Source organism: Mus musculus, chromosome 19 (genome assembly GCF_000001635.26).
Source record: "Mus musculus strain C57BL/6J chromosome 19, GRCm38.p6 C57BL/6J".
Lineage (NCBI taxonomy): Eukaryota > Metazoa > Chordata > Mammalia > Rodentia > Muridae > Mus > Mus musculus.
Genome location: NC_000085.6, coordinates 33,659,622 through 33,716,433, shown reverse-complemented (window position 1 = coordinate 33,716,433; position 56,812 = coordinate 33,659,622). Strand labels below are relative to the sequence as shown.

The 56,812-nt window shown below is 37.8% G+C and overlaps 3 pseudogenes; all 3 read left to right on the top strand.

The window, feature by feature from the left end:
• Gm8980 (predicted gene 8980) lies at nt 27,953-42,261 on the top strand (annotated as a pseudogene).
• Gm18293 (predicted gene, 18293) lies at nt 42,396-42,905 on the top strand (annotated as a pseudogene).
• Nucleotides 47,971-48,168, top strand: Gm19755 (annotated as a pseudogene).
• The last annotated feature ends 8,644 nt before the right edge of the window (nt 48,169-56,812 follow it).

Here is a 56,812-nt window from a genome sequence, read left to right as displayed (position 1 = left end):
CCCCCCCCCCAGTTCCCCTACCCAACCACTCCCACTTCTTGGGCCTGGTGTTCCCCTGTACTGGGGCATATAAAGTTTGCAAGACCAAGGGGCCTTGGTCTTGCATATGCCAGCAAGATTTCAGCAAAATCTTGCTGGCGTATGCAATAGTGAGTGTCTGCATTTGGTGGTTGATTATGGGATGGATCTCCGGGTGGGGCACTCTCTGGATGGTCCATCCTTTCGTCTCAGCTCCAAACTTTTTCTCTGTTACTCCTTCCAGGGGTGTTTTATTCCCATTTCTAAGAAGGGGTGTCATGTTCACACTTGGTCTTCTTGCTTCTTGAGTTTCATGTGTTTTGCAAATTGTATCTTGGGTATTCTAAGTTTCTGGGCTAATATGCACTTATCAGTGAGTGCATATCATGTGAGTTCTTGTGTGATTGGGTTACCTCACTCAGGAAGATAGTGCTCTCTTTACCGATGGTGCAGGGACCATAATTTCCTGTGTCTGTACAAGGCACTACAATGTACAGGGGACTGAGGTCTATTATTTTGTTTTATTTTCTATTTCTTTTCTTTATTTTTATAATAAAATAAATCACTCTCTACTTTCAACCTCCAATCCACCCACATAGTATTTTTGTCTTTTTCAAATACATAACCTCTAATTTATTAATGATTGTTTAACAGAGACAGAGAGAGAGAGAGAGAGAGAGAGAGAGAGAGAGAGAGAGAGAGAGAGAGAGAAACAGAGAAAAAGAAAGATACAGCAAAAAACACAGATAAAGACAGATGAGCAGAGACGTTTTTAGTGTTGTTGTTGTTGTTGTTGTTGTTGTTGTGGTTTGGCTTCTGTTTTGTTGTTCTGCCAATAGAATCATTTTTATGCTGCTAGACAACCCAAGGTCCCAAAGTGGTGGTAGTTCTTTCCAGATTCTAAGGAAAAACAGATTTCTTGGTAAAAAAGTTACATGCCTGAGACACAAGCCTGCAGGATTTTATTGTCCAAATCTGACCAATCCATTCATAAATTCATTATAGGAAAACACTATTCAAGGTGGTAGAACTCTCATGACATAATTAACTTGTATATATCCTAAATTTTAACATATTACAATGCAGATAAAATTCACCATGAATTTTGGTGTGGACCTTTAAAAAATAGCCACCAAAATTTGAAGCTAAGAAAAATTCATAAAATACCTAGAAAAGTTTGTAAACCATGCAGATAATATTACAAACAATACTACTTAAGGACTACAAAAAAGAAACACTAGTTTAAACTAACCATATATAGATTTCAAACTGATATACTTGTACTAAAATATACTTATGTAATTTATATGAAATATAGCATAATTATAACATGAATTGAAAGATATTAGTTCCCTTAACTGACCTTTTCTTTGTTTCTATTCTAGATTTATTTTTTTAATATTTATCTGCTCCTTCCTGTTCCTTGTGACTACATTCTGAGAACTCCACAATATTTACCATTTGTGTGATTATGCATTCCTAATTTTGTTGACTATATTTCTTTTTTTTTGTCTTTCCTCAATTTTTAACAATATTAGTTTTTCATTGTTCTTAAATTTTAGCTCATTTAACTATTCCATGATAGTATCAAATAAACTTATTTAGTTAAACATTTCTCAATTACCAAATATACTATATGAGAACACTTTCTTGCACAGTTGATTTTGTGATTAATATCTTTATAGATCTAGTTATTGAAATCCATTTTTATGCTCCAAGTTACTAAGTCATTTGTATATGTATTCTGAGCAGTGCAAACTATCAACTTTTATATTTATATTTTTTATTTGGTATTTATTTCATTTGCATTTCCAATGCTATCCCAAAAGTCCCCCACACGCTCTCCCACCAAATCCCCCACCCACCCACTCCCACATCTTGGCCCTGGCATTCCCCTTTACTGAGGCAGATAAAGTTTGCATGACTAATGGGCCTCTCTTACCGCTGATGGACAACTAGGAAATCTTCTGATTCATATGCAGCTAGAGACAAGAGCTCCGGGGTGGGGGGTGGGGTGGGGGGGTCCTGGTTAGTTCATATTGTTGTTCCACCTATAGGATTGCAGATCCCTTTGGCTCCTTGGGTAATTTCTCTAGCTCCTCCATTGGGGACCCTGGGATCCATCCAATAGATGAGTGTGAGCATCCACTTCTGTGTTTGTTAGGCCCTGGCCTAGTCTCACAAGGGACAGCTATATCAGGGTCCTTTCAGCAAAATCTTGCTAGGGTATGCAATGGTGTCAGCGTTTGGAGGCTGATTATGGGATGGATCCCCGGATATGGCAGTCTCTAGATGGTCCATCCTTTCATCTCAGCTACAGACTGTGTCTCTGTAACTCCTTCCATGGGTGTTTTGTTCCCCATTCTAAGAAGGGACAAAGTATCCACACTTTGGTCTTCATTCTTCTTGAGTTTCATGTGTTTAGCAATTTGTATCTTATATCTTGGGTATTCTAAGTTTCTGGGCTAATATCCATTTATCAGTGAGTACATATTGTGTGAGTTCTTTTGTGATTGGGTTACCTCACTCAGGATGATGCCCTCCGGGTCCAACTGTTTACCTAGGAATTTCACAAATTCATTCCTTTTAATAGCTGAGTAGTACTCCATTGTGTAAATGTACCACGTTTTCTGTATCCATTCCTCTGTTGAGGAGCATCTGGGTTCTTTCCAGCTTCTGACTATTATAAATGAGGCTGCTATGTACATAGCGGAGCATGTGTTCTACATTCGAAGAACTCCTCAATATTTACCATTTGGGTAATTATGCATTCCTAGTTTTGTTGACCATATTTCTTATTTTTGTCCTTCCTCAATTTTTAACAACATTAATTGTTCATTGTTCCTAAATTTTAGCTCATTTAACTATTCCATGACAGTATAAAATAAACCTATTTCGTTAAATATTTCTCAATTACCAAATATACGATATGAGAACCCTTTCTTGAACAGTTGATTTTGTGATTAATATCTTTTTAGATCTAGTTATTGAAATCCATTTTCATGCTACAAGTTATTAAGTCATTTGTATATGTATTCTGAGCATTTCAAATTATAACTTTTGTATTTATATTTTTATGTGACTGAAGGAAAGTAAAAAGCTAAAAGGCAATGATGTGAGAGACAACCAGCTCCCACGATGGATAAAAAAAAAAAAGAATCTCTTCCTAGTACATTGTTCATTGCCCATTAAGAACATCACATCCTTGGTCCTGTAAAGACTCTATGAACCAGTATAGGAGAATGCCAGGACCAGGAAAGGGAGTGGGTGGGTTGGGGATCAGGGAGAATGGAGAGGGGGTAGAGGATTTTTAGAGGGGAAACTCTAATAAATAAAGTAAAAAGAAAAGAAAAAAAAAGAGCTTCAGGAGACTAAGAATCTGTATTTCACAGCCATCAACCAGGGAGGCCACACTGTCTGATAGGAGGCTTCCTACACAAAGACAGCAGAGGACCGCCTGGTCTGACCTCAGTGACAGAAGATGCACCTAAACCTGGAGAGACTTGAGGCCTCAGGGAGTGGGGAGGTCTGGTGGGGTGGGGTAAAATCCTCTTGGAGACAATAGGGGTAGGGGAAGGGAATGGGATGAGGAAATGTAGGTGGGCAGACTAGGAGGGGGATAATGACTAGACTTTTAAATAGATTAAATAACAACAATAACAACAATAATAATAATGAGCATCAGGAAAAACCATCACAGTAGGTTAATACACACGGTACATTTGAGTAGGGAGATGTTAAAAGGACTCTCAAAAAAAGAGGAGTTGCGGACTCGAGCCCCAGGCTACCTTGCCAGCAGAGTCTTGCCCAACACCCGCAAGGGCCCACACGGGACTCCCCACGGGATCCTAAGACCTCTGGTGAGTGGAATACAGCGCCTGCCCCAATCCAATGGCGCGAACCTGAGACTGCGGTACATAGGGAAGCAGGCTACCCGGGCTTGATCTGGGGCACAAACCCCTTCCACTCCACTCAAGCCCCGGGCTACCTTGCCAGCTGAGTCGCCTGACACCCGCAAGGGCCCACACAGGATTCCACACGTGATCCTAAGACCTCTAGTGAGTGGAACACAACTTCTGCCAGGAGTCTGGTTCGAACACCAGATATCTGGGTACCTGCCTTGCAAGAAGAGAGCTTGCCTGCAGAGAATACTCTGCCCACTGAAACTAAGGAGAGTGCTACCCTCCAGGTCTCCTTATAGAGGCTAACAGAGTCACCTGAAGAACAAGCTCTTAACAGTGACAACTAAAACAGCTAGCTTCAGAGATTACCAGATGGCGAAAGGCAAACGTAAGAATCCTACTAACAGAAATCAAGACCACTCACCATCATCAGAACGCAGCACTCCCACCCCACCTAGTCCTGGGCACCCCAACACAACCGAAAATCTAGACCCAAATTTAAAAACATTTTTCATGATGATGATAGAGGACATCAAGAAGGACTTTCATAAGTCACTTAAAGAATTACAGGAGAGCACTGCTAAAGAGTTACAGGCCCTTAAAGAAAAGCAGGAAAACACAGCCAAACAGGTAGAAATCATTAAAGAAAAACAGGAAAACACATCCAAACAGGTGATGGAAATGAACAAAACCATACTAGAACTAAAAGGGGAAGTAGACACAATAAAGAAAACCCAAAGCGAGGCAACGCTGGAGATAGAAACCCTAGGAAAGAGATCTGGAACCATAGATGCGAGCATCAGCAACAGAATACAAGAAATGGAAGAGAGAATCTCAGGTGCAGAAGATTCCATAGAGACATCGACACAACAGTCAAAGAAAATACAAAATGCAAAAGGATCCTAACTCAAAACATCCAGGTAATCCAGGACACAATGAGAAGACCAAACCTACGGATAATAGGAATTGATGAGAATGAAGATTTTCAACTTAAAGGGCCAGCTAATATCTTCAACAAAATAATAGAAGAAAACTTCCCAAACATAAAAAAAGAGATGCCCATGATCATACAAGAAGCCTACAGAACTCCAAATAGACTGGAACAGAAAAGAAATTCCTCCCGACACATAATAATCAGAACAACAAATGCACTAAATAAAGATAGAATATTAAAAGCAGTAAGGGAGAAAGGTCAAGTAACATATAAAGGAAAGCCTATCAGAATTACACCAGACTTTTCACCAGAGACTATGAAAGCCAGAAGAGCCTGGACAGATGTTATACAGACACTAAGAGAACACAAATGCCAGCCCAGGCTACTATACCCGGCCAAACTCTCAATTACCATAGATGGAGAAACCAAAGTATTCCACGACAAAACCAAATTCACACAATATCTTTCCACGAATCCAGCCCTTCAAAGGATAATAACAGAAAAGAAGCAATACAAGGACGGAAATCACGCCCTAGAACAACCAAGAAAGTAATCATTCAACAAACCAAAAAGAAGACAGCCACAAGAACAGAATGCCAACTCTAACAACAAAAATAAAGGGAGCAACAATTACTTTTCCTTAATATCTCTTAATATCAATGGACTCAATTCCCCAATAAAAAGACATAGACTAACAGACTGGCTACACAAACAGGACCCAACATTCTGCTGCTTACAGGAAACCCATCTCAGGGAAAAAGACAGACACTACCTCAGAGTGAAAGGCTGGAAAACAATTTTCCAAGCAAATGGACTGAAGAAACAAGCTGGAGTAGCCATTTTAATATCGGATAAAATCGACTTCCAACCCAAAGTTATCAAAAAAGACAAGGAGGGACACTTCATACTCATCAAAGGTAAAATCCTCCAAGAGGAACTCTCAATTCTGAATATCTAACCACCAAATGCAAGGGCAGCCACATTCCTTAGAGACACTTTAGTAAAGCTCAAAGCATACATTGCACCTCACACAATAATAGTGGGAGACTTCAACACACCACTTTCTTCAAAGGACAGATCGTGGAAACAGAAACTAAACAGGGACACAGTGAAACTAACAGAAGTTATGAAACAAATGGACCTGACAGATATCTACAGCACATTTTATGCTAAAACAAAAGGATATACCTTCTTCTCAGCACCTCACGGGACCTTCTCCAAAATTGACCATATAATTGGTCACAAAACAGGCCTCAATAGATACAAAAATATTGAAATTGTCCCATGTATCCTATCAGACCACCATGGCCTAAGACTGACCTTCAATAACAACATAAATAATGGAAAGCCAACATTCACGTGGAAACTGAATAACACTCTTCTCAATGATACCTTGGTCAAGGAAGGAATAAAGAAAGAAATTAAGGACTTTTTAGAGTTTAATGAAAATGAAGCCACAACGTACCCAAACCTATGGGACACAATGAAAGCATTTCTAAGAGGGAAACTCATAGCTCTGAGTGCCTCCAAGAAGAAAAGGGAGACAGCACATACTAGCAGCTTGACAACACATCTAAAAGCCCTAGAAAAAAAGGAAGCAAATTCATCCAAGAGGAGTAGATGGCAGGAAATAATCAAACTCAGGGGTGAAATCAACCAAGTGGAAACAAGAAGAACTATTCAAAGAATTAACCAAACGAGGAGTTGGTTCTTTGAGAAAATCAACAAGATAGATAAACCCTTAGCTAGACTCACTAAAGGGCACAGGAACAAAATCCTAATTAACAAAATCAGAAATGAAAAGGGAGACATAACAACAGATCCTGAAGAAATCCAAAACACCATCAGATCCTTCTACAAAAGGCTATACTCAACAAAACTGGAAAACCTGGATGAAATGGACAAATTTCTGGACAGATACCAGGTATCAAAGTTGAATCAGGATCAAGTTGACCATCTAAACAGTCCCATATCACCTAAAAAAATAGAAGCAGTTATTAATAGTCTCCCAACCAAAAAAAGCCCAGGACCAGATGGGTTTAGTGCAGAGTTCTATCAGACCTTCAAAGAAGATCTAATTCCAATTCTGCACAAACTATTTCACAAAATAAAAGTAGAAGGTACTCTACCCAACTCATTTTATGAAACCACTATTACTCTGATACCTAAACCACAGAAAGATCCAACAAAGATAGAGAACTTCAGACCAATTTCTCTTATGAATATCGATGCAAAAATCCTCAATAAAATTCTCGCTAACCGAATCCAAGAACACATTAAAGCAATCATCCATTCTGACCAAGTAGGTTTTATTCCAGGGATGCAGGGATGGGTTAATATACGAAAATCCATCAATGTAATCCATTATATAAACAAACTCAAAGACAAAAACCACATGATCATCTCGTTAGATGCAGAAAAAGCATTTGACACAATCCAACACCCATTCATGATAAAAGTGTTGGAAAGATCAGGAATTCAAGGCCCATACCTAAACATGATAAAAGCAATCTACAGCAAACCAGTAGCCAACATCAAAGTAAATGGAGAGAAGCTGGAAGCAATCCCACTAAAATCAGGGACTAGACAAGGCTGCCCACTTTCTCCCTACCTTTTCAACATAGTACTTGAAGTATTAGCCAGAGCAATTCGAGAACAAAAGGAGATCAAGGGGATACAAATTGGAAAAGAGGAAGTCAAAATATCACTTTTTGCAGATGATATGATAGTATATATAAGTGACCCTAAAAATTCTACCAGAGAACTCCTAAACCTGATAAACAGCTTCGGTGAAGTAGCTGGATATAAAATAAACTCAAACAAGTCAATGGCCTTTCTCTATACAAAGAATAAACAGGCTGAGAAAGAAATTAGGGAAACAACACCCTTCTCAATAGTCACAAATAATATAAAATATCTTGGCGTGACTCTAACTAAGGAAGTGAATGATCTGTATGATAAAAACTTCAAATCTCTGAAGAAAGAAATTAAGGAAGATCTCAGAAGATGGAAAGATCTCCCATGCTCATGGATTGGCAGGATCAACATTGTAAAAATGGCGATCTTGCCAAAAGCAATCTACAGATTCAATGCAATCCCCATCAAAATTCCAACTCAATTCTTCAACGAATTGGAAGGAGCAATTTGCAAATTTGTCTGGAATAACAAAAAACCTAGGATAGCAAAAAGTCTTCTCAAGGATAAAAGAACTTCTGGCGGAATCACCATGCCAGACCTAAAGCTTTACTACAGAGCAATTGTGATAAAAACTGCATGGTACTGGTATAGAGACAGACAAGTAGACCAATGGAATAGAATTGAAGACCCAGAAATGAACCCACACACCTATGGTCACTTGATCTTCGACAAGGGAGCTAAAACCATCCAGTGGAAGAAAGACAGCATTTTCAACAATTGGTGCTGGCACAACTGGTTGTTATCATGTAGAAGAATGCGAATCGATCCATACTTATTTCCTTGTACTAAGGTCAAATCTAAGTGGATCAAGGAACTTCACATAAAACCAGAGACACTGAAACTTATAGAGGAGAAAGTGGGGAAAAGCCTTGAAGATATGGGCACAGGGGAAAAATTCCTGAACAGAACAGCAATGGCTTGTGCTGTAAGATCGAGAATTGACAAATGGGACCTAATGAAACTCCAAAGTTTCTGCAAGGCAAAAGACACCGTCAATAAGACAAAAAGACCACAAACAGATTGGGAAAGGATCTTTACCTATCCTAAATCAGATAGGGGACTAATATCCAACATATATAAAGAACTCAAGAAGGTGGACTTCAGAAAATCAAATAACCCCATTAAAAAATGGGGCTCAGAACTGAACAAAGAATTCTCACCTGAGGAATACCGAATGGCAGAGAAGCACTTGAAAAAATGTTCAACATCCTTAATCATCAGGGAAATGCAAATCAAAACAACCCTGAGATTCCACCTCACACCAGTCAGAATGGCTAAGATCAAAAATTCAGGTGACAGCAGATGCTGGCGTGGATGTGGAGAAAGAGGAACACTCCTCCATTGTTGGTGGGAGTGCAGGCTTGTACAACCACTCTGGAAATCAGTCTGGCGGTTCCTCAGAAAACTGGACATAGTACTACCGGAGGATCCCGCAATACCTCTCCTGGGCATATATCCAGAAGATGCCCCAACTGGTAAGAAGGACACATGCTCCACTATGTTCATAGCAGCCTTATTTATAATAGCCAGAAGCTGGAAAGAACCTAGATGCCCCTCAACAGAGGAATGGATACAGAAAATGTGGTACATCTACACAATGGAGTACTACTCAGCTATTAAAAAGAATGAATTTATGAAATTCCTAGCCAAATGGATGGACCTGGAGGGCATCATCCTGAGTGAGGTAACACATTCACAAAGAAACTCACACAATATGTATTCACTGATAAGTGGATATTAACCCCAAACCTAGGAAAACCAAGATATAAGATATAATTTGCTAAACACATGAAACTCAAGAAGAATGAAGACTGAAGTGTGGACACTATGCCCCTCCTTAGATTTGGGAACAAAACACCCATGGAAGGAGTTACAGAGACAAAGTTTGGAGCTGAGATGAAAGGATGGACCATGTAGAGACTGCCATATCCAGGGATCCACCCCATAATCAGCATCCAAACGCTGACACCATTGCATACACTAGCAAGATTTTATTGAAAGGACCCAGATGTAGCTGTCTCTTGTGAGACTATGCCGGGGCCTAGCAAACACAGAAGTGGATGCTCACAGTCACCTAATGGATGGATCATAGGGCTCCCAATGGAGGAGCTAGAGGAAGTAGCCAAGGTGCTAAAGGGATCTGCAACCCTATAGGTGGAACAACATTATGAACTAACCAGTCCCCCGGAGCTCTTGACTCTAGCTGCATATATATCAAAAGATGGCCTAGTCGGCCATCACTGGAAAGAGAGGCCCATTGGACTTGCAAACTTTATATGCCCCAGTACAGGGGAACACCAGGGCCAAAAAGGGGGAGTGGGTGGGCAGGGGAGTGGGGGTGGGTGGATATGGGGGACTTTTGGTATAGCATTGGAAATGTAAATGAGTTAAATACCTAATAAAAAATGGAAAAAAAAAGAGGAGTTGCAATGGAATAATCCATATTAAAACAAAGAATGGCATTTTATTTGGTTGGTAGTGGTGGTTATTGTGGAACAATGGAAGGGGCAAATTGCACTCCGAATTTATTAGAACTGAAATCCCCATGTATTTTACTGAGCTCGCTGAACATGTATAACACAAACAGGAAAACATTATCTGAAGTAATTTCTCAATGATCCCTTAAGACATAAATTTTTATTAGCTTTCTGTGAATGCTCCTCATCTGACTTATTCACTATCATTGAAATTAGTGAACAGAGCAGTATATGAGGATGACACTTTACTCCTGTGTCTTCCTTATGGACGTGTAAAAGATTGCTGAGATAATTGCATACAATTGAGTAATATTCCAGTTATCTGTTTAACACTCTATTGAATTGAACAATTCTATTTCAACATATAAACCTTACTATCTTCCTTAAATGACAATTTGTATTAAAAAAAAAGACATAATTTTAGGTGATATGGTTACTTGTATTATATTGAAATACTATCTTGTTGTTTATATCATTAAAATATGTAGAAATGACCTCAAAAAGCTACTCATAGATAGGAACTTAAAAATTTTATAGTGATCCTTTCAGTAGTGATGGAGAAAATATTTTTGCTCTATGGAAAACACAAGTATTTTACCCAGTTCAAAGTCATCTTACATTGTAAATACATAAAAGAATATGCACATTTCAAAATTCAGTATTTTGAACATATTAAATCAATAGTGGACAGAAATAGAAACATGTTTTTGTGATTTGAAAGGTTTTATTTCATTAATAAACTGAATAACTAACAATGCTTTTCAAAAATGTTATTCGCAACTGTATTGTTGACATAAAATTTTGTTCATAATTGCCATGACCTTATCCTTGGGAACATTCTGCTCATTATGTTGGACTTAGTTGAAGATGGGATAAAGCAAGGTTATTACAGTATAAGGAAGTTAGTGGCTTTGCTTTCAACATTACATTAAGTGAAAGCCTACTAGGCAGTCTTTCTGAGGAATTGACAAGCAAGTTTTGAATTGCTTGGCAGTTTTGATAATACTTAATTTTTAATGCTGATATATGGATTAAAATTTTGAGGATGCATATTTAAGAAAATTATAGTCACTAGTCTCTTTCAAGTTGGCAGAAGGAGTGTGAAATGAGCAATTCATTCAACTGGAGAAATGGAATCTCCAGCCAGTGTAAAAACAATACAATTGACGTTAAAGAACACTATTTGTGTCAACTTTGAACTTATTAATGTATCATGTCACCCAAAAATCAATATTTACTCTGGGACTTTGAAATGAACAATGGTCATTTAATCTCATGTGTCTTCTTTCAGAGATACACGTGACTTAAGTACACGTGTCTCACTGCATATCCTGTTATTCAGAGATAGACAAAAAAAAAAAAAAGAAAAAAAGAAAAAAATCTGAGAATCTCAAATACCACATCCTCCCCATCCTTTCTGAAAATTCAAAAATTGTTGGATTTTGGTAGAAACCAATCTTTGGTGGATTCTGAGTCATCAAAACATGACAAGGACACGTTTGATGTTGATATGTGCTACAGGAAAAGCATGCTTGTGTTAAAAATCATTTACTAGAAAATGGTATAGGATATATAAAAACCAATGTTTAAGTGACATATTGGGTAGAATGGATTAAATGAATACATAAAATATGCTCTCTAGTGTAAATAAATAAACAGAAATGGAGATGTAACAAGAAGCTTAAAATTCTTTTATGTACATTTCATCAATTTTCTTTTATCTATAAATTAAATATTGAAATTTGCTTTCTCTCTCTTTTCTCATTTCTTTCAGGACTTCTCATTTTATGTTGATAATAAAAATATCTTTATTTTTAGAGTATATGAATTATTATTTTCTATATCTCACTGGCATAAAATAAATGTTATTATTTTTATTCCCTTAAAATTGTTTTAAATCTGCTGGAATACAAATGAACTTGCCCACATACAGGTTAATGAATTGCTACACATACCATGTAGGAAGCACATACTTTATTGATATTTTTTATTTTGTTTTTTTATTAGGTATTTATTTCACTTGCATTTCCAATGCTATCCCAAAAGTCCCCACCCGCTTCCACACCCACTCCCAAACCCACCACTCCCACTTGTTTGCCCTGGCCTTCCCCTGTACTGAGGCAGATAAAGTTTGCACGACCAACGGGCCTCTCTTTACACTGCTGGCCGATTAGGCCATCTTCTGATACATATGCAGCTAGAGACACAAGCTCCGGGGGGTACTGGTTAGTTCATAATTGTTATTCCACCTATAGGGTTGCAGATCTCTTTAGCTCCTTGGTTACTTTCTCTAGCTCCTCCATTGGGAGCCCTGTGATCCATCCAATAGCTGACTGTGAGCATCCACTTCTGTGCTTGCTAGGCCCCTGAAAAGTCTCACAAAAGACAGCTATATCTGGGTCCTTTCAGCAAAATCTTGCTAGTGTATGCAATGATGTCAGTGTTTGTAGGCTGATTATAAGATGGATCTCTGGATATGGCAGTCTCTAGATGGTCAATCCTTTCGTCTTAGCTACAGACTGTGTCTCTGTAACTCCTTCTATGGGTGTTTTGTTCCCAAAAAAATTCTAAGAAGGGGCAAAGTGTTCACACTTTGGTCTTCGTTCTTCTTGAGTTTCATTTGTTTAGCAAATTGTATCTTATATCTTGGGTACTCTAAGATTCTGGGCTAATATCCACTTATCAGTGAGGACATATTGTGTGAGTTCTTTTGTGATTGGGTTACCTCACTCAGAATGATGCCTTCCAGGTCCATCCATTTGCCTAGGAATTTCATAAACTGATCCTTTTTAATAGCTGAGTAGTACTCCATTGTGTAAATGTACCACATTTTCTGTATCTAATCCTCTGTTGAGGGGCATCTGGGTTCTTTACAGCTTCTGGCTATTATAAATAAGGCTGCTATGAACATAGTAGAACATGTGTCCTTCTTACCAGTTGAAACATCTTCTGGATGGATATATGCCCAGGAGAGGTATTGCAGGATCCTCCTGTAGTACTATGTCCAATTTTCTGAGGAACAGCCAGACTGATTTCCAGAGTGGTTGTAAAAGCTTGCAATCACACCAACAATGGAGGAGTGTTCCTCTTTCTCCACATTCTTGCCAGCATCTGCTGTCACCTGAATTTTTGATCTTAGCCATTCTGACTGGTGTGAGATAGAATCTCAGGGTTGTTTTGATTTGCATTTCCCTGATGATTGAGGATGTTGAACATTTTTTCAGGTACTTCTCAGCCATTCGGTATTCCTCAGGTGAGAATTCTTTGTTTAGCTCTGAGCCCCATTTTTTAATGGGCTTATTTGATTTTCTGGAATCCACCCTCTTGAGTTCTTTATATATATTGGATATTAGTCCCCTATCTGATTTAGGATAGGTAAAGATCCTTTCCCAATTTGGTGGTGACCTTTTTGTCTTCTTGATGGTGTCTTTTGCCTTGCAGAAGCTTTCCAATTTTATGAGGTCACATTTGTGAATTCTTGATCTTACAGCACAAGCCATTGCTGTTCTATTCAGGATTTTCCCCCCTGTACCCATATCTTTGAGTCTTTTCCCTACTTTCTCCTCAATAAGTTTCAGTGTCTCTGATTTTTGTGGAGATCCTTAATTCCCGTAGATTTGACCTTAGTACAAGAAGATAGGAATGGATCAATTTGCATTCTGCTACATGATAACCGCCAGTTGTGCCAGCACCATTTGTTGAAAATGCGGTCCTTTTTCCACTGGATGGTTTTTGCTCCCTTGTCAAAGGCCAAGTAACCATAGGTGTGTGGATTCATTTCTGGGTCTTCAATTCTATTCCATTGGTCTACTTGTCTGTTGCTATACCAGTACCATGCAGTTTTTATCACAATTGCTCTGTAGTACAGCTTTAGGTCAGGCATGGTGATTCTACCAGAGGTTCTTTTATGCTTGTGAAGAGTTTTTGCTATCCTAGGATTTTTGTTATTCCAGATGAATTTGCAGATTACCCATTCTAATTCGTTGAAGAATTGAGTTGGAATTTTGATGGGGATTGCATTGACTCTGTAGATTGCTTTTGGCAAGATGGCCATTTTTACAATGTTGATCCTGCCAATCCATGAGCATGGGAGATCTTCCCTTCTTCTGAGATCTTCTTTAATTTCTTTCTTTAGAGACTTGAAGTTCTTATTATACAGATCTTTCACTTCCTCAATTAGAGTTACGCCAAGGTATTTTATATTATTTGTGACTATTGAGAAAGGTGTTGTTGCACTAATTTCTTTCTCAGCCTATTTGTCCTTTGTGTACAGAAAGGCCATTGACTTGTTTGAGTTAATTTTATATCCAGCTACTTCATTGAAGCTGTTTATCAGGCTTAGAAGTTCTCCGGTAGAATTTTTAGAATCACTTATATATCATATCGTCTGCAAAAAATGATATTTTGACTTCTTCCTTTCCAATTTGTATCCCCTTATTCTCCTTTTGTTGTCGAATTGCTCTGGCGAGCTTGTCAAGTACAATGTTGAATAGGTAGGGAGAAAGTAGGCAGTCTAGTCCCTGATTTTAGTGGGATTACTTCCTGCTTCTCACCATTTACTTTGATGTTGGCTATTGGTTTGCTGTAGATTGCTTTTATCATGTTTAGGTATGGGCCTTGAATTCCTAATCTTTCCAAGACTTTTATCATGAATGGGTGTTGGATTTTCTCAAATGCTTTCTCCGCATCTAAGTAGATGATCATGTGGTGTTTGTCTTTGAGGTTGTTTATATGCTGGATTACGTTGATGGATTTCCATATATTGAACCATCCCTGCATCCCTGGAATGAAACCTACTTGGTCAGGATGGATGGTTGTTTTTATGTGTTCTTGGATTCGGTTATCAAGAATTTTATTGAGGATTTTTGCATTGATATTCATAATGGAAATTGGTCTGAAGTTCTCTATCTTTGTTGGGTCTCTTTGTGGTTTAGGTATCACAGTAATTGTGGCTTCATAGAATCAGTTGTGTGTATACAGTACCTTCTGTTTTTTGGGGGGTTTTTTTTTGGTTTGTTTGGTTTGATTTTTTTTTTTTTTTTTTTTTTGTGGAGTAGTTTGTGAAAAACTGGAATTAGATCTTCTTTGAAGGTCTGATAGAACTCTGCACCAAACCCATCTGTTCCTGGGCTTTTTTTGGTTGGGAGAATATTAATGACTGCTTCTATTTCTTTAGGGGATATAGGACTGTTTAGATCATTAACCTGATCTTGATTTAACTTTGGTACCTGGGTTCTGTCTAGAAACTTGTCCATTTCATCCAGGTTTTCCAGTTTTGTTGAGTATAGCCTTTTGTAGAAAGATCTGATGGTTGTTTGGATTTCTTCAGGATCTGTTGTTATGTCTCCCTTTTGATTTCTGATTTTGTTAATTAGGATGCTTTCCATGTGCCCTCTAGTGAGTCTGGCTAAGAGTTTATCCATCTTGTTGATTTTCTCAAAGAACCAGCTCCTCCTTTGGTTGATTCTTTGAGTAGTTCTTCTTGTTTCCACTTGGTTGATTTCTCCCCTGAGTTTGATTATTTCCTGTTGTCTACTCCTCTTGGGTGAATTTGCTTCCTTTTGTTTAGAGGTTTAAGGTGTGTTGTCAATCTGCTAATGTTTGCTCTCTCTAGTTTATTTTTAGAGGCACTCAGAGCTATGATTTTTACTATTAGAAATGCTTTCATTTGGTCCCATAAGTTTGGGTACATTGTGGCTTCATTTTCATTAAACGCCAAAAAGTCCTTAATTTCTTTCTTTATTCCTTCCTTGACCAAGGTATCATTGAGAAGAGTGTTGTTCAGTTTCCCAGTGAATATTGGCTTTCTATTATTTATTTTGTTATTGAAGATCTGCCTTAGACCATGGTGACCTGATAGGATGCATGGGACAATTTCAATATTTTTGTGTATGTTGAGGCTTGTTTTTTGACCAATGATGTGGTCAATTTTGGAGAAGGTACCATGAGGTGCTGAGAAGAAGGTATATCCTTTTGTTTTAGGATAAAATGTTCTGTAGATATCTGTTAGATCCATTTGTTTCATAACTTCTGTTAGTTTCACTGTGTCCCTGTTTAGTTTCTGTTTCCATGATCTGTCCATTGATGAAAGTGGTGTATGGAAGTCTCCCACTATTAATATGTGAGGTGCTATCCGTGTTTTGAGTTTTACTAAAGTTTCTTTAATGAATGTGGCTGCCCTTGTGTTTGGAGCATAGATATTCAGAATTGAGAGTTCCTCTTGGAAGATTTTACCTTTGATGTGTATGAAGTGCCCCTCCTTCTCTTTTTTGATGACTTTAGGTTGGAAGTCAATTTTATTAGATATTAGAATGGCTACTCCAGCTTGTTTCTTCAGACCATTTGCTTGGAAAATTGTTTTCCAGCCTTTCATTCTGAGGTAATGTCTATCTTTTTCCCTGAGATGGCTTTCATGTAAGCAGCAAAATGTTGGTCTTGTTTGTGTAGCTAGTCTGTTAGTCTATATCTTTTTATTGGGAGTTGAGTCCATTGAGATATTAAGGAAAAGTAATTGTTGCTCCCTATTATTTTTGTTGTTAAAGTTGGCATTCTGTTCTTGTGGCTATCTTCTTTTAGGTTTGTTGACGTATTGCTTTCTTGCTTTTTCTAATACGTGGTTTCTGTCCTCGTATTGGTTTTTTTCTGTTATTATCCTTTGAAGGGCAGGATTCATGGAAAGATAATGTGTGAATTTGTTTTTGTCATGGAATAGGTTTGTTTTTCCATCTAAGTTAATTGAAAGTTTGGCTGGTTATAGTAGCCTGGGCTGGCATTTGTGTTCTCTTAGTGTCTGTATAACATCTGTTGAGGCTCTTCTGGCTTTCATAGTCTCTGGTGAAAAATCTGGTGTAATTCTGGTAGGACTGCCTTTATATGTTACTTGACCTTTTTCCCTTACTCCTTTTAATATTCTATCTTTATTTAGTGCCTTTGTTGTTCTGATTATTACGTGTCAGGAGGAATTTCTTTTCTGGTCCAGTCTATTTGGAGTTCTGTAGGCTTCTTGTATGTTCATGGGCATCTCTTTCTTTCAGTTTGGGAAGTTTTCTTCTATAATTTTGTTGAAGATATTTGCTGGCCCTTTGAGTTGAAAAATCTTCATTCTCATCTACTCCTATTATCGGTAGGTTTGGTCTTCTCATTGTGTCCTGGATATCCTGGATGTTTTGAGTTAGGATCTTTTTGCATTTTCCATTTTCTTTGATTATTGTGCCGATGTTCTCTATGGAATCTTCTGCACCTAAGATTTTCTCTTCCATCTCTTGAATTCTGTTGCTGATGCTCGCATCTATGGTTCCAGATTTCTTTCCTAGGGTTTCTATCTCCAGTGTTGCCTCACTTTGGGTTTTATTTATTGTGTCTACTTCCCTTTTTAGGTCTTGGATGGTTTTATTCAATTCCATCACCTGTTTGGTCGTGTTTCCCTACAATTCTTTAAGGGATTTTTGTGCTTCCTCTTTAAGGTCTTCTACCTGTTTAGCAGTGTTCTCCTGTATTTCTTTGAGTTATTAAAGTCCTTCTTGATGTCCTCTACCATCATCATGAGATATGCTTTTAAATCCGGGTCTAGCTTTTCAGGTGTGTTGGGGTGCCCTGGACTGGGTGAGGTGGGAGTGCTGGATTCTGATGATGGTTAGTGGTCTTGGTTTCTGTTAGTAAGATTCTTACCTTTACCTTTTGGCATCTGGTAATCTCTGGAGTTAGTTGTTATAGATGTCTCTGGTTAGAGATTGTTCCTCTCATGATTCTGTTAGCCTTTATCAGCAGACCTGGGAGACTAGCTCTCTCCTCTAAGTGTGAGTGGTCAGAGTACACTCTGCAGACAAGCTCTCCTCTTACAGAGAAGGTGCACAGATATCTGGCTTTTGGACCTCCCTCCTGGCCGAAGATGAAGGCCCAAAACAGGACCTGTCTCAGAAGCTGTGTAGCTTCGGCCTGTCACAGAAGCTGTTAGCTTCTGTAGTCCACACTCTCACCTGCACAGACTAGTCTCAGAGGGATCTGGGAACCAAGATGGCTTCCCCAGGTGCTCCTGCAAAGCCCTCCCGGGCAGGGAGGACACCTCTTCTCTGGCAGTGAAGGTGCCCGGATGTCTGGAACCCAAAAAGGGAGCTGCCTCAGAAGCTCTGTGGCTCCCGACTGTCCCAGAAGCTGTTTGCTTGTATAGTCCACACTCTCACCTGTGCAGACGAATCTCGGCAGAGTACCAGAACCAAGATGTCTCCCACCGATGTGTATTTATATTTTTATGTGACTAAAGGAAAGTAAAAAGCTAAAAGGCAATGATGTAAGGGACAACCAGCTCCCACGATGGAAAAGAAAAAAGAAGAAAAAAAAAAAACAGAATCTCTTCCTAGTTCATTTTTCAATGCCCATTAAGAACATCATGTCCTTGGTCCTGTGAAGGCTCTATGCCCAAGTATAGGAGAATGCCAGGACCAGGAAGGGGAGTGGGTGGGTTGGGGATCAGGGGGAATGGAGAGGGGGTAGAGGATTTTTAGAGGGGAAACTCTAATAAATAAAGTAAAAAGAAAAGAAAAAAAGAGCTTCAGGAGACTGAGAATCTGTATTTCACAGCCATCAACCAGGGAGGCCACACTATCTGATATGAGGCTTCCTACACAAAGACAGCAGAGGACCGCCTGGTCTAACCTCAGTGAGAGAAGATGCACCTAAACCTGGAGAGACTTGAGGCCTCAGGGAGAGGGGAGGTCTGGTGGGGTGGTAGAAAATCCTCATGGAGACAGTGGGGGTGAGGGAAGGGAATGGGATGAGGAAATGTAGGTAGGCAGACTAGGAGGGGGATAATCACTAGACTTTAAAATAGATTAAATAACAATGATAATAATAATAATAATAATAATAGTAATAATAGTAATAATAATAATAATAATAATAATAATGAGCATCAGGAAAAACCATCACAGTAGGTTAATACACACGGTACATTTGAGTAGGGAGATGTTAAAAGGACTCTCAAAAAAAGAGGAGTTGCAATGGAATAATTCCATATTAAAACAAAGAATGGCATTTTCTTTGGTTGGTAGTGGTGGTGATTGTGGAACAATGGAAGGGGCAAATTTCACTCCAAATTTATTATAACTGAAGTCCCCATGTATTTTACTGAACTCGCTGAACATGTATAACTCAAACAGGAAAACATTATCCGAAGTAATTTCTTCTCAATGATCCCTTAAGATATAAACTTTTATTAGCTTTCTGTGAATGCTCCTCACCTGATTTATACACCATCATCGAAATTAGTGAACAGAGCAATGTCTGAGGATGACACTTTACCCCTGTTTCTTCTTTATGGAAGTGTGAAAGACTGCTGAGACTAAAGAAAATTGCGTACAGTTGAGGAATATTCCAGTATATGTTTAACACTCTATTGAATTGAACACTTCTATTTCAACATATAAACCTTACTATCTTCCTTAAATGACAATTTGTATAACAAAGACATAATTTTAGGTGATATAGTTACTTGTATTATATTGAGATAATATCTTGTTTTTATCATTAAAATGTGTATATTTAAAATATGTGGAAATGACCTCAAAAGACTACGCATAGATATGAACTTACAAATTTTATAGTGATCCTTTTAGTAGTGATGGAGAAAATATTTTTGCTCTATGAAAAACACAAGTATTTAACCCAGTTCAAAGTCATCTTACATTGTAAATACATAAAAGAATATGCACATTTCAAAATTCAGTATTTTGAACATATTAAATCAATAGTGGATAGAAATAGAAACATGTTTTGTGATTTGAAATGTTTTATTTCATTAATGAACCAAATAATTCAATGTTATTATTTATTTCATTAATAAACCAAAAAACAATGCTTTTCAAAAATGTTATTGGCAACTGTTTTGTTGACATAAGATTTTGTTCATAATTGTCATGACCTTATCCTTGGGAACATTCTGCTCATTATGTTGGACTTAGTTGAAGATGGGATAAAGCAAGGTTATTACAGTGTAAGGAGGTTAGTGGCTTTGCTTTCAACATTACATTAAGTGAAAGCCTACTAGGCAGTCTTTCTGAGGAATTGACAAGCAAGTTTTGAATTGCTTGGCAGTTTTGATAATACTTAATTTTTAGTGCTGGTATGTGTATTAAAATTTTGAGGATGCATATTTAAGAAAATTATAGTCACTAGTCTCTTTCAAGTTGGCAGAAGGAGTGTGAAATGAGCAATTCATTCAACTGGAGAAATGGAATCTCCAGCCAGTGTAAAAACAATACAATTGACGTTAAAGAACACTATTTGTGTCAACTTTGAACTTATTAATGTATCATGTCACCCAAAAATCAATATTTACTCTGGGACTTTGAAATGAATAATGGTCATTTAATCTCATGTGTCTTCCTCCAGAGATACACGTAACTTAAGTACACGTGTCTCACTGCATATTCTATTATTCAGAGATATAAAAAAAAAAAAACTGAGAATATCAAATACCACATCCTCCCCCTCCCTTTTGAAAATTCAAAAATTGTTGGATTTTGGTAGAAACCAATCTTTTGTGGACACTGAGTCATCAAAACCTGACAAGGACACGTTTGATGTTGAGATATGCTACAGGAAAAGCATGCTTGTGTTAAAAATCATTTACTAGAAAATGGTATAGGATATATAACAACCTATGTTTAAGTGACATTTTGGGTAAAATGGATTAAATGAATACATAAAATATGCTCTCTAGTGTAAATAAATAAACAGAAATGGAGATATAACAAGAAGCTTAAAATTCTTTTATGTACATTTCATCAATTTTCTTTTATCAATAAATTAAATATTGAAATTTGCTCTCTCTCTTTTCTCATTTCTTTCAGGACTTCTCATTTTATGTTGATAATAAAAATATCTTTAATTTTGAGCATATGAATTATTATTTTCTATATTTCACTGGCATAAAATAAATGTTAAAATTGTTTTTAAATCTGCTGGAATACAAATGAACTTGCCCACATACAGGTTAATGAATTGCTACAAATACCATGTGAGAAACACATACTTTATTAATATTTTAAATACTTGTTTTTATTATATGTTTCTTAATGTTTTGCCTAAATCTTCGTAAGTGTGTCACATGGATTCATGGTGCTCACTATTCCAGACGAAGGTGTTTGCTAGCCTGGATCTGAAACATGTGTGTTTGGGATCCACAGTGGGAATAATAGGAACCAAACTCAGGTTCTTTTAAAGAATTCTTAACTGCATAGCCATCTCTCCAGACCCAAACATTCACATTTAATTGCTGATATTTGTTTCTCAGTTGAAAATCACCCATCTGCTACATCACATAAAAAGAAAAAAATCATAGGCAGGTGTTAACTCTTGAAAATCTTAACATCTTGAATAATCTTTTCTAATAATTATTGTTTAAAAGAAGAGTAAGAATTAGTGAAGTTGAGAGCATTTGTCAAGGATGCAGAGAACTGGACCCTGCAGCAGTTCCGTTCTGCCTGCCCCTTAGGATAACCAGGAAGAAAAACACACCTCTCTGCAGTAAAAACTAGAATTATTAAGGAGGCAGGAGACATTAAGTCTTCTCAAAAGAGTTCTGTGGTTTATTTTCAGGAAAAAAAATAAAGGACATTCTTGTTGCTTATATTTTTTTCTGGTTACATGAAAAATAGTTTCCTGACAACAAACTTACTTAACATTGAAATTCTATTTAGTTACTTTAAAAAAAAATAGAACTAAGATATCCTGCCTATTAGAATGAGTGATATTGTTCTACTTAAATTCTTAACAGAACCTCATTGTATTGTTTCCCTCTTTTTTATTAAATTATTTCATTGATTTATATTCCAGAAATTGCTGTACCTTCTGGTCCCCACTCCCCGAGTTCTTCACCCAATCCCCTCCTCTGCTTTACCGCTGAGACAGTACCTCCTCACTTGCCCCCACCAGTATCCTTCTTCTCTGACACACCAAGTTTAACAAGAAACTCTCCCACTATGACCATACAAGGAAGTCTTGTCACATAACTCTCTTCATATGCCATACTCTAGTTTCATATCAATAAAATAAACTAGCAAAGTGAGGTTGGACATTCTTAGCTCCAGGGTCAACCATGGTACAAAGTGTCCTTTCCAACTTTAGAGGAAAACAAAGAAACCTCTCTTTCATGCACCCATTAAGCTCATTTTGATCACCAAGGCATACCTGGGTATATTAAATACACTTCAACACTAAATAAATTAATTCCATTTATATTATAGTGGCATTAAAAAATTAAAGCAATCTAGCTAGTGATGCAACTTGTCATCTCAGTATTCAGGAAGTTAAGGCAGAAGAATAATGAGTTCTGGACACTACATATGACTCTGAAGACACTAAACTTGGATAAGTTGGATAAGTTTAAGTCTTACATGTATCAATCCATATTTCTCAGTTGTGATAAGAGTGGCACCATTGTCCTGTATCTCCCACTGCCTTTAGTCACACTTAACTATGTTAGCCAGGAGCATGGCATTGACCACCATGCCTGACCCTGGTGGAAGGAATATTGGGAACTTGATATCGTTACTCTGTATTTCCCTCCTGCTCCAAACATATCTCAGTCATACCAGACTCTGACATCACTTCTGGAGATGTATAGTCCCACAGAAGAGTTGTGGCAGCAGGGTCTTTTGTTCCTCATTAGGTTATTTTGAACATATGAATATGTGTGTGTGTGTATATATATATATATATGTGTGTATGTATATGAATATGTATGTGTATATATATACATATATATATATAGAGAGAGATGCACACACACACATATATATGTATATATGTATATATGTATATATGTATATATATATGTGTGTGTGTATATATATATACATATATATATATAATGTCCTACATATTGATAAGCTTTTTTGAGTATGTTAACCTTTGATTTTAGAAGATGATCTTGATAAATCTGCACAATCTAAATGATTATCAATACTTCAATGAATTCATTTCCTAATTTGCAGTGTAAATAAATAATTTATCTTTGTGATATAATTTCATTCTTTCTTAATGGGTATTTTCTGAAAATATGATAATTATCCTACATATTGAAAATTTCCATTTCTTTCTATTTGATATAGACTGCAATTAAAGATTAAAGACAAATTTTAAAAATCTTTACTTATAAAAATATCCCAGAAATAATCATGCAAATTTTGGATGAAGTCAGACTAGGTTAACTACATTGATAAGTAGGTACATTCCTCATGTTCCACATCCTGCCACACACACATGCCCAGACAGTGCGTTGGCAGCAATATGTTTAGACCTTACCTCCTGCAGACATGTTCTCTGGTGCTGCAGCATGGGAGCTCCCTCACTCCAACCCTGGCACTTGATTTGACATGTGGGACAGTTGCTTTTTGACAGACCTAAAGGGAGGATGAAAACATTCAGGCTCACTTGGGAAACAAATGACTGCCTCTGAGGTCAAGACTTACTTTCATCTTTGACATGTAAACAGGGTTTCTTAGAAAGAAACAGAATAAAGTTTGTTAGACGGTTTATGGCGGGAAATAAAAATTATCACACTGTGAATTAGACCAGAAGGCTAATATTGTTTAAATTTTAAGTCTTTATCTTTAATAGAAGTTCCAGTTTCTGTATTGTGAAAATCTAAAGACCAAATTGCATAAAAATATGACATTTCTCATTTCTGTAAAGTGCCTTTGCTATGTGTGGTATCCATAAACAACCACAGATATCTGTGTTCAGAGTGGCTTTAAAAGATTTCTCATAATATCCCAGATGTATCTTCACACTGACAGGCCAAAATGCTAGATTTTCTACCAAGGAGTACAGATTGTGTCATTTTATGGATGAATACATGCCTTATTTTGGCTCTCTTCAAACATTTCTTTTATAAACCAGATTATGGGAACATGAGAAAAAAATTAAACATTGCTTACTGTCACATTTCTTATATGCCATTCCTTTCCTTGGCAAATACTAACTATTGACATGGCATGTGTATGTATATTTAATGTTTGGTTAGGTTGGGAATAAATATGAAAACATAGGCAATTCTGTATATAAGAATTGGACAGATTGATATAGATGTGGTCAAATTCTATTAGAAAAAATCTATTAGAAAACACTCTTGAAAAAGGATGATTTTAACAATAAATCTGATGAGCCCTTTGTCCCCATAAAGTTTGGGTCTTACATCTTCTACAGCCTATATGCAGGAGTGAGTGGACATGACCATAGTTACGCAGAAACTCACTGAGTAGTGAAGCCCCCAATGAACCAGGGTGATTTCTTTGTGCCATGAGCTGCCATGAGCAGCTCTACTTTTTGTCCTCCAATACTTCTCCATAGATAACTTTTAGGATATATTCATTTCGGCCAACTGCATTTTACCTTTTATTGGACTTTACGGTTTGCTGAAACACTTTAAATTAAACATGAAAATTGAGAATAGAAGAACCAGTTACTATCAGTTTCTCTGTGACATGGGATGAAATGTATTCAATATTTACTTCTGAAAGAGGCAGAAAAGCAATCTTATAAGCCAGATAAATTTTGCTCATTATTAAGTCATTTCCTGATCAGGTTCCTACCAATATATGTATAAATAGGATTGGCCAAAGGCAGAGATGACAGTTACCAAAGCAGAAGTGGGATCAATTGTGATAATAATTCCCTTTATAATCTGAGAATTTATTGATACCATGTGTACCAGAGAAATACGTTTGTCTTTAAAAAAAGAAAGTCAGAAGTGCACAGATTAGACTCCTCATGCCAGCTCTCAAAATTAATTTCTACAGAGAATTAAGAGGTTGGGCCAATATCTTAGCCATAGTCCCCTAGTATCCATTCATACTTGTATTCACTACCCTTCTTTTGGGCTTCTGTCCTGCAATTTTTTTTTTGGTTCCTTTTGATCAGGTGCTTTTCCTATATAACAGGGAAGTATTAAAGAAAAAGGACTATTACAAGAGCCATATAAAACTATATATTATAGAATGAAATACAAAAAAAAAAAACTTCACTTCACAAATAACGTAGAATGCTTCACATTGTAAAAAGAAATTAATTAGATTAAAGCAACATTGGAGTAGATGAACTGAGAATCTCTGCTCTAGTGGTACAGTCAGTGAAAATGTAAAAAGAGAGAGAGAGAGAGAGAGAGAGAGAGAGAGAGAGAGAGAGAGAGAGAGAGAGAGAGAGAGAGAGATAGCTTCAAAATATAGAGCACAAATAAACAAGGAAGACAAACTTATGAAGAATGATACTCCAACAAGAATTAGTTTGTACAAAACAGAAATTCCAAAGTCAATGGCTTTGAGTAACAGATTAAAGGTTCTAGTTGTAGAGATTGGAAATCCAGAGAGACTGCACCAAGAAATAACTCGTGAACTGAACTTACAAAGATGCTCCTACAAATAGAGCTTTAAGGTAATGCAGGAATGTTATTAATAGTATAACCACCTTGTGAGACAGTACATTTTACTTAAATTTTTATGTAACACTTTTATAAACCATTGGTTGCCGGATGCAGTTTACAAGTGGCTGTAATTGTGCTTAAGATATTTACTGTAACAAAGATTATTTATTTCAAGTAGGTTTGAACAATGATCTTGCCCAATTTCTAAGTCTGAAAGAAAACACCACACAGTGGATGAATTGTAAAATGGGTCCATGTGGCTCAGTCTTCTGTAGATTTTAGAAAAATTGTGGGTGCTCAGTTCTGGAGGTTGCAAAATGCCAGGCAACATAAGAGAGTAAGAAGTGTGTGCAGTATGGGCCACAGAGACATCTAGAAACCAAGTGATGAGAGACAAGTCAGATGTCCTTTTTGCTAATTTTAAAACAAAATGTCCTTTGGAATCATCACTTCCACCCATACCTGACCTACTTCTGAGATACAGCATGGATCCATTTAATGGTGAGGTCCTCCTGCCATAGTAATTCCAACTAGGTTCCATTTGCAAAAGGTTCCACTGTGTTTGCACTGTAACTCTGAACACCAACCTCCCAGCAATAGACCCTGGAATACAAGTCACATTCAAGAGGTACCATATGCATTTCCTGCTATCAATATGCCAGACTTTTTTCTGGGAATATAGGGATAGAAATTTCTGAAGGAACAAATTTTTATATTAATTTTGCGGGACAATGAATAATAGGTCTCCAAGATATTATTCCAGTTTATTCTCATGTAGTGTGAATATGGACTTGGAGATGTTTTCACATCTTTTCATGATAGAGGCTTGGTTTTATTGAAATTTTATGAATCCTTGGTTGTTTTAAAACATCTTTGCTATGCATGCTTTATCATTTCTATGTTCTGAAGCTATCACATGCCAAATATATACACATGTTGCCCTTAAGTCAGTTATAGGGGAAAATATCTTTAAAGTGGCATTGTTTACTATGGTAATCTATATCTTGACTCATTTTGCAATTCTATAGATAGCAGCTTTCAATGGATTCAGTAAGGAAATATGGTTACAATGACTGTTTTGAGGGAAATACAGCCTGGTGAGTTGTTGTTCAGATTAAAAATCTAAAGAGAGATTAAAATCTTAGTCTTCAAACTAAGGATAAAGTTGTGGAGGAGGATATTGGCAGGTGATGAGCCCAGAGCTGAGAAACTATGTCAGTGGTGAGAGTTTTGCAACATTTGACGTCTGATTTGATAAGCATCCAAGTTCATGGTTAAAGTAGGCACTGTCCACTTATAGGAAAGGTCATACAAAAAATACATTCGTGGTATATTTATAGTGACCAGGATCGAGAAAGGAGAATTAAAATTTCATTTGGACTAAAAGAAATCATAATAATTATATTTGTTAACAGTAAGTATGATATTGTACGAATTATATTGTTAAGGTTCAGTACTAAAACAGCAAGATGTAATTAATATGTTATTTAGATGGTATTTAGACAGTGGGCACATGAAGGTTGACATGTACAAAACTGCTTTTATTACTAAGATTATTTGGCTAATACACCCTCTGTCTTTCACTCTCTCTCTCCTCTCTCTCTCTCTCTCTCTCTCTCTCTCTCTCTCTCTCTCTCTCTCTCTCTCTCTCTCTCTCTCTATCCTTACTTGGTATCTTGATATTAGGGAATTGAACAATAAAATAAAATAAAGTAAAGTAAAATGAAAGTAAGATAAGAAGCCAGGAACAGGGACCCTATCTTTGGGGTTCACCTAAATTGACAAAATTATGACTATTAAAACTGTGTGCTCAAATGGCACTTTAAAATAATGCTTATAGTGGATAAAAAAAAGAGATGTTTGTGGCACATGGTTGTATATATTTTTAAAAGCAAATATTTTAGAAGTTCAAAAAGCAGTGGTGGAATACATGTGCTACACATAATTATGAGAGTAGGCAAGGAAAGTTATGGTGGCTACACAGGATGCCTTGAAATGCACATCTTCAACATGTGGAAATCCATTCGCCTGGCTTTTCATTCATCCCTGATATCAGTTTTTAAACTTTCCTCCTATCTTCAGTCTTATGCAAATAATATAATGTCCTTTGAGTATGTAATTTCTTAAATCATTAACCAACAAATTATATACTAATCTAAGTCCTTTAGGTTAAATGTCAAATAGTCATCAGGGAAGATTTATCAGCAAATTAGTAAGAATTATCTTGTTTTTAGGAACAGCTAAGATACAGACAGCTTTCATAAAACATATTATCAATTCTAATTTTATCTAAGCTTATATTTAATTATATCTAAGCTCTTCTTTGTCCTGTAGATTTCTGCTGTCAGTATTCATTTTAAAGTTTTTGTGTTCATCTAATGTTCTTATTATATAATATGAAAATTTTCATTTAAGGAAGGTTACATATGGACATAATGTATATGCAATAAACTGAGATACATACTACCATGTCTTTAGCTCCTTCATGAATATATCTATTTCCATGCAGGTTTAAAATGCTGTGGCTGCTGAGAACAATGTGCCTTATTCATGTACTTGGAAAAATATTTTGTTCATTTGGAACAAACAAGTATTCTGAAGGTCACATAAATGTTGTAAGCTATTCTGTTTTTAAGTTATTTTTTTATTCTTTAATTGTTTTCTAAAATCCAGACATGGTCCCCATCCTGGTCTGCCATCCCTGCCAACAGTTCCCCATCCAATACCTCCTCTAGGTGCCTTATCTCTAAGAGGATGTTCCCACTACACACCCCAACCACCTTCCCCACCCTAGCAGACATCCCCAGTCCCTGGAGGTTCAAGTCCCTGGAGGATTAAGTACATCTTCTATCACTGAGGCCAGACAAGGCAAACGTCTGCTGCATCTATGTTTGAGGCCTCATCTCAGCTGGCCTCATATGCTATTGGTTGGTGCCTCTGTTGTGGAGAGATCTCTGTGGTCCAGATCAGTTGAGGATTCTGATCTTCCCATGGGGCCTGAACTCCTCCTTAACTTATTCCAGTTTTTCCACAATTCAATCACAGGGGTCTCCGTCTTCTCTCCAGTCCATTGGTTGGGTACTGGTATCTGCATCTGGCTCTTTAACCTTCTTGTTGGGCCTCTCAGAGGACTTCCATGCCAAGATCCTATGAGCAAGTATACCACAGTATCAGTAAGAGTTTCAGAGCCCCAGATATGGTAGTCTCTAGATGGTCCATCCTTTCGTCTCAGCTCCAAACTCTGTCAATGTAACTCCTTCGATGGGTGTTTTGTTCCCAATTCTAAGAAGGGGCAAAGTGTCCACACTTTGGTCTTCGTTCTTCTTGAATTTCATGAGTTTAGCAAATTGTATCTTATATCTTGGGTATTCTAAGTTTCTGGGCTAATATCCACTTATCAGTGAGTACATATTGTGTGAGTTCTTTTGTGATTGGGTTACCTCACTCTGAATAATGCCCTCCAGGTCCATCCATTTGCCTAGGAATTTCATAAATTCATCCTTTTTAATAGCTGAGCAGTACTCCATTGTGTAAATGTACCACATTTTCTGTATCTATTCCTCTGATGAGGGGCATCTGGGTTCTTTCCAGCTTCTGGCTATTATAAATAAGGCTGCTATGTACATAGTGGAGCATGTGTCCTTCTTACCGTTTGGAACATCTTCTGGATATATGCCCAGGAGAGGTATTGCGGGATCCTCCAGTAGTACTATGTCCAGTTTTCTGAGGAACCATCAGACTGATTTCCAGAGTGGTTCTAAAAGCCTACAATCCCACCAACAATGGAGGAGTGTTCCTCTTTCTCCACATCCTTGCCAGCATCTGCTGTCACCTGAATTTTTGAACTTAGCCATTCTGACTGGTGTGAAGTGTAATCTCAGGGTTGTTTTGATTTGCATTTCCCTGATGATTAAGGATGCTAAACATTTTTTCGGGTGCTTCTCTGCCATTCGGTATTCCTCAGGTGAGAATTCTTTGTTCAGCTCTGAGCCCCAATTTTAATGGGGTTATTTGATTTTTCTGGAGTCCACCTTCTTGAGTTTTATATATATATTGGATATCAGTCCCCTATCTGATTTAGGATAGGTAAAGATCCTTTCCCAATCTATTGGTGGCCTTTTTGTCTTATTGACGGTGTCTTTTGCCTTGCAGATGCTTTCCAATTTTATGAGGCCCCATTTGTCGATTCTCAATCTTACAGCACAAGCCATTGCTGTTCTATTCAGGAATTTTCCCCCTGTACCCATATCCTCGAGGCTTTTCCCTACTCTCTCCTCTGTAAGTTTCAGTGTCTCTTGTTTTATGTGGAGTTCCTTAATCCACTTAGATTTGACCTTAGTACAAGAAGATAACAATGGATCAATTCGCATTCTTCTACATGATAACTGCCAGTTGTGCCAGCACCATTTGTTGAAAATGCTGTCTTTTTCCCACTGGATGGTTTTTGTTCCCTTGTCAAAGATCAAGTGACCATAGGTGTGTGGGTTCATTTCTGGGTCTTCAATTCTATTCCATTGGTCTACTTGTCTGTCGCTATACCAGTACCATGCAGTTTTTATCACAATTGCTCTGTAGTACAGCTTTAGGTCAGGCATGGTGATTCCACCAGAGGTTCTTTTATCCTTGAGAAGAGTTTTTGCTATCCTAGGTTTTTTGTTACTCCAGATGAATTTGCAGATTGCCCTTTCTAATTCGTTGAAGAATTGAGTTGGAATTTTGATGGGGATTGCATTGAATTTGTAGATTGCTTTTGGCAAGATAGACATTTTTACTATATTGATCCTGCCAATTCATGGGCATGGGAGATCTTTCCATCTTCTGAGATCTTTAATTTCTTTCTTCAGAGACTTCAAGTTCTTATCATATAGATCTTTCACTTCCTTAGTTAGAGTCACGCACAGGTATTTTATATTTTTTGTGACTATTGAGAAGGGTGTTGTTTCCCCAATTTCTTTCTCAGCCTGTTTATCCCTTGTGTACAGAAAGGCCATTGACTTGTTTGAGTTAATTTTATATCCTGCTACTTCATTGAAGCTGTTTATCAGGCTTAGGAGTTCATCCCATAATCAGCTTCCAAAAGCTGACACCATTGCATACCCTAGCAAGATTTTGCTGAAAGGACCCAGAAATAGCTGTCTCTTGTGAGACTTTGCCGGGGCCTAGCAAACACAGAAGTGGATACTCACAGTCAGCTATTGGATGGACAACGGGGCCCCCAATGAAGGCACTAGAGAAAGTACCCAAGGAGCTAATGGGATCTGCAATCCTATAGGTGGAACAACAATATGAACTAACCAGTACACCCCCCCACCCCAGCTCATGTCTCTAGCTGCATATGAATCAGAAGATGGCCTAGTCAGCCATCAGTGGAAAGGGAAGCCCATTGGTCATGCAAACTTTATATGCCTCAGTACAGGGCAATGCCAGGGCCAAGAGTGGGAGTAGGTGGGTGGGGGAGTGGGTTGGGGAGCATGTGGGGGACTTTTGGGATAGCATTGGAAATGTAAATGAAATAAATACCCAATTAAAAAATGAAAAAAAAAGAAAAACAACCATCAACCAAAAAAATAAATAAATAAAAAATAAAATAAAAAATAAAATAAAAAAGAATGTAAGAGCCCTGGGCCTCCCATTAAGTTGGATCCTAATTTTGGGATGTCACTGAACCTCCTATTTTCTTGTCTGTTTGTTTGTTTGCTTGCTTGCTTGCTTGCTTGCTTGCTTGCTTGCTTGCTTGCTTTTCGAGAGTCACTGTACTTCCTTTCTCTCATGGTCTTAGCCATTTTTATCCCTGCAGTTCCCTCAGACAGGAACAATTCTTGGTCAGTGCTTTTGACTGTGAAATGGCAAGCCCATCCCTCCACTTGATGTCCTGTCCCTCCACTGGAGGTGGACTACACAAGTTCCCCTTCCCCACTGAAAATCACTTCATCCAGATCCCTCCCTTTGAGAACTGAAAGTCTCTTACCTTCCAGGTCTCTAGTACATTTTAGAGGGTCTTCCCACCTCCTATGTCCCAAGGTTGCCTGTTTCCTTTTTTCTGCTGACTCTCTGGGCTTCAGTACTGTTCCCCTGCCAATACCTGATCATCTTGCCCTCGACTGCATCCTGTCCTCTCTCCTACCCTGGACCCTCACTCCCACTGTCCCTATGACTGCTTACTTCTCCCTCTTTAGAAGGATTGGGGCATCCTCACTTGATCCTTCAGCTTGTAAAACTTCTTGGGTCCTGTGGGTTGTGTCCTGAGTATTCTGTATTTTTGGCTAATATCCACTTATTTGTGAGTACATACCACACATATCCTTTTGGGTCTGAGATACCTCACTCAGGATGATACTCTCTAGTTCCATCCATTTGCCTACAAACTCATGATGTCCTCATTCTTAATAGATGAGAAAATTTCATTGTGTAAAGGAACCACATGTTCTGTATTCATTCTTCCATTTGTGAGACAATTGGGTTGATTCCAACTTCTGGCTATGACAAATAAGGCTGCTATGAGCATGGAGCATGTGCCCTTGTAGCATGATGGGGCATCTTTTGTATATATACCCAAGAGTGGTATATCTGGGTATTCAGGTAGTTTATCTACAATTTTCTAAGATATTCTTATCACTAATAAAATTAAATGCATCTGCTTTATCACTGTGAGTTTACTTGAACGATTCTAAATGGCTGCCTCTCTTACAATCTGAACAGCAATCAGAATGACGACTTAATACCAAGAAGAAATAATTCTATTTTGAGGATCTTGAGAAATGAGTAAGTATAAAAAAGAATTCGTGAAAACCATTATTGTATGTTTTCTCTTATAGAGTGAGATTATTAAACACTGGGGATAACCAAGCGAAGAATATGAGTTTGTGACTGATGATGGCTACTTTCTTCCAATTAACCGAATTCCTCATGGGAAGAACAATGCTAATAGTCCAGGTAAGATCTGATTGAGATACATACTGAAGCTGTCAGCACCTTGAGGCAATGACTTACTAAAAAGGCACTTCCAAACTGAGCCATCAAAAGAGCAATCAGAGCTCCCTGATTCCAATGATTAAAGCTGGAGCTTAAAGGAACCTAGCTTTCATTGGCAATTCTGAGGATAAGGATGTACTTCTATAGACAAATGTAGCTTTCATTGGTCACTATGAGAACAAACATGTGTTTCTATAAACAAACAAACTTGGTTTTCATTGGTCACTGTGAGGACAATAATGTGCTTCTACAGAGGGCACCAAGCCCCTAAATAATTATCAAGCACACTTCATCTGGGAAATCCCTTAGCTTCCTGTTGTCATCATTCAGAGTTTATGATCCAGATGGTAATACATGAGACCTGCTTCATTCGTCATATCCACCTAGAAGCCCTGGACGTTCTTAGATTCCAGTGAGTTTTAAAAGAAACTGCATATTTATCTTTTGATATTAAGTCATTACTATTTCTATACCTTTGCCTCTTGGATTTTATAAGGTATTGACCATCCCTTTTAAATAACTACAAATTATAAATTCTAAAAGATTAACGGATGTACCAAGGAAATTTATGGTTGAGGCAGGTAAGGTAGGATGGAGACCAAGATCCTGTAGAAATGACTCTACTTTTGCCCAGCTCCACATTGATTGACATTGACTGACATAAGTGAAATGAAGTCTTAGCACATCCTGTGTCTAGTTTCAGAAACTGTTGGCTCTATTATGCAGTTTTAAAGTTGTTGGTTACATTGTCAGTAGACACTAATGTGGTAAAGCATTTTCATAAGTGTTTTTGCAGCCCCAAAGATGGTAGTATTTTGTCAGCATGGCTTGCTTGCAACTCCTGGTGCATGGGTTTCCAATCTGCCTGACAACAGCCTGGCCTTCATCCTAGCAGATGCTGGGTATGATGTGTGGATGGGAAGCAGCAGAGGAAGTACCTGGGCAAAGAAACACATGACTCTAAACCCAGATTCTAAAGAATTCTGGGATTTTAGGTAGGGAAATATTCCATGTGATTTCTATTTTTGCCTTAATATAATGACAAATAGTTTAATGGTTAAATAATTTTGTCAAGCAGGATTAAAGGCATTTCACTGAGAGAGTGATTTTAGAAGATTGTCTTGGGTGATCTGGTTTGGGACTTTGTGTTACTGATAAAACACATAATAATTATGATAAAATTATCATTATAGCCTATAGTCTACTATATAAATACTAATAACTCTTCTAACCAATGCACTCATGTTAAAAACTTATACATAGCCGGGCGTGGTGGCGCATGCCTTTAATCCCAGCACTCGGGAGGCAGAGGAAGTTGGATTTCTGAGTTCTAGGCCAGCCTGGTCTACAAAGTGAGTTCCAGGACAGCCAGGGCTACACAGAGAAACCCTGTCTTGAAAAACCAAAACCAAACCAAACCAAAACAAAAAAATGTATACATATTTATTTGTTTGTTTGTTTGTTTAGCAGGAGAGAGTCTGTCTGTCTGTCTGTCTGTGCATGTAAATGCTTTAGTATATGTTTGGAGGTCAGGAAATAACATAAGGGAATTGGCTATCTCCTTTAGCCATGTTGGTACTGGGAATGAAACTCAGAAGAATTGGGAACAAAACACCCATGGAAGGAGTTACAGAGACAAAGTTTGGAGCTGAGACGAAAGGATGGACCATGTAGAGACTGCCTTATCCAGGGATCCACCCCATAATCAGCTTCCAAACGCTGACACCATTGCATATACTAGCAAGATTTTATCAAAAGGACCCAGATGTAGCTGTCTCTTGTGAGACTATGCCGGGGCCTAGCAAACACAGAAGTGGATGCTCACAGTCAGCTATTGGATGGATCACAGGGCTCCCAATGGAGGAGCTAGGGAAAGAACCCAAGGAGCTAAAGGGATCTGCAACCCTATAGGTGGAACAACATTATGAACTAACCAGTACCCTAGAGCTCTTGACTCTAGCTGCATATGTATCAAAAGATGGCCTAGTCGGCCATCACTGGAAAGAGAGGCCCATTGGACACGCAAACTGTATATGCCCCAGTACAGAGGAATGCCAGGGCCAAAAAAATGGGAATGGGTGGGTAGGAAAGTGGGGGGGGAGGGTATGGGGGACTTTTGGGATAGCATTGGAAATGTAATTGAGGAAAATATGTAATAAAAAATACTAAAAAAAAATAAATAAAAAACAAGTGCCTTTGCTCACTGAGTCTTTTCACAGACCTCACCCATGTCTATATAAAATTGTTTCATTGAAATAAATTTGATATATTTAAAGCAATCATTTTATTTGCATATAGCTATCCCCCATTACTCTTTACTTTAAGCATGTATTCTGATTTGTGTGTGTGTGTGTGTGTGTGTATACATGCTTGTGTATATGAAATATATGTATATTCATGTATATGTGTTTAGTGAGAATCAGAGTATAAATTCAAGTGTCATTCCTTAGACACACTGTGTCTGTCTGGTTTGGGAATCTCTAAGTAGGATAGGCTAGGTGGTCAGGAAAGCTGCTTGTTTTTACACATGGATTGCTGGGATTTTAGGTGAGCAACAGCATAACTGTTTTTGGTTTTGGTTTTGGATTTTGTGGGTCCTCAGGATCAAAATCACTCCCCAATTGTTTTCCAATGAGCTGCCTCCTCATCTGATACTGTTGATATTTTCATAGAAAGAAAACTGACAGGCAATGGAAAAGGGAGACAGTTAATACATGTGATTATTTTGTATCACAGAGTATTAGAATATAATCTCATCAGTTTGTTTAATAAACTTCCTTTATGTATTCATCTTTGTACCTTTGGAAATCTCTGTCCATCTCTGTCTCTGTCTCTGTCTCTGTTTCTCTCTGTGTGTGTTTCTCTCTGTCTCTCTCTGTCTCTCTCTGTCTCTCTCTGTCTGTCTGTCTCTCTCTCTCTCTCTCTCTCTCTCTCTCTCTCTCTCTCTCTCTGTCTGTCTCTCTCCCAGTAGGAGTTTGGGCAAGATTTCCTATTTCCAAATTTTAAATGATATAATATTCGTGTGGAGAACCTAGAATTTTTAGAAATTTGGCATGTTAAAAAAAAGTAATCAAAATCAAGTCTAACAATTCATTCACTATAGACATAGGGATGTTAGCTTAATTCTGTGCAATGTGCATAATTTTGGACAAATGTCATGGGAAATTTATGATCACAGAGAAATAGTGAGCATAAGGTGGTATCATAGTGAAAGTGGTAATTGATAATTGCCACCACTTTGTGAACCATGTCTACCTTCACATAGATCACATAGAGATGTCATTTAAAACAGAAATGAATTACTTACTGGTTAGTAACTAAATCACCTTTTCTCCATTCTGTTTTCAAGCAGTTTTGATCAAATGATAAAATATGACCTTCCTGCCACCATTAATTTCATTCTGGAGAAAACAGGACAGAAGCCTATTTACTATATTGGCCATTCTCAAGGAACCCTTATTGGTATGCAAAAAAGGATGGTGTTGAAATTTGTATCCTGAAGAATACACACACACATACACACACACACACACACACACACACACACACACACACGGTACACATCTTTGTAAAACACAGAGAATCTCTATCAGATGATAACAACTGCAGCCTGCTTTAAAATGTCGAATGCTAAAATCACAGTCTATAATGCATAAAATATTTAAATGGAGTATATTTTGTGGAACATAGAACTTCTAGGACTAATAACTGTGTGTGTGCATTGTGTGTGTGCATTGTGTGTGTGTTCTTTCTAAAATGGCATGGAACATGTTGAAAATTGGCATGTCCATTTTTCTTAGAAAATGCTTTATGAATCTGTCTCCACTGTCTTTGTCAGCTCTCACACAGATTGATTGATATTGTTTGGGTTTGTACAAAGAATATATTTTCAAAGAAAAAATGTGACCAAGGACAGATGGTCGAGGAAGATATTTCTATCTAATGTAACCATTTGCACAATTTATAACATGACAGACAGAATGATTTTAGATAGATAAGTAGATTTGAATATAGGTGTGCACCTGCATGAGAGGGCTGGAGATGCTACAGGGAGGACTTGTGAAGGTAGATCATTAAAAAGCTAGAGATCATTAAAATCAATGTGTGATACTTTGCATAGGTGTCTCTTCCAAGAGTCAAAGCAGATTTTATTTTTTCTAAAGTGCTGAGTTGATCCTTAATTATGGTCGGTCTCAAATATGAGAGCCAGCAGTGAAAAAAAAAAAAAACAAAACAAAAAACCAAAAACTCAAAGACCATCTGAAAGTCTTTAATAAATGTAAATGAGCTTCACATTGGTGAGAATACAACACAAAGCCAGGTGTGGTGGCTCACACTGTTAATCTCAGCACTTGGGAGGCAGAGGCAGAGGCAGAGGCAGAGGCAGAGGCAGAGGCAGAGGCAGAGGCAGAGGCAGAGGCAGAGGCAGAGGCAGAGGCAGAGGCAGAGGCAGAGGCAGAGGCAGAGGCAGAGGCAGAGGCAGAGGCAGAGGCAGAGGCAGAGGCAGAGGCAGAGGCAGAGGCAGAGGCAGGCGCGAATTTCTGAGTTCCAGGACAGCCAGGGCTATGCAGAGAAACCCTGTCTGGAAAAACAAAAAAACAAAAAAACAAAAAAACAAAACCAAAACAAAACAAAACAAAAAAACCACAAAATAAACAAGGTGTAATTTCCCAGAGCAGAAAATCCCAAAGTAATAGAATTCCAGGATTTATTAGAGCGATCTCTTAAAGGGCAGAATATTTTTCCACTTACAGAATGATTTTTTTCTAGTGGTAAATCATAAACAGACTCATTCACAGTAAGTGGGAGGGGGAATAGCAAACTGAATGGAAGTTAAAGAGTTTATCATCGACACTCCGATGACTAAACTAAGGAAAATCTTCAGAAACAAGTTCAAATGTCTGGCAAAGAAGAGATATAATCTCTGTGAAACAGAGATTAAGAAGGAGGGAACAGAAACTATGTATATAATGTCTTTCAGATATGGAGGCATTTGCAACAAATCAAACACTGGCTAAAAATGTTAGAATCAAAGTTTTTCTGAGTCCAATTTATACTCTTCAACCTAACAAACTTTCTGGGCACCATGCATCTTACCTCACTCCAACGACTATCAAGGTTTGTGATGAACTCAAAGAGGGGGTATACCTACATTTTTCAAAGTTGGATTGCTAAAGGAGAGATCTCCCAGTACAGTCTACTATCCACTGGCACTCATCACCTTCTTTAATGACTATAATGAGTCTCACCTCAAATTTGGGCAACCTGCACTTTTGCTGTTCACTTTCTCTAGCATGGATATAATTTTTTACCTATATGTTTTGTCTTATATCTACTTCTTATTAATTTAGATTTTCATTTTTCAGATTTTCTGTTAATGCTAGATATATCTTTCCCCTTTTGTGGTTTTCTCTCCAAAAAAAAACCTGCTCACCATTCCACCCACTCCCACTTCCCTGTCCTGGCATTCCCCTACACTGGGACATCAAGTCTTCCCAAGACCAAGGGCCTCTCCTCCCACTGATGTCCAACAAGGCCATCTTCTGCTACATATGCAGCTGGAGCCATGGGTCCCTCCATATGTACTCATGGCTGATGGTTTAGTTCCTGGGAGCTCTAAAAGGCCTGGTTTGTTGGTATCATTGTAATTCCTATGGGGCTGCACACCCCTTCAGCTTCTTCAGTCCTTACTCTAACTCCCCCATTGGGGACCCTTTGTGCTAAGTCCAATGGTAGGCTGCTAGTATCCACCACTTTCTTTGTCAGACTCTGGCAGAGCATCTCAGGAGACAGCTATATCAGGCTCCTGTCATCAATTATTGTCATCCACAATAGTGTCTAGGATTGGTGACTGTATATGGTATGGATCCACAGGTGGGGCTGTCTCTGGATGGCCTTTCCATCAGTCTCTGCTTCATACTTTTTCTCCATATTACCTCCCGTATATTATTCCTCCTGAGAAGGACTGAAGCATCCACACTTTGACCTTTCTTCTTATTGAGCTTCATGTGATCTGTGAATTGTATATTTGGTATTCTGAGCTTTTTGGCTAATATCCACTTACCAGTGAGTGCATACCATGCGTGTTCTTTTGTGACTGGGTTTACCTCCCTCAGGGTGGCACTTTCTAGTTCCATCCATTTGTGTAATGAAATTATTTCATAAAGTCATTGTTTTTAATAGATGAGTAGTACTCCATTGTGCAAATGTACCACTTTTTTTATATACATTATTCTTTTGAGGGACATTTACACTCTTTCCAGCCTCCGGCTGTTACAAGTAAGGCTGCTTTGAACATAGTGGAGCAAGAGTCCTTATTATATGTTGGAGTGTCCTTTGGGTATATGCACAGGAGCATCTAGTCCTCAGGTAATAATATGTCTAATTTTCTTTGGAACTGCCAGACTAACTTCAAGCATGATTGTATCAACTTGCAATTCTACCAACAATGGAGAAGTTTTCCTCTTTTTCCACATCCACACTAGCATCTTCTCTCAACTGAGTTTTTTGTCTTTGCCATTCTATCTAGTGTGATTTGGAATCTCAGAGTTGTTTGATTTGCATTTCCCTGATGACTAAGGATGTTGAACATTTCTTTATGTGCTTCCTGGCCATTCGATAGAGAATATTTTGTCTAGCACTGTATTTTTAATAGTGTTATTTGAGTCTCTGGAGTCTAAATTCTTGTGTCCTTTGTATATATTTATATTAGCCCTCTATTGGATGTAGGATTGATAAGGATCTTTTCCCAATCTCTCAGTTGCCATTTTGTCCTATAGTCCATGTCATTTGCCTTATAGAAGCTTTGAAATGTTATGAGGTCCTATTTGTCTATCATTGATTTTAGAGCATAAGCCATTGTTTTTCTGTTCAGGAAGTTTTTCCCTGTGCCCATGTGTTTGATGATCTTCCCCACATTCTCTTCTATTAGTTTCAGTGTATCTGGTTTTATGTGGAGGTCCTTGATCCACTTGGACTTGAGCTTTGTACAAGGAGATAAGAATAAAGCAATTCACATTCTTCTACATGATGACCGCCAGTTGTGGCTGCACCATTTGTTGAAAATGATAATCCATTATTAACAAGTCAGAATATATCGTATCCTAAGGGATGCCACTTTATTATTGTTTTGTTGATAAAATTCTATTCAGGATTCTGCAACTCTCTTAACATTTGTTTCTGTTATATACTTCTGATCATTATAATTTCTTAAGTTATTCAATTTTAGGATACAAGAAATATTCACCTTAACTCTATCTTAATATTTTTGTAAAATGCTGTTGTGCAATACGGAGGAAGAATTATGTAAATGAAATTATATATGAAGGGTACAAGTTTTTTTACATAAAATGTTAATCCAAAGAACAACCAATTAATCTGAAGAATATTCTGAAATCATTTGAATTATAGGGTAATAAAGTAACTTTTGCAAGTACTGATTTGAAAGTTTACATTTTATTCTTCTTATAAGCATTAGTTCAGATTCTTATGAATAACACATTTGATAATTAATAATAAATATAAACTGAGATATGCTAAACACTACTAAAACTAAATATAGCATAAAATGATACATTATTTTATAAGTATGTAAGGTTTACCATTCATAGATGATATTTTCTCAACTAATTATTGATTTCACTTGCTGTGGAGTACATACTATTTGATATATTTTAACCATTATTAAAATGGTTGAAAATTATATTTTGTTTAAGCTGTTATAAAATAAATTTATATTTTCTACGTCCTTTATATACTTATTCATATGTCATAGAACTCTCTAGGACTTTAATTTAGTAACTATTGATCAGACAATACATATCATTAAGCTAGAAAATGCACTGGGTTTATATGGGCTTATGTGTCATTACTTTAGAAAGAGGAAATAGAACTCAATAAATGTTGGTTCTATCATAATCTAAGGCTGTGTAAGTAGTGGTATGTTTTTTCTGTATGTACGGTAAAAAGAAGTGGTATACTTCAGGCTTATGATTGAGGAAGTCCATCTCTGAATATGCAACACTACAATCAGGTAAGTCTCTTTTTTCCAAATTAATGATCTCATTGTTATAAAAGGTACATAGTATAAGAAATCCAATTCAAGTCCTCATTTTTAAAATAAGACTGAGCCATTTCATTTTTCTTAGGAAGAGGGGCTACACAAAACTATTAGAGGAATCAAATGAATAGCATTATCCTTGGTATGATGATATTCTGACAATATTCTGTCTAGCACATCATTTGACATTCACAAAATTATGTGGGATTTATCAAACATTTATTGATAAAGTCATTTCATATGTAGAGATCCAAGTTTGGAACACTTGGGACTTGTATTATTTCAAGCTTTGAATGACACACTATAATTCGGGGGTGGGGCACAGCAGTAACCTCAAGATTCAGGATATTGAGAGAGGAGGATTCTGGCAAGAAAGCAGCATAGACTACATAGACAGTAGCTGTGACAAAACTAAAGTAAGCAAATATATAAAAATAAGATTAGTTGTTACCTGACAAGTGCCAAGCTCAATGATTTCAAAGGACATAATTTGTTATTACAATTATTCTGTCACAGATTGGAATAAGTATTTTTGTTAATGTTTTGCTAAATTTTTGTTAATGTTTTGTTGATTTGTTAATGGTTTGTTAACACGTTGTTCTTTGTCACTTTCCATCAGACTACTCCTCCTGTATACAATATGGAAGACATGAAGGTTCCAACTGCAATGTTTACTGGTTTAAAAGATGTTGTGTCTGACCCAGAAAATGTTGAAATTTTGAAACTCAAAATCCACAACCTCACATACCTTAAGACTATTCCTGATTTTATCCATTTTGATTTTATATGGGGATTAAATGCTAGGGAAGAGGTTTCTGAGGAAATTTTAACAATTCTTAGGAAATATGAAGGTGATGTTCAGCTTTAGCTTTTTGCATGATTTTAAACCTTTTTGAAAGTCTCTTGTTCTTATAAATGCAAATATTTTCTTGCTTGGCATTTTATCTCCTTACTTATTTTTTAATTTTTTAAGCAGCTGTTTCCGTTGTTGAATCATTTGTTTTAGTGAAAACTATGACCATCAAGGGAATGTATCATTTTGTGACTGCTTTTTAAATTAATCTAAATATATTTTTGACATGATTATTCCTGAAGAAAAGACCTTTTAATTTGTAGTAATGAAATTCTAAAATACTGATAAAGGAAGAGGCCTGGCCCATACTGTGCTATCAGACATGATGCTGTCTGAAGAACAGATTATAACACATTTCATAAATTAGAACCCAGTCTCAAGAAGAACAGTCAATCTTGTTGCTTTGATTCCTCAAGTCTTAGTCACTAGTCTCATTGCAAACCTCCCTGTCACAACATCTGTGTGGACCAGACACTGAGTAAGTCACTTATGTCAGTGTTCTCTGGCTTGAGAGAAGAATAATTATGTAAAATGATCTGAGTTATTAAAAATAAATAACAGGATTGACCGTTCATTGAAGCCCTTGAATAATATGGTATTTTAAATTCTTCTTGCATCACAGATTGAACATAAATTAAAACACACAATTTTAATTTTATTATTAAATTTTAACTTATTTAGATGTTTAAAGCAACAAGTAATAATTATGTGAAGAGTTTGGACAATATAGAGAGTAACCATGGCCAGTCTCAAATATATATTTTTACAATATTTTACATGATCAAAAAGATATATGTGTGTGATTGCATGTGTGAACATGTACACGTGTGTTATGTTCCTTGTAGTTCAAGTTTGTGTAGGATGCTTACTTGATTAAATGTTGGACTTCTGCGAGTGGCCTTTCCCCATCTATTGATGTTCACATGATTACTGTCTTTCGTCCATTTATGGGATCAAGCATTGCACTTATTAGCTTGGAATATGTCAAATCTTCCTTGTAATATTTCTGGAATAAAGCCAACTTATTAATGATAAGTGGTTTTCTGTTTCTTTTTTTTTTTTTTTTTTTTTAAATCTCAGTATTATTTAATGAGAACGCCCCACCCTGCCATGTACAGGGTGCCCCGCACTCGCTACTCACCCACCATGTTAAGGAAAAGCACCAGGAAGTACAGAGGGTCCTCATGGCTGCTCTCCAGAGTTATAATTTAAAGGTATTTCTCCATGGTAAAACTACAATAGTTACATACCAAGGCAATACTACATGCTTTACATAGTCCCATGAAAAAAAGAATTCAATTGATCCTAATCCCTGATGCAAGGCACTTCAAAGCACCCGCATAAAATGCCCATGTAAACAGCAGTGCAGTGCACCTTCCAAATAACATGACTTGTGCACAACCTGACCCAGACAGAAGGAAAAAGAAAGCCCATCACTGCCACAGCTAAAGGCATGTTAAAATTTCCACCAAGAAACTGCTTCCCTCATTGTTCACAGAACAGGCTACATAACCTTTGTGAGATACAAAACCCTCGTGGGCATTTCATACTGCCAAACCAGCACGCACCAGGGGTACCTATGGGGAAAACCCATGTAATGGGGAACCTTGTGGCATTGCTTCAAATGGGCTAACAGCTCACAGTGCGGAGCCGAGAGGAGAAGCGGCCCCCAGCGATGTTCCGAATGGGCAGTGGATGGCACAGTCGTTTGCAGAGCAGATCCCTTCTTTTAATAATTGTGGGACCCAAGAGCAGGAAGAAGAGAGCCACGCTTAGGAAGGGTGCCTCTCAGCTCGGGCTCAGGGCTGCAGTTCTAATGCAGACCTCAGGACGGAGAGCCTCAGTGTGCTAACTGAGGGGCTTTAGTGTTAATGGTCCTTTACGCTAGTGGTGTAATTATATATGGAGCAGTTATATGGTACAGTCAACTGTATGAATCTATGTAGTTTGGAAAGGAAAAATAGGGTGTTTTGTACTTGAGTTTTGTATTTTAACTACCCATCATTCCAGCTTTTTATATACTATATTTCATTTATGAAGAAACTGGTTTTCTCTGAGGAGTCACTTCAATCTGTAATTTTAAAAAAGCAACAGTCGGAATATTTATAGTTGATTCTTCACTGTGCATACCTATATATGCCCTTATCCCTTTAAATGCCTAAGTAGGGCATGCTACTAAGAATCAAGCTGGTGAAAGGCAGATGTGCCTATCTCTGTTGGAAGCCGACTAACCCTCCGCCCTCCGTGGACTCGAAGCTGGAGGTGGACTCAGAACCCTCTGGGTTGCAGTCACACGCAGACCCCCTTACTCTCCCAGTAGTGTGTGTGGCAGTTGCTTGGTAGTAGAAACCTAGTGGGGCCTGAGCCCTGCCGTTGGCCTCTGCCTCTTGTGGTTCCTGAGAAGGCAGTAGAACCTGGACAGTTGCCACCCCTCTGTTTTACTGAATCCCCCGTCAGTGTTCATCACTGTTGTGATTTTTATCCCGACATGGAAAGCGCTAAGAAATGAACTTTCCAGTTAGCCACGCGCTGCTGCAGGTGTTTGATAATCCTGTTTAAACTGGTGCTGTGTACATGGGATGTACTGATACAGAACTTCTCTTCTAGGGAAAGCTAATCATTTGTCAATGATTTAAAAATTATTGTCACTACTGTTGATTACTGTGGACTAAGTGAGCCTCGTGAAAGAGCTGATTGGAATTTGTACCTTTGTGGCTGCTCATGCATTTTCCATGGTGCTACAGACAGCCTGCCCGGGCTGGTGGCTAGGAAACGTGCGTGTTCAGCGATGCCTAGCGCTCTCACTCCTGAGCACTCTGACTTGGTTTTCTGTTTCTTAAAAGTTTTTTTTTATTCTTCTTTAATACATTACAAAGTGACTGCACTTTCCACTCCCTCCCCCCCCATTACAATTCCCTGCTCCAATCTCCCTCCTCCCCCAGTTCTCCTTCTCCTCCTTTGTCTTTCAGAAATGTACAGGCCTCCCAAGGCATCATAAGAGACAGTGATATTAGACACAAATATTATGCTGAGGTAACCCAGATCCAGAAAGACAAACATGGTATATACTCACTTATAAGTAGATATTAGATCTTCATTAAAGAAAATTCATACTATAATCCATAGAGCCGGAGAGACTAAGTGACAAAGAGGGGTGGGGGGAGAGAGATACATAGATCTTCTTCAGAATGGGAAATAGAATGAATTTGTGGCTGGCCTTGGGGTAGGTGGAAAGGAGAAGAAGAAGGATCAGGTGAGGAGGAGAATGGAGGGATTGAGCACTGGGAGAGACAACTGGAATTAGAGCAACTGAGGAGATGAGGTAGAAACTTAGTGCAGTGGGAATCTACTGGATTCTACAAGGATGTCCCTAGCAAAGACTCCTAACACTGGGGAACAAGTAGCCAGACCCTTCTATCTTTTGTAAACAGTCAAGCCTTCTCCACTGATAACATTTGGATTTGAAGCCAGGCACAAAACCTTCAACTTTCTTTTTAAAAAGATTTACAGTGTATTTTATTATATGTAAGATTTCTTAATTAAATTTGTTTAAAATGCATAACATGTATTTTTACATTTTTATTTATTTATATTCTAAAAGATGGTCCCTTCCCAGTCTCCATTTGCAGAGGTCTTTACCCCATCTCTCCTCCCCTTTTCATCTTAGAAAATGCTCCCCACCAACAGTTATCCAACCACCCACCCCCACCTCATTCTACCCTGCATATCTCTCCCTGGGGGCATCAAACCACTACAAGGCTAAGAACACCACCACCACCACCACCACCACCACCACCACCACCACCACCACCACCACTACCTGAGGCCAGACAAGCCAGAGGCCATTTACCAGCACATGTATGCTCTTTTTTGACTAGATATTTTCTTTGTTTACATGTTAAATAATATCCCCTTTCCTGGTTTCCCCTCAGAAAACACCCTATTTCATCTCCCCTTCCTGTGCCCATTAACCCATCTCCTCCTGCTTCCCTGTTCTGCTATTCCCCTACATTGGTACATGGAGCCTTTTCAGGAACAAGGGCCTCTCCTCCCATTGATGTCCAACAAGGCCATTCTCTGATACATATGCAGCTGGAGCAATGGCTCCAGCCATGTGTACTCTTTGGCTGGTGGTTTAGTCCCTGGGAGCTCTGAGGGTACTGGTAGGTTCATATGTAAGCTCCTTCAGCTCCTTTGGGCTTTCTCTAGCTCCCCCTTTGGGAACCTTGAGCTCAGTACAATGGTTAACTGAGAGCATCCACCTCTGTATTTGTCAAGCACAGGCAGAGCCTCTCAGGAGACAGCTATACCTGTCAGTAAGCACTTTTTGGCATCCACAATAGTGTCTGGGTTTGGTGACTGTTTATGGGATGGATCCTCAGATGGGGCAATCGCTGAATGGTCTTTCCTTCATTCTCTGCTCCACACTTTGTCAATGTATCCCCTCCCGTGGGTATTTTGTTCCCCCTTCTAAGAAGAGAGAATTATCCATACTTTATTCTTAGGAAGTTAGAGGAGTTGATAGAAATTTTTATTTATTTATTTATTTTTATTACGTATTTTCCTCAATTACATTTCCAATGCTAGCTCAAAAGTCCCCCATCCCCCCCCCCACTCCCCTACCCACCCATTCCCACTTTTTGGCCCTGGCATTCCCCTGTACTGGGGCATATAAAGTTTGTGTGTTTAAGGAGATAGTTTGAGTTGTTTCAAAGGTTTAATAATGTTGAAATTAAGAGCACATTGTGATCCATCATCATAGAAAAGTATACAAAGCCTGCATAAAAAGTAATTCAGTAAGCTTTAATGTGCTACGAGCATGAAAAATTCAGTAGGAATTAAAATGGGCTTTGGCAGAATAATGATCAATACAAACATTCATTTTAGGTCATGTTCAGGGTTGAAGTCTCAGGCATGAACCTTGGTAAAGTAAGGCCATGCTGAGAGTGGGCAATTCTTAAAAAAATAAACTACTAATTTGACCTTATGAAATGAACTTATGAAATGAAAGAGAGATCAGCCTCCTGCTTTGAACTTACAAACTTACAATCAACAATTCTGTTTAACTCAATCTTGTGCAGCATTATATCTATTGTTGTGTGAGATCATATTTCTTATTACATAGAGAACTATGTCACAAGAGATATAAAAAGGATTAAAGGAAAAAATAAATTTTTTGGAGTTTCTCTTCATCCACCAAATATGTGTGCATATGTAAAATTGGTACAGTCAGCTGGCTTGACTTTCTCTCCACCAACAGTGTGTATATATGCTTATACATGTATGTATTTAAACAGTTAGAGACTGCACATCAGAGCTTTGCTTTATCCAACAAATGTGCATATATGTATATGTGTGTGTAGGCAAAATGGTTGGATCCTGCTATGTCCCATCCACCAAATGTATAAATGTATGTCTGTCTCTCTGTATATATGTACATATGTATTTATGTGTGAAATTGTCTGAGGTTCCTTGTTGAAGCCTACTTTATTTAATTCAATGTGTTTATGTGTGTGTGTATAATTTTGTTCCCTCTTTCTTTATCTTTCTAGCTGGCACCTAAAAAGTTAAAGTTCAGACATTCTCTTTGGTAAGAGAGAGTACCAGATCCAGATACATTTCTCACCCTGTCAATAGGGAAGTGGGGTGGGGTTTATTTTGGTTGCTATCAGCACAAATTGACAGTATTCTCTGACTCCACACCTCACTGCCTTCCTCTGCTTACCTGTGGTGCTGAAGCTGGTCTTTGACATGCACTACCTGCAAGATGTACTAGATGTGCTGTGACAGTATTGGTACAGAATTTGTGGGAGTGACCAGCCAATGACTGGTCCAGTACCTAGAGAGGGAGCCCATGCCCGACCCTGCCTGGATGGATAGGACCCAGATGATGCAGAGCCAAGAGACCTAGGATAGAATTAAGTATGAGTGGAGTCCCCCCAAAAAGTCAATGAAATGATTCTTGGTGATATTCTGTGGTGATACTCATTGATTGGTGCCTAGCCCAATTTTCCTTAGTGGCACCACAGCAAATCCATAGGTGGAGCTCAGTGAAACTCAAGAAAGAGGATAAGGAAGGATTGTAGGATCCAGAGGGGTAGAAACACCATGATAACATGGCCCTAATCAATATTGTAAGTGGTTCACATAGACTCAAGCAATGATCACAGAGCCTATTTGGTTGTGAGCTGGGTCCTGTATATATATATATATATATATATATATATATATATATATATATATATATATATATAATGATTGTGTATACTGGTGTTCTTGTGGGACTCCTACAATGGTAATGGGGTTTCTCTGACTCTTTTGCCAGCTTTGCAAGTATTTTTCAACTATTTCTATTGAAAAAATTTTTATCAGGTAGTGGGTAGTGTGGGAATAATTGATGATAAATCTTCAATGTAGATCTTATGGAATTTAGTAATGAGTTCATTTAGATATCAAGATGAGGATTTGTTCTTTTTTAATTTAGAGAACTTTTATACTGCTTCAGTCTTTCTGTTTCTATGTATAAATTATCTCATCTTTGTTTGATCTTGGCAGATTACACGCATCTTAAAAGTAATTTTCTGGAAACAGTTGTCAGGCTTTTTAGGTCTGTCTGGGTGAAAGTAGTGGGATGGACGCCATGGTGCCTTCTGCTGTCTCATTTGCAAAGAGCAAGTCAAAATCTATTCTGGTCAAACTGGTGTGCCAAACCAAGACAGGTTTCTCCTTCATCCACAAAAGAAGCCAACTTTGAGAGAAGCTGACCCTTCTGCACTATGATCCAATGGTGAACAAAAAACTTATCCTTGTGGAACAGAAAAAAATATATGCCCTCTGAGTTATGGATTGAAAATTAATTTGATTCATAAATGAGAAGATTGAGGGTGAGGCACCATTCCAAACTTTGCAGTGTACAATGAAGATGAGGAAATTGCAGCATGGCTTAGGAGACAGTGGCTAGAAAGACAGTCCTTCACAGAGATCACATATTTATCTCTCTGGATGCTTTCTGGCCTTAGCAAAAAAAAAAAAAAAAAAATACTGGCCTTCCAGTAGGCCCAGCTCCAGGTCACCTTGGGCACAAGTCAACTGACACACCCACGGTCCCCAGAGTACTCTCCACATGATCGTTGGATCACTGGTGAGTGGAACACAACATGGGTTCCAATCCAATAGTGTGCAGGACCTGAGCCAGCAGCAGGGGAACAGAAAACCTGCCTGACCAGTGGCACAAGTCCCTTTAGGTAGGCACAAGCTCCAGGTCACCTTGGGCATGAATTGGAGGACACCCCTACGTTTCCCAGAGGACTCTCCACATGATCTTAGGATAAGTGGAACACACATCTGTTCCAAACCAACTGTGATGGGCCTGTGACAGCAGGAGCAAGGAAATGGGGTCCCTGCCTGACCAGAGGCTCGGGTTTCTTCTGATCAGTACTGGTTTACCTTGGTTTCAAACAGATGAGACAGCTCCAGATCCTCAGAGGAGACACCACTTCCAGACACTGTAACATGCCCAGGATCTTAGGATAACAGGATCCCAGGATAACAGGAGTTCGGTCACACCAGGATTTCAGGGTCTCAGTGGAAGCTTGACTGCCAAGAACTCTGACACACGCAGAATCTCAGGTTCACAGGAGCCTGAGTCAAAGGATCACAGAGAAAGCTGGACTCTTGAGGAATCCTGAATCAACTGGGATTACAGGAGGGATACGCTCCAATCAGATACATTGACAGCAGCAAGCACTTGAGATAAGCAGATGGCAGGAGGCAAGAATAAGAACAGAAGTAACAGAAAACAAAGTTACTTGTCATCATCAGAACCAAACTCTCCCACCATAGAAAGTCCTGGATACACCATCACACTAGCAAAGCAAGACATAGATCTAAATCAATTCTCATGACAATGATGGAGGACTTTAAGAAGGAAATAAAAGAAAACACAGGTAAACAGCTAGAAGACCTTAAGGAGGAAACACAAAAATCCCTTAGAGAGTTACAGGAAAAAAACTACCAAACAGGTGAAAGAATTGAGCAAAAACAATCCAGGATCTAAAAATGGAAGTAGAAACAATAAAGAAATCACAAAGGGAGATAACTATGAAGTTAGAAATCCTAGGAAAGAAATCATGAAACATAGATGCGAGCATCAGCAACAGAATATAGGAAATGGAAGAGAGAATCTCAGGTGCAGAAGATTCCATAGAAAACATGGACACAATGATCAAAGAAAATGCAAAATGCAAAAAGATCCTAACACAAAACATCCAGGACACAATGAGAAGACCAAATCTAAGAATAATAGGTACAGATGAGAATGAAGATTTTCAACTTAAAGGGCCAGTAAATATCTTCAACAAAATTATAGAAGAAAACTTTCCTAAAGAAAGAGATGACCATGAACATATAAGAAGCCTAAAGAACTCCAAATAGACTGGACAAGAAAAGAATTTTACTCAACACATACTAATCAGAACAACAAATGCACAATATAAAGATAGAATATTAAAAGCAGTAAGGGAAAAAATGTCAAGTAACATATAAAGGCAGACCTATTAGAATGACACCAGACTTTGCAACAAAGACTATGAAAGCCAGATGATTCTGGACAGATGTTATATAGACCCTAAGAGAACACAAATGCCAGCCCAGTCTAATATACCCAAAAAAAAAAAAAAACCTCTCAACTACCATAAAGGGAGAAATCAAAGTATTCCATAACAAAACCAAATTCATACAGTATCTTTCCATGAATCCAGCCCTTCAAAGGATGATAAAGGGAAAACACCAACACCACAAATTATGCCCTAGAAAAAGCAAGAAAGTAAACCTTAAACAAACCTAAAAGAAGACAGCCACAAGAACAGAATCCCAAATCTAACAACAAAAATAACAGGAAGCAGCAATTACTTTTCTGTACTATCTCTTAATATAAATGGACTCAATTCCCCAGTAAAAACATAGACTAAAAGACTGGCTACACAAACAGGACCCAACTTTTTGCTGCTTACAGAAAACCCATCTCAGGGGAAAAGACAGACACTACCTCAGAGTGAAAGGCTGGAAAACAATTTTCCAAGCAAATGGTCCAAAGAAACAAGCAGGAGTAGTCATTCTAATATTGCATAAAATCATCTTCCAACCCAAAGATATCAAAAAAGACAAGGAGGGGCACTTCATACTAATCAAAGGTAAAATCTTCCAAGAAGAAATCTCAATTCTGAATATCTATGATCCAAATGCAAGGGCATCCACATTCATTAAAGAAACTTTATTAAGCTCAAAACATGCATGGCACCTCACACAATAATTGTGGGAAACTTCAACACCCCACTCTCATCAATCCTGGAAACAGAAACTAAACAGATCCTGAAAACAGAAACTAAACAGCGTCACATGAAAACTAACAAGTTATGAAAGAAATGGATTTAATAGATAACTACAGAATATTTTATCCTAAAACAAAAAAAAAATACCTTCTTCTCAGCACCTCATGTTACCTCCTTCAAAATTGACTATATAATTGGTCACAAAACAGGCTTCAATAGATACAAAAATATTGAAATTGTCCCATGCATCCTACCAGATCACCATGGACTATGGCTGATTTTCAATAACAACATAAATAATACAAAGCCAACATTCATGTGGAAGCTGAACAACACTCTACTCAAAGATACCTTGGTCAAGGAAGAAATAAAGAAAGAATTTAAAGACTTTTTAGAGTTTAATGAAAATGAAGCCACCACATACTCAAACTTATGGGACACAATGAAAGCATTCCTGAGAGGAAAACTCATAGCGCTGAGTGCCTCCAAAAAAAGTAGAAAGAGCATACACTAGCAGCTTGACAGCACACCTAAAAGCTCTAGAACAAAAGGAAGCACATTCACCAAATAGGAGTAGACAGCAGCAAATAATCAAACTCGGGGCTGAAATCAACCAAGTGGAAACAAAAAGAACTATTGAAAGAATCAACCATACCAGGAGCTTGTTCTTTGAGAAAATCAACAAAATAGATAAACCCTTAGCCAGATTAACTAGAGGGCACAGGGACAGTATACTAATTAACAAAATCAGAAATGAAAATGGAGACATTATAACAGAACCTGAGAAAATCCAAAACATCATCAGATCCTACTACAAAGGTCTATACTCAACAAAACTGGAAAACCTGGACGAAATGAACGAATTTCTAGACAGATACCAGTTACGAAAATTAAATCAGGATCAGATTAATGACCTAAACAGTCCCATAGCCCCTAAAGAAATAGATTATTCATTAATAGTCTCCCAACCAAAAGAAGCCCAGGACCAGGTGAGTTTAGGGCAGAGTTCTATCAGACCTTCAAGGACCTAATTCCAATTCTCCTCAAATTATTCCAAAATATAGAAATAGGAGATACTCTACACAATTCACTCTATGAAGTCACAATTACTCTGATACCTAAACCACATAAAGACCCAACAAAGATAGAAAACTTCACACCAAGTTCCCTTATGAATATCAAAGCGAAAATACTCAATAAAATTCTTGCAAACCGAATCCAAGAATACATCAAAAGGATCATCCATCATGGTCAAGTAGGCTTCATCCCAGGGATGCAGAGATAGTTTAATATATGGAAATCAATCAACATAATCTATTATATAAACAAACTCAAAGACAAAAACCACATGATCATCTCATTAGTTGCTGAGAAAGCATTTGACAAAATCCAACACCCATTCATCATAAAAGTCTTAGAAAGAACAGGAATTTAAGGACCATACCTAAACATAATAAAAGCAATGTACAGCAAACCAATAGCCAACATCAAACTAAATGGAGAAAAACTTGAAGCAATCCCATTAAAATCAGGGACTAGACAAGGCTGTCTACTTTCTCCCTTCCTATTCAATATACTACTTGAAGTCCTAGTGAGAGCAATTAGACAACAAAAAGATATCAAGGGGATACAAATTGAAAAGGAAAATGTCAAAATATCACTATTTGCAGATGATATGATATTATATATAAATGACCCTAAAAATTCTACCAGGGAACTCCTAAACCTGATAAACATCTTCAGTGAAGTAGCAGGATATAAAATTAACTCAAACAAATCAGTGGCCTTTCTCTACTCAAAGGAAAAACAGGCTAAGAAAGAAATTAGGGAAACAACACCCATCACAATAGTCACAAATATTATAAAATACCTTGGTGTGACTCTAACTAAGAAAGTGAAAGATCCATATGATAAGAACTTAAAGTTTCTGAAGAAAGAAATCGAAGAAGATCTAAGAAGATGGAAAGATCTCCCATGCTCATGGATTGGCAGGAAAAACATTGTCAAAATGGCTATCTTGCCAAAAGCAATCTACAGATTCAATGCAATACCTACCAAAATTCCAATTCAATTCTTCACAGAATTAGAAAGGGCAATTTGCAAATTCATCTAATAACAAAAAAATCTAGGATAGCAAAAAACTATTCTCAACAATAAAAGAACCTCTGGTGGATTTGCCATGCCTGACCTCAAGCTGTACTACAGAGCAATTGTGATTAAAAACTGCATGGAGCTGGTACAGTGACAAACAGGTAGAAAATGAAATAGAATTGAAGACCCAAAAATGAATCTACACACCTATGTCACTTGGTCTTTGACAAAGGAGCTAAAACCATCCCGTGGAATGAAGACAGCATCTTCAAGGAATGGTGCTGGGTCAGTTGGCAGTTAGCATGTAGAAGAAAGTTAATTGATCCATTCTTATCTCCTTGTACTAAGGTCAAGTCTAAGGGGAACAAGGAACTCCACATAAAACCAGAGAATCTGAAACTTATAGAGGAGAAAGTGGGAAAAAGCCTTGAAGATATGGGCACAGGGGAAATTTTTCTGAATACAGCAGCAATGGGTGATGTAATTTGCAAACGTTCTGTAAGGCAAAAGACATTGTCAATAAGACAAAAATGCCTCCACAGATTGGGAAAGGATCTTTACCAATCCTAAATCAGATAGGGGACTAATATCCAATATATATAAGGAACTCAAGAAGATGGACTCCAGAAAATCAAATAAACCTATTAAAAATGGGGTACAGAACTAAACAAGGAATTCTCAACTGAGAAATACTAAATGGCTGAGAAGTACCTGAAAAATGTTCAACATCATTATTCATCAGAAAAATGCAAGCCAAAACAACCCTAAGATTCCACCTCACACCAGTCAGAATGGCTAAGATCAAAAATTCAGTTGACAGCAGATGCTGGCGAGGATGTGGAGAAAGAGGAACACTCCTCCATTGCTGGTGGGGTTGTAAGCTGATACAACCACTCTGGAAATCAGTCTGATGGTTCCTAAGAAAAATGGACATAGTACTACTGGAAGATCCAGCAATACCTCTCCTAGGCATATACCCAGAAGATGTTCCAACTTGTTTTGTTTTTTTAATTTATTATTATTTTTTATTTATTTATTTATTTTTATTACATATTTTCCTCAATTACATTTCCAATGCTATCCCAAAAGTCCCCCATACCCTCCCCCCCACTTCCCTACCACCCACTCATTCCCATTTTTTTTTTTTTTTTTTGGCCCTGGCGTTCCCCTGTACTGGGGCATATACAGTTTGCGTATCCAATGGGCCTCTCTTTCCAGTGATGGCCGACTAGGCCATCTTTTGATACATATGCAGCTAGAGTCAAGAGCTCTAGGGTACTGGTTAGTTCATAATGTTGTTCCACCTATAGGGTTGCAGATCCCTTTAGCTCCTTGGGTACTTTCCCTAGCTCCTCCATTGGGAGCCCTGTGATCCATCCAATAGCTGACTGTGAGCATCCACTTCTGTGTTTGCTAGGCCCCGGCATAGTCTCACAAGAGACAGCTACATCTGGGTCCTTTCGATAAAATCTTGCTAGTGTATGCAATGGTGTCAGCGTTTGGAAGCTGATTATGGGGTGGATCCCTGGATATGGCAGTCTCTATGTTCCAACTTGTAATAAGGACACATGTTCAACTATGTGCATAGCAGCCTTATTTATAGAAGCCAGATGCTGGAAAGAATCCAGATATCCCTCAACAGAGGAATGAATACAGAAAATGTGGTACATTTACACAATGGAGTACTTCTCAGCAATTAAAAACAATAAATTTATGAAATTCTTAGGCAAATGGATGCATCTGGAGGATATCAATGTTAGTGAGGTAACCCAATCACAAAAGAAGTCATTAGAAATGCACCCTCTGATAAGCCCAGAAACTTAGAATACCCAAGATACAATTTGCAAAACACAAGAAATTCAAGAAGAAAGAAGACCAACACGTGGATACTTCATTCTTCCTTAGAATAGTGTTGTAGTTAGAGTTTTACTGGTGTGAACAGACACCCTGACCAAGGCAAGTCTTATAAAAAGAACATTTAATTGGGGCTGGCTTACAGGTTCAGAGGTTCAGTCCATTATCTTCAAGGTGGGAGAATGGCAGTATCCAGGCAGGCATGGCGTAGGCAGAGCTGAGAGTTCTATGTCTTTATCCAAAGGCTGCTAGTGAAAGACTGGTTTCCAGGCAACTGGGGTGAGAGTCTTAAGCTCACACCCACAGTGACACACCTACTCCAATCAGGTCACACCTATTCCAACAAGGCCACACCTCCAAATGGTGTCACTCCCTGGTCCAAGAATATGCAAACCATCACAAATAGGGAACAAAATACCCATGAAAGGAGTTACAGAGACAAATTTGGAGCTGAGATGCAAGGGTGGGCTTTTATTCTAATGAATATGAAGAAACTCTCCTTATACCTTACTCTTTTGACTAGTTTTGAGTTCAAATCTACTTTGTCAGGTCTTAGAGAATCAAGTCTTTGATCTCAATGTCATCCTTCAGCCTAATGTAACACCTGTCTTTTAAAAAATGATGTCTTTCTTAGAGGTTAAATGGATGAATCCTACCTTTTAACCTTATTATGCTAGTCTACATCTCTTAACAGGGAAATTGAGTACACTGATACTGAGTTAATATTGAAAAGGAAGTATTATTCCTATCATTGATTGATTGTATCATTTCCTAATCCTCTTGCTGAATGACTATACATATTTTTTCTTCCTTGTGGCTTCATACATGGATTTGTCTGTTTACAATGAAGTATTCCTTCAATATTCTCTCATAGATTAAGCTTAGCAGTCACAAATTATCTCAGCCTAATTTTAATGTGAACATTTTTCCCTTCAATTATAATAGCTTATTGACATAGTAATCTGAGTTGATGTTTCTTTCTGAATTTGATTGTATGTTATCATATGTGCCTCAGTCTTTTGGCATATATATTGAGAAATCCATTGGAACTTGTTACCTCTCTCATAGTGCAATATACTTTGTTCTAAATATATTAACAGCTTCTTCATGCTACTATGAAGGGAAATGTACCCTCAATATCTGTTTGGTGTTGCCAAAATCTATTCTGTCTATAATGGCACATTGTTCTATTAGAAAATAAATTTCATTATGAGTGTATTGCCACCGATTTCTAATTTTTAGAATGAAATTATTACTTTCTTCTTAATAAAAATTCCTTTGAAATTTTAAAAGTAATTTTAATTTATGCGTATGAATGCTTTACCAAAATGTATGACTGTGCACTAAATATAGGTGTGGTGCCCATTAAGGCCCCTTGAAATGGACTTACAAATGGTTATGAATATTGTGGATAGCCCTGGGTCTAATTATATTTGATGTTAATTCCATTCTCCTGTGAGGGGTTGTGAATAAGGAATGAGTCAGCACTCGGGTGATTTCTTGTAATCATTTTTCCAACCTTATTTTGTAAAGTAAAGAAGAGCTGATAATTGAGCAGAGAGTGGAAAGGTGGAGCAGAAAGAGAAGAAGAAGAAAAGGGAAGAGGAAGAGAACACAGAGGAGGAAGAAGAAGAAAAGCAGAGAAGAAGCACATAGCCCTGAGAAACCACAACTTCTAAGGGGTCTCATAAGATGTAGAAGATGCTATATAGGGATAGATCTGCTCAATCTAGGCACACAGTATGTATTCATATTAATAGGATTATGTTTTCATTGCCAGGGCATATTTGGGATAGAGATTTACCGCCATCATTTTTGTGTTCAGAAGTGAATCCAAGTCCTTTGTAGTGCTCTTATCCTCTGACATATCTATGTAGTCTTGTGATGTACAAGATTTTTATATTTGCCATAAATGACATATTACATATCTTGAAAGTCATATTTGTACCTTCTTAACAATTTATCTTGTCTTCAAGCTCAAATAGCCTGTGGTCTCCTTCATTATATTGGTAAGAATTTCCACAGCTGTTTTTATTCTACTTATTGAGTTCTTCATTTGAAGTATTTCAGTTTTGTCTTTCTATTTTTCTTTTAATGTAATTCCAGTTTTAAATCTCATTTGAATTTTTTTGTTTCCTTATGCTTTCATGGTTTGGAATGATTAGTTCAGAGTTTATTTTCTCAATCAATTTTGTTTAACATTTCATT